The 72089-nt window shown below is 27.1% G+C and overlaps 4 protein-coding genes and 1 long non-coding RNA gene across 5 annotated transcripts in view; all 5 read right to left on the reverse strand.

Moving 5' to 3' along the window:
* Window positions 1-20069: 20069 nt before the first annotated feature.
* LOC135926109 (uncharacterized) lies at window positions 20070-26482 on the reverse strand. The gene is made up of 5 exons (XM_065461801.1): window positions 26423-26482; window positions 24300-24361; window positions 24049-24212; window positions 21943-22092; window positions 20070-20564 (listed from the first exon to the last, which is right to left on the reverse strand). Exons 1-5 carry the CDS (start codon window positions 26480-26482, stop codon window positions 20137-20139), a joined length of 864 nt encoding a protein of 287 aa, XP_065317873.1. The 3' UTR covers window positions 20070-20136.
* On the reverse strand, window positions 26482-29694 carry LOC135927458 (uncharacterized). The gene is made up of 5 exons (XR_010572095.1): window positions 29504-29694; window positions 29047-29181; window positions 28707-28823; window positions 28405-28539; window positions 26482-26538 (listed from the first exon to the last, which is right to left on the reverse strand). It is a non-coding gene; the product is annotated as an uncharacterized LOC135927458 (long non-coding RNA).
* Window positions 29695-33282: 3588 nt separating this feature from the next.
* Window positions 33283-39068, reverse strand: LOC135925721 (NADH dehydrogenase [ubiquinone] 1 beta subcomplex subunit 2, mitochondrial-like). The gene is made up of 3 exons (XM_065461181.1): window positions 38937-39068; window positions 35914-36034; window positions 33283-33509 (listed from the first exon to the last, which is right to left on the reverse strand). Exons 1-3 carry the CDS (start codon window positions 39005-39007, stop codon window positions 33378-33380), a joined length of 324 nt encoding a protein of 107 aa, XP_065317253.1. The 5' UTR covers window positions 39008-39068; the 3' UTR covers window positions 33283-33377.
* On the reverse strand, window positions 36309-38875 carry LOC135925806 (aspartate--tRNA ligase, mitochondrial-like; the record flags this gene model as incomplete). The annotated part of the gene is made up of 2 exons (XM_065461297.1): window positions 36309-37462; window positions 37598-38875. Coding segments are annotated over 2 exons (2253 nt in total), but the record flags the coding sequence as incomplete, so codon positions are not given.
* Window positions 39069-70772: 31704 nt separating the features above from the next.
* The window catches only part of LOC135926434 (probable cyclin-dependent serine/threonine-protein kinase DDB_G0292550), a 2162-nt gene continuing 845 nt past the window's right edge, over window positions 70773-72089 (reverse strand). The window contains exon 1 of the mRNA XM_065462321.1: window positions 70773-72089. This exon is cut by the window's right edge and continues 845 nt beyond it. Coding sequence (XP_065318393.1) covers window positions 70878-72089 — 1212 coding nt within the window. The 3' untranslated portion in view covers window positions 70773-70877.

Below are 72089 nucleotides of genomic sequence, written 5' to 3' on the forward strand. Positions count from 1 at the left end.
TTCTCACTAGGTCTATTTTCAGAATACAAAAAATATCCACCCACTAGCCATTTTAAAAACAGCATTCTTCAAAAGTTAATATACTTATTTACCAGAAAATACAAAGAATTTTCATAAAGCAAATTTTCTTTTGTAGTATCTAAAACTGCAAATCATTATTCAATTACTTAACTTATGTCCACTATTTTGTAGTGCGAAATAAATTGCACAGCTTATCATTAGCAAATATATTATCTTTAGTAAGGATTGACACTTATGTGTGGAAGAAATGAATATTTTTTACTAAGAATCTATAAAAATTTATTAAAATTAATAATTTTGTTCGGTGTTTTTTTATGTTCGATGGTTGTTTTGCCGGTTACTTTGGTTCCATATCATTTTGCCTCGATTTTTAGGCTGACAGATATAGTATTTTATCTATCCGATATTAAAATTTCCTAGTAATCATCCTTCCTGGGTTTTGGGCCAATGACATATATAATACCTAGAAAATGCATTTTTAAGCGTCGTTAAAAGCACATCAGCTGGACCCGCAATTTCGGTAATTCTTTAATAAAGTTTGCATCAGATAATTAGGCTCTCCTTTAATAAATTTTTAAGAATGATTAGTGTAACCATGGCATCTCCAGCTAATTTGCATTGATGCACACTTTTAATGATTGAATCGTCAGTCTAGGTAGTATATATGCCATTGGTTTGGGCATATTTCCTTCAATCCCTAAGAATTACAGTTTTGGGACTAAATTAATTTTATGAAAATTCATTTATAGGCAGATTTTTTTTTTATTGATTCCCCCAGTTTATATACCTTACTTAGTTAATTCAAGCCGCCAGATTTGAAAAATGACACTTAATAGCTTGTTCTAAATTAGTTAAACTTTATGGTACACATTTAAACATTTACTCAATTTATTAAATTTCCAGAAGTTATGTCGTCTCATTTATAATAAACGCGGTATGTTCAAGCTTTGTGTTATTTTACGCAAATAGAAATCACATCTGATTCTTAATAGCGATAATAATTGTGGTAATATTAGGTCGTCTATATATTTTTTTACAAATTTATTCGCAGCGTTAATCATCAATACGCCCAAATTTAAAAATTATACCTATTCATCGGCTCGAATTTTGTATATAACGTTACGTTAAATAACGTGTTGCTTGAATATAACGCGTTTATACTGCAAATGAGAATTTTAAAAAAAAATTCATTTCAAATTATAAAAATACATATTTTTAAATAATAAAACCCATAATTCTTTAATCATGAAATCTCGTTTAGCCATCATACATAGTACTTATTATAAACACCCCAGCTATATATATAAAATTTAAAAATAATTACGTGTAATTTGCGAATTTACATTAGCCATTTCGGAGTATCTACGAATGTTCAAATCAGAGTTAATTAAATTTGGGATACACATAAATGTTATTTGTATGACAAAACTACTGATCAACATAAAACCGATATACAATCATATTTTATTTTTTAAGCCTAAAAATAAAAAATATTTTTTTTTTAGATTATAATTTATATATTAAAGAATATAGTATTCTTCAATTTTCTTTAACTATAATTTAATATAAAATTTTTGACATAGCATAGCAACAATATAACATTCCCTTTTATAGTTTTAAAAAAAAATCAAATATTTTAAAATGTTTTAATAGAATTTCACCTAGGATATTTCACATATAGAAAAAGGTTTATCGTATACTCGTTTTGCCTAAAAAGTGGCAAACTATTATTCACTATTAAATTTTTTAAATTCACTATTACATTTGCTAATTTTTATCAATTTGGGCTTAAAAAATTTGGCCCTTTAGTACCTTTTTACGCTTTCAGCTGAAACAGCTTTTTAACTACTACGGCATTTTACTAATTTGCCACTACTTTTCCCCATTTACCATTAAATTTCCTGATTTACTATGTATGAAGCTTTTAGACAAAACTTCAATTTGAAAATTTATTTATTATTAAATCTACTCATTTCTTATTAAATTTAATTATTTACTGTTGCATTCAATCCTTTGGCGCTTTTCTCATTTTCTGGAGTTGGCAATGGTTGACTATATGCGAACAGCTGGTACACCATATGTCATGGGCAAAATAACCCGGACAAAAATACTCCTGATAAAAAAAAGACATAAAAATTTTATATTTGGATATTTTTATCCTGTATCTTTTTGTGCGAGTCTTAAAGTGTCCAGCATTTATGCCCGTGATTCGTTTTATGGTAGTATTTATATCGAGTGTAATCAAGATCTTAGTGCTTTAGTGAACTTATCCGACCATTATAATCATAAATTTATTTTTCCATTTTTTTGTTAGTCAAATAAAAATACCAAAATTTGCCATTTTAATATCTGAGAGACCCTGTATATAATATTTTTGGTGTAATCTTACTTAAATTCGAAATTTTTTTATTTCTTAATACCAAGGGCACTATTGCCTCCAGTTTCTTTTAAAGATTAAAATGGTTCCGAATTCTGGAACTTCCAAAATTTTTTTAAATCCCTATTAATTCATGATTATATGAAATCTAAAATCTTCCAGTTTCAAGAACATTCTAGATATATGATCCCAAAACTTGACACTGCTAAATGAATAAAATACACCATATGCGTGAATTTTAAATTTGCAAAACTTATTAGGATGTAATATATATTTCAATACTAATCAGAAATCCTTTCTTGGTAATTCGAAATCATTCAAACCATTTACAAAGGACAATCTTTAACTACTACACATCTGATTTTGTCGGAAAAAATAAAAATCTTGCTATAAAAAAATTTAAAAATACAGAAAATATATGATTGGGCCGCTATTTATTTCCGATAAAATATTTCTAAAAATATATAAGTATTTTTCAATTAAATGTTTTAAAAATTGAAAGATTTTGAATTATCAATCCTTAACTAAATTTTTTAAAATGGAAATATTTTGAATCACCAAGAGAGGATTATTCCTAATGAAAATCTCGTTTAATTCTCTATACAGCTGTTAATTTTATTGGTCAACTGGTTCATTTCGATTTACATTTGAAAAGTAGTGGTGTAAGGATTATCTTATGTTTTCATTTCTCATTAAGATCAAATGATATGTAGTAACAATATTTAGTTTCTTTGAAATGTATTGATATAAATAAAATATATATGAACGAAATTAGTGCTAAGAATGAATTTTTTAAAAAATACGATATGTCTGATCAAAAGTTCTAGAAAAAAGATATTAGCGGATAAGAAAACCCTAACAATTTCTAAACATTATAATCCTGCTTATAGTGCATATCCTTTTACCATATCCTAGACACATATATTGTATATTTTATAGAATAATATATAAAAATATTATGTCCAGTTATTTATTTGAATTTTTGAGACGTGTAAAAATAAATTTAAACAATAAAAGGAAAGATTTTATTCAATCTTTTTACATGTTCGAATGATTCTATAGCATTTTTTTTCTATTATTATTTGGTGTTGTTAAACGACTCGATTTGAGTCCATTTTTAAAAAACGGCTAACATATTATTTTAGCCAGAATAATATTGCGATAGCCTCAAAATTTCGCTAATAGATGTATAAACCTTTGTACTCATCTATGGGAAAAATCTTCATGTTTACGTAATAATTTTTTCGGGGTAAAATATTAAAGTTAACCTTTAAAAATCAGCTTAAAAGAGCCTTTAACAATTAGTCTTCCATATTTTTTTTGAGTGTCTTTTATTGTTCTTAAATTTTGTTTTTTTTAAATCTTTAAAACAGAAGGAAAATTAGTTAAATAAGTAGTATAAAGAATCAAAATGTTGTTTATAAATTTGAAATATATATAATTAATTTTCCATTTTTTTTTCCTATTCATAATAAGAAAAATGATGGCCCTAGACCAGATGGCTTAACTTCTGTGCCTTCATCTTTAGATAAATCCATGATTCGGGACTTCACATGCGTCCTTTTCATTTCCAAAAAAAATTAAAATTCTGATTCGGTTTATATCTGAGATAGAAAGAAGAAAAAAACAATAAAATATTCGAAATTAACAAATTTTAATTTTATTTTTTTAAACCTAATCTTTATCTATTCCCATTGGATAGATGTCACACGCAACTTAAAAATTTTTAAAAATAAAATATAGGCGGAAATTTTTGAAAACAAAATATACGAATTTACCATAATAAATATAATTATTAAATGTTTTTTTCTCCGTTTTTATAGAATGATTTATTTTATATTTTTTTTTAAAGAAGGAATTTAATAAGTATAAGTATAATTAGTAGTTAGAAACAAAATAAACATTCACAAATATGTTTTATTAATGTAAAAGTGCCTATAATTCATACACCCGAGGAAAACAGTGGCGTTGTTTCAATCTCGGAAGGGAGGGGGTGGCTTAAATATTTGGTTTGTTTTCTATTTACGATTTAAATAGAGTCCTGAGATGGCGTTCTTCAAGCATTTTTTAAAAAAAAATTAATTTGATAAAATTTTTATTTTTTTGGTTAGAAATAAAAAAAATAAAAATTTGCTGGTAACAATTACCCAGAAAATCTATTCGATTTTATCTGATTAACTTTAATATCATAGAAATTAATACCGCCCTATTTAAATAACCCATCTATCTCAGCTGTTCTTGATGTTAGACTAGCAAATTTATTATTCAAATTTTTGTTAAATTATATAACAGAAGCAGAGTTGTTAAAAGATACTTTTAAAATGGATCTAGATACAGATACATAGCCTCAAAAGTTATCTAGATACAGATACAGCGTCTAAAAAGTTATCAAGATACATTTTTAGCAACACTAAATAGTCTTTCCACAGGGGCGCTTGAAGGAATTGTAGTGTTATATTTAATAAATAACAATTTTATATCAGAGTTCTTTAAAAATGCTAAAATCTCTACATTTATTTTTGAAAAAATTATTTAAAATTTGTTGATTATCAAAATTTAAATCATTATTAGAAATTATATCTGCTGTAGGGTACTGAAAAAAAATCTGAAATCAAATTATTTTTTTTTTTGGCAGGTTATTTGCTTGCAGTCAGTTGTGACTTTGATAATTCACCAGTTAATATTTGTATCAATTGTTTTCTTTTATTAAGATTTTCTTCCATTTGCAACCATGTCCAATCAAGGGTGGAGCATGGTTGCTATAATATTATCATCTTCAAATAAGGTCACAATAAACTTAAAATTATTAAATATTTTTAATTCTCAATCCCTTTAAGTAAGGCATCTAAGAGTGGTAAACAGAATCTCAGGTTCATTTCTTTAAAATTCTTTAATTTGATAATAAGTTGTGAAATAGTTGCATATATAAATATTATTTATAACTTACTAAACAATATTCATGAATAAAATCACATTCATTAGGTAAAAACCTAGGTAGTTTTATTCCATCACTATCTTGTTCACTTTGTCAGATTTAGCTTTTATAAATTCTGACATTAATTGTAAGGCATTATAGGTGGAGTTCCATCTAGTTATATTAGGACATATATAATAACGACCAATATTCCTTAATAATCTCAGATTAAATAGGAGACTTATTTTACCTATTCCATATATTTTGGCATTTATGTAGTGTAGTGCTATATATCTAAAGAAGAAAATATAACTTATTTAATTAAAATTAGTTTTACCCTCTGATATTGTTTACACTGCATGGCTCTATTGGCATCCACAGTGGCTATAAGATTCAATGTGTGACTGGCACAACATCGGTGATGAAGTAAACTTAATGATTCTAATAATTCAGAATCCTGTGCAGTATTATAAAGATTTGATATAGAAATTGGCACAACTGCTTCATCTTCCAGATCATCAATTGATTCACTTGTATTATTTTCAATTGGCTTGAAAACTCTTTAATAAATTAAGTAATCAATCATAAAATAAACCTAAAACATTTTATAAAATTTTTGGCATTATCTGTAATGGTCTTTGAAATTTTATTTTGAATGCAATAATTCTTAGCTATATCTTGTAAATTTGAAATTTTATCATATGTATGACTACCAGTCATTCTTTTACAAGCCAACGCTATATTTTTTCTTTCCAAACTTATTGATTTATATAGTGAGCGGTTACTCCTATGTCTGAACTAAAAATTAAAATTTCTTAAAATTGCAGAAATAATTTATTCTTTAATTTATACAAATTTAAATGTTAGCTATACCGGTGATATGCACTCCAACAAACTGCTGTTGTGCATATTAATGATGGTTCTATAAGACTTTTAATTATTTCTCTCTTTTCATTTTCCCATCTTTGGGAAATTCTACCAACAAATGTCTGTCGGCAAATTTTATTTTTGTGTGTAGCCAAAGCGTTGTTCATTTTTTTAAAAGAAGGATTTTCAACAATTGAAAATGGCTGCATGCCATCTATAATAAAAGCAATTAAATCATCTAAAGTGCCTTGAGTTAAAGTCAAAGGTCTTTTAGCAAAAATATTTTTGGAGGATGAGCCTTGTCCAATATTATCTTTGGTAGTTTTATTTTCCTTCCCCTTTTTTATTTTTGTTAACAAGGTTGGATGTTTTCTCTTAAAATTTATATTAAAATTTTAAATATATAATATCTATACCCTTATGTCCTTCACGATATTGCACGTTGAAGTCATACTGACGGATAATTTTGTATTTTTATGTAGACACGGCAAACATTTTACCATCAGAAAATTGTTTTCTTTGTTTTGAGATATTATTTTAAAATATGCTCTATAAATTGGCCATGGTAAAGCAATAGAACTTGTTGTTGCTTTCTCTTCTTCATCGATATAGATCTAAATAAATATATAAACTTAAAAATTTAGTTATAAAATAAAATTTACCATTTCCATATTGTAATGTTAAAATTTGTATTTATTGATAAACTCGGACATAATATTTAAATTAATGAATATTTATGTATATTTTTTATACATAAGTTTTAATATTTTATGTGTATATAATTCTTTATTATAGTATTAATAAATATTAATATATAATATATATATATTTATTTATTTCATAAGCTCATATGAAATAAAATAAATTTTACAGTCAAATATTTTTATTTATAATAAAACAAGGGGTATATAAAATGTATCTTAAAAAGTATCTAAAAAGATACAGATATCTCTAAAAATATCTAGATACAGATACAGATACCTTTCTAAAAAATCTATCTAGAAACAGATACTACATTTTTATATCTAGATACACTTTAACAACTCTGAACAGAAGTGAGGGTATCTCACCAAATATTCACACAATTTATATAAAAAACTTATTTTAGTATTTGCCCATTTTTTTTAATTGCATGAGAAAAACAAAGGTTTATAGAGTATAACCAAAAGGCTTTACCATTGCCAGATTTGAATTTTTTTATCGTCTTGTAATTTCTAATATTCCCATATTTTAAAGTAATTGATAATTATTGTATTGTTTTTATTTTTTTTATTATTTTTTTTATTTATGACTACTTAAACTAACTCAATCTCTTAAACTTTGACTTCTTATTAATATGTATACAACCTTTATTTAAAAAATTAATTAAATGACATTCATAAAATCTAAATAGCCTCGTTCGTATTAGGGCTGTTTAAATGAAACTAAATAACCTGGAAAACAGACGGTTGAGTCTAACAGTTTATTACAAAAAAATATTTTATTTTTCTTATGAAAGAAAGAAAGAAAGAAAAAGATTCTTTCTTTTTGCCAATTTTGATTATAAAGTTTAGAACTCAAGCTTAAAATAAATAAAATAGAAATATATATTTGGATTTTATTGTATTAAAAAAATAAGCTGATACATTCCTAAATTATAATCCTATTGCAACAATGATTTTTTAGTCGAGATGTAAAATTTTATAAATTTATTATGTGATTTTATATCCAAACAAAAAATAAATAAAGGGATTTTACTATAAAAATATTAAAATTTTCTTTCTTCTTTCTATCATATTTGGGTTTAGAAAGATAAATACTTCCTTTGAGGTTAGATTTCGTAAGTATCGATCTCGTAATAATAGTCATTATTTTCACCGGAGATATGATCATGTCGATTCAATTTTCTCATGATCTCGCTCACATTTTCAAATTCCTGCTTGTAATGGACGTTTCGCCAATCGAATTTGTTCAAAACTTCAGCATCGTAGTCGTACTTTAAATCGTATTTTTTGTAATTGTAATCGAAATCGTAGTATTCCGAGTAAAAATAATTCAAGTATAGCTTGATTAATTCTACCCGTCTATCTTCGTCAGCATTTGGTCCCATATTGCGAAATTTTTGGGGTAATGCGTCGAATCGATATAAGGTGTTTACGATAATTCTCTCGTCGGTCGGAATGATGGGCGATATTTTTCGAAACTCCTTCTGCTTCCAGGGTACGTAGATTAGCGGATCAAAATCTTCGCGTTCAAAATAAATATGCAATATTCAAATAAAATTTTAAATCTTATAAAGTGAGCTGCGATGCTTATTTAAATAAAGTGCCTCAGGATGTGTTCCTAGATTAACTCATTTTTTAACACAGCTAAACAGCTTTTAAACTACAGCACCCTATTTTGGTTTTGTTCTCTTATATTTTAAGCTGTGTTGAAGTTACCCGGCTTTACAGCCGACTGTTTAATAATTTAAAACGAAAGAGGACATAGCCTAAATTTTTAGGCATGATGTCGATTATGACGAATAAATAATTTACCTTTTTTGCATTGCAAAATTTGATATACTATATACACGACTATTGGAATTAATACGACTGATCCTACGACAATGGCCGCAGTTTTTACGTCAAATTTAGTTATCATAGGCTTTTCGATTACACATGATTCACCTATAAATAAATCGAATAAAATAAAGGAAGAAAAAAAATCGCATCATTTAAAGATAAAATATTACTTGTTTTAAAAATAAATATAAAATTTTAATTTTTAAATTTGAAGTTAGGGGAGACTGGGGTTAGGTAAACCTCGGGGCTTGGCACAAACCACTTAATTTCATTTTAAAATTAAAATACACCAGAAGGTTAAAATTTTATCCTAATACAGTTTTCATTAGTATACATCTATGGAGAAAAAATATTTTGAAATTGTTAATAATTTTATTTAAGAAATAAAATTTTGTTGAAATTTTTAAAAGATTTTTACATGACGGAATTTTATTTTTTTTATATGTAAATTAAATTTTATTGCAAAGTTTAAAAAATCTTCTATAATTTGGTAAGTTTTATGAGTATTTATCAAATCTAGATACAATCATGATGTTTTGGAGATAGCGGGGTTTGCTAAACCATACACGTCAATTATGGTAGTTAATAATGAAAAAAAATTCAATCTTGAAAAGGCAACTTCATGGCTGTTTATGATTAGTATTTAGGATTTATGCTAAGAAATCTTAATCTCTCCTTAAAAATCTTATTTTTTATGTCCAAAATGTTTATAACCAAAATTAAGTTTCAATTTTTATATATAAGTAGCTTCAATTTATAAATATTACGATATTTTGAACAATAAAATTATTCTATACATATCATTATTAATAAATAAAAATATATTACGGCCTAAAAAAACCAATGGTTTAGGAAGCCCCTTGAAGTGGTTTGCCTTACCCCGCTATTGGGGCTTGTTGAACAAAATTTTCACTTCTACAAAAAATAAATTTAAAAAATGATTATTTTCTCAAGATTTTTTATTAGGCACCTTTAGAATATAGTTTTAGGTATCCAATCATAAATTATTTTTTATATTAGCTATAAAAAACAGGAGCTATAGCCAATTTTGTAAAAATTGGTTCGACTAACCCCAGTCTCCTCTATTCTCTAACCGACATTTACAAAGGTAAAAAAAATATTTACTTTACTTTTATTCTAAGGGTTCCAATACTCAGCAATACTCAAACAAATTATTTTTTATTTAATAAGTAAATGAATTCATATTATTTCTTATCTTTAGAGATAAAAGAAGAAAACAAACCTATTGGAGTTAATTCAATATTTGTGTGCTCGATTATTAATTTGCCTCCTAGCGCTATCGAAAACAATTTAAAATCTTGAACTATAAAATTAGAGAGTTGGTATGTAGCATTATAATTCGTGGTTCTAAGGAACAAAGTGAGTTTTATATCCATAGTATCTTCACTACCAATAATTTAATATTTTAAAAAAAATAATATTCAATTTTGGAAAATTATGAATAGATAATTTAATGTATATTTATTTACTTATAAGAAGTTATACTAGTCACATAATATTCTGGAATAAAATTCAGGAGGATATTGTGAATCTTTTATGTAGTAAAAATAAATAAAAAATTTGTTTATTTAAAATGCTTTTTATAATTACGGTTATATGTTGGTTTATTAAAAAATATATAACTTTAAAATATAAACTCATTACTGTGAAAATTTTCTTTTTACAAGTTTCATTTAATAAATATTACATCTTTCTTTCTTTAACATTTGAATCAATTGCCTGTCTCGAACAAGGGTTTTGCCACAAGGGGGCTTAGGCTTTTTAAGGGGGCTGATTGCCTTAAATTTTTTAGAAGTAGATAATAGAGGGAAACTCTAAAGGGACTAGTAGAAAAGGTTATTCTGTAAGCCTGGTCATGGTTATACCACTTTGAATGTAACAGTTAGAGTTAATCAAGAGTGAATTGGTACATCCCCCTTACCCTTTCTAAGAAAAAATATTATTTTTATCATCACTCTTACCCTATAAGAGTTAATTTTTGTAAATTAAACCCATATCTATTTTTTTAGTATAAATATAGTATATCCAAAAATTTCATTTGTGTTTGTTGTCAATTTTTTTTGTTTTTACTCTCAATTCGATTTCGCGAGAAATAGAGGCTTTACGTACATTATGCATTTTTTTGATCAGTTCTAATTCCTTTTTCCAAATTCTTCCTTCGTATATGCAATCGTATAATTTCTCTTCTATAAAAAAAAATAATAATATGTAGATTAGATATGATTCGCAAATTAAAAATTCAACAGTTTTATAAATGAGTTGCTCTAAAAAAAATAACTTACTCCATTTAGTTCAATTGGGTTATTAAGGCCGAGTCGGTTTTGCATTATTTTAAATTCTTATTAAAAAATAATTTTTGGAAACATACAGGGCTTATTAAATCAGGGCCACCTAGAGTTTACATTCAGATATGTAATAATTATATTTGCTAGATTAGATAGGGTTTAAATAGATCATTTTATTTATACTGGTATCATGAATGTTTTATTTTATTCTATATATGTATATATAATTAATAAAATTTTAACCCGGTATGCAGTAGGTTTTTGTTTCGGATGAAAAGTAGTCATCCTCGCATTTGCACCGCTTATCGTGGCAGATAGTGTGGTCTACCATGCTGGTGCATTCGGTGTTATTTTCACATTTCTCGCCTATTATTTTTCCTGAAAAAAAGGTAATTTATTAATTGATTAAAATCGTCATCTCCGGAAGTTGATGTAACGAGTTCTGAACCCCGGGTCTGAACGCCGGGTCTGAATCCCGGTATAATTTAAGATTGAATTTATAAAACCTTTAGGGCAATTTTGTCCATTTTCATAGTAATTAAAATTACAACGACAAACAGTTTCTGAGCATTTACCACTTAGGCATTCGTAATCGTCACGACATGAGGTTGTTAAAGGTTGTCCTAAATTTTTTTTATAGCAATTTAAAATGGAAAAAACTAAGTTAAGACAAATTTAACCTTATCACAAATAGGTATAAGGTATGTTTTAGGGATATTGTGTTTCATATAATTTAATCTTTTCAATTTTCTCATAATAATTTGTAGGGTGTTTTAGAGATCGAGTTAGACAAGAATTAAAGATTATTTATTTAAGTAATAAATATATAATTATGAAACTTTTGGTAATACTTAATGGGGGGCTTAGAATTTCATATAATGTCAAATTTCATTATTTTTAAACTTTTCATATTCGGTAAAAATATTTTTTAAAAATAAGTAGTTTTTGCTCTGGTTTGAGATAATCTAATTCTCAACTCACATTAATCGCTGTCTCCAAAACATTATGATATATAAAGGCTACCTTAGCAACCCTAGTTCTAACCGCTTGTTAATGCTACATTAGGGTAAGCACATTCAGGTATGTGTATTATTTTTTTAAATTAAATTAAATTGATAAGATTAAAATTAAAAAGGGAAATAATTGAAATAATCATTTTTTATTTTTATTTTAGGTGGTTTCTTTATTGTATTAAGTATATAAGTTATAATGATTAAAATATTCTTTTTCAAAAATAAAGGCATAAATATTAAATATAATGTATCTATAACTATTAACATTTAAATAACCAAATCTGATTTTGCCCGAAATGCTTTTCAATAGGTGTATAAACCCACCCTATAAATTTGATACCAATTTTAAAGGTTCCAATTGCGCTTGACAGGAAAACCTAATAAACTATCGTTTTACCGAATATTTTTATTACCTTGAATACATCTGTAAGTAGCTAACTGTACAAATTTAGGGTGGCATACGCATTGATTTTCGTTATTACAGATAGAATTTGCAAAATTTTTTAAGCATTCTTCGTCATTCATACATTTTTGCTGCAAAAGATGGGCTTTGATTTTGTATATTTGAAAGAAAGAAATAAATAATTAATTTAATTTAATTTAATGATAAAAATGTATGTTTAAACCTGGGGTACAGACGCCGTCAATTAATTTAAACCCCTTAGCACAATCGCAAAGAAGATTACTATCGCAGATACCAAACTCACAATCTGCATCTTTTTGACATTTTTCGCCAAAATATTTAACTTTTAAAAAAAAATGTAAAAATTATTAAGGTAAAATATTGGATATAGTGACAATTTAGCATTAAATAAAAAAAATATATATATTTATAATCGTATATATTTTTTAAAATTTGGTATTAATGTATTTGTATCCTTCCTCATGCATGTTTACTTAGGAAAAAAAATTTCAGAAAATTTTGTTCGCTTCAAAAATAGTAGCTCCTACTGTAAAGTTACTTTTTAGAGATAAAAAAATGATCGACAATGTAGCTTTCATTACTTTTAGGTTATTTTTATAAATCTGTATATATGTTGGAATTCAAATATTAAAAGAAATATAAGAATTTCTGGGCAATATAATTTTTTTTACATTTAATTCATTTAAAACCTTATGATTATAATAAAAAATATATAAAAACATAATGAAATAAAGCTGATACCTTGAAATGATTTGTTTTTATTAGCAAAAGTCTGACTTATTAACTTTTTCTTATCTTTTAAAATTAAATGTCATTTTAATAACCTATAATTTTCGAACAACGAAGGCATCAATGTTAAAGTTTAAAAAATAAGTAACTAGTAAAAAAAATAAAACAAAACGTCTTAATTTACCTGTTTTATTTAGTACTTAACTTACTCTTCCCATGTCAAAAAAAGAAATATACTCTTACTTACTTTAAAAAAAAAAAAAATAAAAAAAAAAAAAATATTATCAATTCACAATATTTTCTTCTTTTATCTAAATGTCGCTATACAGTGAAACGAGTGTTAAAAATCAACTAACAATAAAAGGGGATAAATATAATAAAGTTTTATTTTAATATAATACATATTTAAATTAAATATGGACAAGTAATTAATTAACAAGATTAATCGTTGTGTTGGAAATTTAATTAAAAATAAAAAAATGTGTTAGACTTTTATTAATTTTTTAAATTTTTCTTAAATAAGTAAATAAATATTTATTAATTTTTTAAATTTTTCTTAAATATTAAAAAAAAATGTTTAATATAGAATCTTTATTATCCAATAGTAATATTAATTTTTCCAATTTAAATGAAAACTCCCAATCTTCGTCGAGAATTCAAAGACCAAAAAGAATACACAAATATTGGAAAAAAGAAAAAATAGATATAGTAAAATGTTATCAGAAAGAGAACAGATGAAAATTAAAGACATTGCAAAATACGTCGAAATGTCTACAGCATCATTTCATAAATTTAGACGGGACACATTCCCAGATATAAATGCAAAACCTTTAAAAGAATATAATATTCAAAAAAGAGGAAGTAAAAAAAAGATACTTCCATAATTGAAAGATTCATCATAAATTTATTGATGAAAATAATACTCTTACTATTTAGCAGAAGAAAATTTACCTCCTGGTAGTCCAAGAACGAAAACAACAATTAGCAAATATTTAAAAAATATAGGTTGGTCGAAAAAAAGAGCTGGCAAGGAGCCTGATATAAGAAATACTCCTGGGGCAATCAATATTCGTCAAATCTATTGTGTAAAGATCTTAAATACCCCAAGAGAAAAATTATATTTCTTAGATGAAACTGGAATAAACTTGCACGTTGTACCAATCTACGCCTGGACACCATACAATGTCCGTCCAGTAATAAAAATTCCATCCTCTAAGGGTAAAAATGTAGGCATACTTTGTACAATTGGAATTGGAGGGGTAATCCATTTTAAAATAATCGAAGGAGCTTATAATGGGTTGTTATTCCGTGATTTTATGACAGAGCTTATAAGTATCTTACCACCAGATGCAATTATTGTAATGGATAATGCATCTATCCATAGAAGCCATCTTATCGATGCATATAAAGATAGGATTGAATATCTACCACCATATTAACCTCAGCTAAATCCCATCGAAAATTTTTTTGGAGTCTTCCCCGCCCTAATTCAAGAGATGAAATTATTGGGAATATTATTCAGCTCTTACACGGATTTATTCCTTATGATTTTACTAACTTTTACAATCACATGCAAAACTATTTGGAGTTGGGTTATCGCGGGCAACTGATTAGGTAATCCTTTTAATTGATTTGTATTAATAATATAATATTAACTCTTTTAATTTCTAAAAAGGTACCATCATCAAATTCGTGGAACAAAAGAATATTTTGATAAATTATAATTATATTTTTTATGTATATCGAAGTTATTATAAAAATTTATAGTATTATCATATTTTTATTGAAATAGATTGGTGCAAAATTTCAAAATAGATTACATTTAAGAAATTCTAAAATATTTTCAAATATCAAAAAGACTTTTTACAAAAAATGATTTAGAATTTTAGATAAAATTTAAACAAAAATCTTACTTGAACATTCTCAAAGATCAAAAAAAAATTTCCATTTTTTATTACAAATTTATATTTACAACATTTTGTCTATGTATAAGCCATATTTTTCAATTATATTTGAATCGGATGGCTTTCGATTTTTAATACAAAAAAATTAAAAATTTTACATTAATATTAAACTTTCCAAATTCAAATTCAAATATCAATATTATCTTAAAATTCAATTAAAAGTAATTATTTACAGTTATTAAAAAAAAGAAATCGAACACCATCTCTAAGGCTACAAAAAAGTCACGTGTAATGTGCGCTAGAGATCTGCTGATAACACACCGGACTCTTCTGGCCTGACCGAACCTTTTAAAACAAATAATTTTTGATCGGACCTGGGTTAGGTCTAACATCCGGGATGGGTTTAAAATTGTAGATATATCATTTCCACTTTGTCAATTAAATTGATATATTTTAAAATTCTTGCAAAAAACAGGGTGCAAATATTTTTTATAATTGTAAGAATATTTTATTTTTTTTACAATTAAAAAGAAATTCTTAAATAAATTCGAGCAGGGCAGGACAGACCAATATTTCATATTTTTATTTCCGGTCGGGCTTTTTCAGGAAAAATATAAAAAAAATTGTTCAGGTTCGGGCCGGGCCTCTTTATATTAGGCGATTACTAGAGTGCGCTACGTTAACAACAGCTGTTTAAGACCTGGCAACATCATTTGGAGAGGAGTTTATAAAAAATCAGGGTGGTAGCGAGAAATGAAATTAAAACTGAAGAAGATGTATTTTCATATTATAATATATATTTTTGAAAGAAGAGGGGAACAATTCGGTCAATTTAGCGGGCGTTGATTGAAGGGTGCGAAATTTAATTATCAGTTCAATCGGCAAGTCGTTGTTTTTTGCCTCTGGCTTTAATAATCATTTAGAAACTTCAGAAACTTTTGATAACCTTTTTTCTAAATGAAATACAGTGGAATGAATCTATATGCCCTTTTGCCTCAATTAAGCAGTTTTGACAGCTGGCTATGTTCTAGTGAACCCAAAAGTATTAATCATGGTAACTAAGTAGTAAGCGCATAAAAAAGGATACAATATGTAGTTAAACGGCCATGCGTTCATTTTATATAGTTTATAAAATTTTAGAAGATAATTGGCAAGCGTTACGTTATTTAAAGTTATCAACTCAGCTGATTTTTCATAGCGTAATAATTTTTGAAATATAAGTTGCAACATATGTTTTACAAATTTTATAATAGTGCTATCATCATAACGTTCCATATTTGTAAATTATACTAATTTAATAACTTAACCGCTTGAACATAACCTGTTTATAAATGAGGCCTTATTCATTGTTTAAATTTGTAAAGAATATTTTAGAAACATATTTATAAAATTACTTGTATTTTGTGAATTTATTCCCATTTCAGAATGTTTAAAAATGTTTAAATCAGCATTGGCTAAATTAATGATACATATAAATTTTATCTGGAGGACAAAACTACTGATTAACATAAAACCCAAACACCAATAATTTAATTTTAATCGTAAAAATATCCTTTTTTTTAGATTTCATATTATAAGAATACAATATTCTTCAAATTTGTTAATTACTATATATAATTAAAAAATTTTTTTAACAAGCCAACAGTATTAAAACATTTCCTCATAAGAAATCTAATATTTTATATAAATGTTTTATAATTAAAGCTTTTTACCTTTTTACGATGCAGAAAATGATTTAATATATTTCTAACAAATGTAGGAATGGTGGCAAAACTATATGCTACTTACGTGCAACTACTTGCTTAAGGTGTTTATTTATCTTTTATTTATAACCTTTACAGAGTTTTGACTAAAATTTTCAACATTGTGGAGTACAAGACATTCGAGCCAGGTTAGTAAGTTTGACATACGAAAGGTTGACAGGCTTCTTTGCGAAAGCGACTCATAAAATAGTTTCTGAGCAGGGTTAGAAATTAATTTTGTAATTAAAAGAGTTCTATGCCAATTGAGGGTATAGTATAGGGTGCTATCATATGAGTAGGTTAAAAGATAAATTTGTTATGAAAAATTCTTTCACAATATTTAAAACACGATAATATTAAAACATTATAAAATTAAAAATACAATTTTATAATTGTCTTCCCAAAAGGAAACCATGAATAAGATATTTTAAAAGCTTATAGGTTAATAGCGAAAAATGACCGTTTGTGGAAGTCACTACTGGACCAAATAGGAAGTTGTTAAAATTTTTGTATTTATTGATCCTTTTTGTTTCTGCTTGTGCTAATGTATTGATATTGATGCTAGAAGGGAATGAAGAGAAGCATGTGTAGTCCTATATTAGTGATTTTCCGAGTGTAATGTACAGAATTTTTATTTAGCTGATCAAATTTTAAAATAAACATGATATTAGATAGATGAGGATGATCTTGTTATGAATGCATTTAATATACAACATGAGGAAATGTAAATAAATAACTGAGATATGTTAGTTTAAAATCATAATAAACTTATTTTTTCAACACAAATAACCTAGAGTTTTAAAAAATTTATTAATTCAATAGGTAATAAGTTTTATATAAGCATATAAAATATGTTATTTCTAAATTTAAAAATTGCGTATAAGCAACTTGTCATGTATACCTTGGCTTGAAATAAGAGGAGAGAGTTAAATCCCCTTCCACCATGGAAATCATGATTATGTAGAATTCTGTGTATTTAAAATATTTTTAACTGTTATCAAAAAGAAAATTTGGTCACATTTCTTTTAAATTGATAAAACCCACTCTTTAATTATCTATTTCTTATGAATCATCTCAGAATTTCGACTTTTATTTAAAAAGTAAATGATTAAATTCTAAGAATCTACGAATAAACAATATTGTAAGGTACATTCATTTATATAATCAAATTTTCACGTAAAAAAAATTTGAAAACGAGATACTTTAAAGTACATGATTTCTTCTGGGAACAAATGTTTCTTCATTTTATATTTCCAAATGTAAAAGTGAGCATAGATGTTTAATATTACTTTATTAAATAATCCCTTAACTTAACAATTGGGAGTAAAAAAATTAACTATTTTCAATTGTTTTTTTAATTTCATCGTAACAAATCTACATAATTTTGGTATCCCAATTTCTATAGATGCCACAAGTCAAGGGTATCAAAGCTACAGTCGGGAGACATCAATTCTCGTATTTTAAAAATTATAAATAAAAAATTTTTTTTAATGATGACAATAATTTTTTTATAATATATTTATAGAATTTTCTTTATCATAAATGCTTAAAAATTCCTTCTCTTCTCTTCTCTTCTCTTCTCTTCTCTTCTCTTCTCTTCTCTTCTCTTCTCTTCTCTTCTCTTCTCTTCTCTCTCTTCTCTTCTCTTCTCTTCTCTCTCTTCTCTCTCTTCTCTTCTCTTCTCTTCTCTTCTCTTCTCTTCTCTTCTCTTCTCTTCTCTTCTCTTCTCTTCTCTTCTCTTCTCTTTTTGTTCCTTCTAGCTTAATATCAATTTAAGAAATTTTTTCATTTTGCCAATAACTACTAAGGGTTAAAATTTTTAAAAATAATTATAAATATTTTTTCAGGTTTCCATTACATTTAAACTTAAAATGTTTACGAGTTAAGTAAGCATTACATATTGGACTAAAGCTTTAGAAATTAATCCTTTTAAAAGTTTGCCAGCTTCTTGCTCAGGTCTGCGTTTTAATTTGAAATTCAGATTCATATCAAAATTTTTTTAAAATAAAACTAAACTCAAAAATATAATGAGATTTTCACTCTTTTACATTATATCTACTTAAACCGTAACAGGTAATATCTGCGAGGGTCTTGGAATTGTATGAAAAATATTTTGAATTGAGGAAAGAGAAATACTAACTATAAATTCACATGTTTAAACCGAGTCTTGAATATGGAATTTTAAATTGCGATGAATCATAAATTAAGATATTTTTCATTAATTTTTAATAACTTCCCAGCGAATTCGCTCTTGTAAATGCAGGGTTGGACAGGTTTCTTGACAAGAAAAACTGGTTGTTAGCAAGTACTAAGCAAGCATTACATAATGGTGCCTCCAGATATTCAATACTTAGATCATTCGTTCTGGAATAATGCCATTCTTGGCATTTACTATTAATTTTTATTTTAATGATGATTTAACAAGTTTTTAAACTCGGGGTTTCGAACCGAACCGCAAAACCGGAATGAACCGTTAGGGATTCGAATTGTTAAAAATATTTTAACCGGTTTATAACGGTTTTAAAAAAATAATTAATTTTCAATTATTAACCTAAATTTGAAAAAAAATTTTCCTTGGCGGCAACTTAAATCGTGAATTCCTTTCAAATTAAATTTTTTTTTTCATACAATTAAATCGCCTTTATCTACATATCAATAAATTCCGAGTTTATTGTTTTTACTTTATATACTCAATATAATGGAAATTAGGCAAATTACTTAGATATAAGATGCAATCTTAAAACTGTTATCATACAAAATATTTTTGGCTAAATTGATAAGTTTTTTCTTTATCACATTATTTATTAATTAAATTAGTTTTTATAATAATACTTGATTTTAAATTTAGAGAAAAATCGTATAATTAAAAAAAAAATTTTTATAAAAAAAAATCAAATTTACAAAAACCGGGACAAACCGTAAAGAACCGTTATTCGAACTAACCAAAAAGGAAACAAAACTTTCTAAAATTTCAAACTAATAATCGAACCGAACTGATATACCTAAAAGTTCGAAACCCCTGTATAAACCTTAAAAATATATTCATCTTATAATATAATAGGTATAGATGATATCAATTTTTCATATTGAACAAAAAATAATTAGTAGCATAATGCAATTTATGACTTTATTGTAAGATGTAAAGGGTATAAATTATTGTATGACTTTGATTTTATCTGTAAACCGTGAACCTCGCGATAAAAAATCTTCTATTCTTTCTGTCCTTTTTTTTCTACACACACACACATCGTAATTTCGTAAAATTTAAGAATCGGAAAATACTTTCTCTAACAGTTTTAGGATTGGTAATTCATATCGTAATAGTAATAATCGTGATCCGCCCCATCTCTATCCTTCTTAAGTATTCTCATAATCTCGTCGGCGTCTTCGAATTCGTACTTGTAATCCACGTGTCCCCAATTTGATTTCTTCAAAACTTCGGTATCGTAATCATACGCCAGATCGTATTTCACGTAATTGTAATCGAAATCGTAGTATTCCCTGTAATAGAAAATCAGATAGCATTTGGCTAATTCTATCCATAGACTCTTTTCGGTATATTTGGGTTCCGGCGCCGCCTCCGATTTTGAGTCCCTAGATTTAGTCGGTAAAACGTCTAATCGATCTAATATCAGTATGATATCTTTCCTATCAGTGGGAATTAAGGGCTTTATTTTTCGGAATTCATTCTGCTTCCAGGGAATATATATCAGCGGATCAAATTCTAATGCGTTATCCAACAAAATAAGTATACATTATTATTATGTTCGATATTACAAGACTTTTCCAATTCAAAAAAAAAAGGGAAAACCTCCTATCGAAAAGGTAAAAGGTTCTCAAAAAATAAGATGTACCAAGTAGTGATCTGCATCGGGCCTAATTTTTCAAGCCCGGCCCGAAACTTTTTTCAAGAAAATTTACCGGCCGGGCTCGTAATTATTTAAATATAGAAATTAATTTTTATAATTACTTAAAATAAAAAACTTATGTTATATGGCGTCCAGTTTTGTAAATAAATTCAAATATTTTTATTTTACATAAAAAAAATTCAATATAAAAGATAAATTTTATATTTAAAAAAAAATTTCCAAGGCCCGACCCGGCCGGAATTTTATTTAATTTAAAAAAAAAAAATAAAAGGTCGGTGCAGATCTCAAATACCAAGGACTTAAGAAAAGATTCTGCGGAAAAGGATCAATCAAATAAGTCAATGATTCGATTAAGTAAAAGCCAAACGTCTTCTTTTTCGGACCTACGATTTTTTAAACATATTCTTTTGACATTGCTGTATTTAATTTAATTTTAAATGATTAATATATTTCCCACAATTGTAATAAGATAAAGTTTTTTTGAAAAAATGGAAAAAAAAATTGGTTTAATAGAATCGAAGAAAAATTATAAATAAATTAATTTTTTACAAAAACAAAAAAAAAATTAAAGATTATAAAGGGTAAAAGATAAAAAAAAAATTAAATTAAGAAAATTGATAAAAAGTTCAAAAATGAAAATATATATAAAGAGAAATCAATAAAAAAAAAATTTATAAAAGAAAGAAATAAAAGAAAGAAATAAAAGAAATAAAAGAAAGAAAGAAAGAAAGAAAGAAAGAAAGGAAAGAAAGAAAGAAAGAAAGAAAGAAAGAAAGAAAGAAAGAAAGAAAGAAAGAAAGAAAGAAAGAAAGAAAGAAAGTAAAGTAAATATATGTCTATATTAAAATAAGTATATTGAATGGGCCTTTCGTCCCTAGACTTTTCATTTCTGATCTGACCGTTTCCCTTTTCCGATCTGGCCTTTTAACATATTTGATTGACCATTTATGTGATCCTACTTTTTCCTTTTTTGATTGACATTCATTTTTTTTGTTTGACAGTTTTCCTCTTTTGATGGGACCGTTTTCTTTATTTGATTGACCCCTTTTCTTTTTTTCGACAAGATAGTATCTTACTCCTTAACGTTTCCTTCGAAAATTTTCACTTTGAATGGAAAACCAACCCTGGAGGTTCATTTCTATTAAAATAAAGCTTCTCGAGTATTAATATAATTGACATCCAAATTGGCATGATGTCAATTTGGAATGGTTTTTTTATTTTTAAAATTTATACTTTCTTCTTTGAAGTAGATGTAACTTCGATACCCCATGTACGCGATTATAGCGAATAGCGCGATTAATCCTATGACCAACATGGCGGCAGTTTTTGCGTCAAATTTAGCTTCTTTTTTCGTGACCTCTTTTACCACTACACATAATTCACCTAAACAAATTTTTATTATTACAAAATAAATATCAATTTTATTTAGTCATCATTCCCTAATAATCTAATACGAAATATTTTGTCTCTTTAAAGCATTTGAAGTACACTTTATTTGACACTTTTAGAAAAAATAATCATTCTTTCAAATTATATCTAATATTACTTTTCTTTAGAGGAGGTCAACCCCTTTTAAATTTGTTATACTGATATACACAACCGACAATTTTTTTTTATTTAACCCATTGCTTGCTTTTAGATGTAAAAGCAAAATGTTAAGAAAAATTCAATTTTTTAATTTATTTTATATTTTGTCATAAAAACTTGATATTTTTTTTAAAAAAATCCGCTGAAGTTTTCTAATTTATTATTGTGAGGTTGAGGATCAGGGACAATAAAAGTAAAAGCAGCGGCGTTCTTGCTACTCTAACCGATATTATTTCCAAACCTAGATTTTATTTCGCATATCTCTTAAAAATAGGTTTCATAGAAAAGTTTAGTTCACAATGGATTATAAATTATTTATTTATTTATTTCAACTAAATTATCGTATTCATTTCAATGTGATATTTAACGGCATGTTACCCAATAGCGACAAAATTTTAATATATAAAGTTACCAAGAAAAGTAAACTTATATATCAACGCTGCAGAGACCCGACCCTAAGCCCATCCTCGCCCTATTTGTTTAAATATACCCAGGCCGGATCGAATATTTTAAATCGCCATTTTCCCCATTCATTAACTTATCACATTTCCGATTTTTTTTTCTCGACCCTTAGAAAATATTTTCTAGTAATATATCATTCAAATTAATGATTCAACTTACATTCACAATCAAAATTAAAAAGTAACAAAGATGCAATCAATATTTTAAGATGAGGGACTTTCTTTTCTCTGTTCCCAAATAGTGTTGTAAAACGGCTCGATTTGAGCCGATCTTTAAATACGGCTAACCGAATATTTTTTTAGCCCTTGAGATTTTGCTAATAGATGTCCAAACCTTTGTACCCTCTATAAACCAAAATCTTCAGGCTTCGCGTAATATTTTTCTGGAACAAATATTGAGTCAGTTGAGCCATTTAACAACACTAGTCCTAAATTCAGGCAATTACGTATGTTGTCAGTGAAGAGAGCGCAAAATGACAAATTATTTATATAAAAAGACTGAATATTATTACGAGAGGAACCGGAAATAAAGGAATCACCATCGATCACTCTAATTGATAGTGCTCCTTCCTACCCCAGGGGAGAGGGGGGGGTGTAGGGGGAAGGGGAATTTTTTATACGCTTAAAATGATATTTACGAGAACAGGCCAATTTGCTATGGAGGGATCCGCCCCCCCCCTTCTCATTGGTCTATATCAGAAAGAAAAATTAGAAAAATTTAGTAGAATCGTTTGAAAAGATGACTATATTTCAAAATTCTTACAAAAAAAAATCATTTTATATTTTTTAAAAAAAGAGTAAAAATCTAAAATTATTTTTATTTAAAAGATAAGATAATTTTAAAAGTTGTTATATATATATATATTATATTCGCTGAAAAAAAGATCATCCGTAAAATGCCGAATAGGTATATTTTAATTTTTTTTTTAAATCTAGGTCGTGGTAAGAATTTACTCACGCTAACCTAATTTTTTTTTAAAAACCGTGCGGACGGTTAAAAAACCCGGACCAGGCCGGATAAAATTTAAAAAAAACCGTGCGGGCAGTTAAAAAACTTGGATCGGACCAGGCCGAATAAAATTTAAAAAAAATCCGGACTGCCTGGCCGAAATATTTTTTTAAAATCCGGGAAGGGTCTGGCAAATAGCATCTCTGCATGTCTTTAATATATATATCGACTTTATAATTATTATAATATAAATAAAATTTTAATGAGGCTAAATTAAAATAATTAAAGGTTTTAAAAAAGGCCCAAAAGTGTTTATCATTTATTATTAACAAAAAAAAAAACCTTTTGAAACTAAATTAATATTTTCATCTTCTAAAACTATTGTTCCTCCTATGGCATTAGATCGAAAGATAAAATCTTGGACTATAAAATTGGATATATCATAAGTAGCATTGTATTCCATGGATTTAAAATATAACGTGAGTTGTATATCAAGCGTAGTTTCCCTATCAAAGATTAAAAAAGAAATTATATATATATATATTTTATACAATTTAGCAAATTTTGAAAAAATAAAATAAAATTTTATTAACTTGTAAAAGGTTGTACTAGTCACGTAATAATCCGGAATAACGTTGACAAATATATTGTGAATCTTGAATTTAGTATTAGGTTTTTTTTTTCAAAATTTTAGTTTCACCATTTAAAATATCAAAAGAGGGTGGTAAAGCCATTATTTATCACCTCGCATGAAACTCCCCCTATCTCATTCACACCAATTATCCCAGTTATTTGTATAAGATGCTCACCTCAATTAAAATTTGAAATAATTAGCCTGAATTTCTGAAATTTAAACGCGGGTTCTTCATAAATATATGCATTGTGAGCGCAATTTAAAGTAATCGTGTATTAAGTAATAAATAAGAAGGTTGAACACTTAACCTATAACCATTTTATTTTGCCTGATATACTGATATTTCTTAATTAACCATTGAAGATACTATCCTCTACCCCGGCCTATATTTCAATCACCCTTCGATGCCATCTCTTACCTTTTTTTCTAACATCTACAACCCTACTACTTCCTACCTAAATAAAAATGAAAAAAATCCAAAACATAATTAGCAAAAAAAAAATGAATGAAATCTAAACCCAAATTAGAAGGAAAATCTCATTTAGCAAAAAAATAAAAAAAATTATTAAATGTTGAAACGGTTTTATTGTGCATGAAAAGTGAATGAATAAGTTTAAAAAAAAAATACATAAATTATTAAACTAAAATTTAGGAAATAACAAATTAAAGAAAAATTTCTAAATCGTCTCTCATCAAATTGAAATCACTTCCCATTAAAAAAAATAAAATAAGGGCAGGTTAGGGTTCATATCTTACATCAAAATATAGGCAGATCTCTGATTATTCAGCCCATTTAGTGTTGTTAAACTACCTATCTTTAGTCAACTATAAAACAGCGTAGCCATATCTTTATCCAGAAATACTCTAATCAATCTTCAAGTTGAGACTCAACTTAGAAGCTAAATTCAATTTTTTAGTCTAAAAGCTTTACTAAGGCACAATAGAGATGGTCTAGGTAATTTAATAACACTAAACCAATTATCAGATGATTTTTTAAATCGACATCCCATCATTCTTTGATGGGGGTCTATTTGCTAATCGTAAATAATAGGGCTTTGTTAAATGTACAAAGTAACATCCTTACTAATGTTTGTCATTTATTTTTCCAAATAATTAATAAGGTAATAAAGATTTAAAATAACTCGTCTTACTTTCATTCGTTATTTTTTAAATTTTATTAAAATATTCTTAATCATTTTTATTTTATTGTTGTTTTTTAAAGGTTTAGGTTTCATATTTATATTAGTAATTTGCAAGACCTGCCCCCACCCGGGGTCCTAATTTACTCTTGTCTTAGGTGAACCAAATTTTTGAAAATAATTTTTGTTTCGGGCTATTGACAAAAATTTTTTTTTTATAATTTCAGGGCAGGTTATTTTGATCCGGGTTTAATGAAATTTACTCAATGCAGATCTCTATTTTATATAAAGAGCCGGGAACAAATATAAAACCCTTATTTCAAAAAAAAATAATTATGTTAGAAAGTAAGAAAGAAGAGAAGAGAAGAGAAGAGAAGAGAAGAGAAGAGAAGAGAAGAGAGAGAGAAGAGAGAGAAGAGAGAGAAGAGAAGAGAAGAGAAGAGAAGAGAAGAGAAGAGAAGAGAAGAGAAGAGAAGAGAAGAGAAGAGAAGAGAAGAGAAGGGCCTTCCTTCCTCCTTCCTTTTTCATTCGCCTATTTTGACTAGACCATTAAAATGCCAATGATTAAATAAGTGTTTAATATATTTTTTTTATTAAGTCGACGTTTAGGATATTTAGATGTTTAATTGGGTACATTATATTATATAATATTAATTAATTAATTATAAAGTAAATTCAACACACTCAAGCTCAAAAAAAAATAATTTACTATCTAAATCCATTATTAAAATGTCAGCTTATTTCCTAGGAAAGAATAAAAATGTGACATAAACATTTTTAAATTATTTTTATAAAAGTATAATAAGTGCGAAAGTCTCAAAATGCGTGCATGGGGGGGAGGCTCCCTCTGATATTAGGAGAATATTTAGATCCAAAAATTGTATCGATATCAAAAAAATATATATTAAAGCAGTATACAACTATTTATTTTATTTTATTTTACTCTCAATTCGATTTCACGGGTAATAGCGGATTTTTGAATAATATTCAAATCTTTGATCATTTCTATTTCCCTTCTCCAAATTCTTCCTTCGTATACGCAATCGTACATGTTCTTTTCTTATAAAAAATAAATAAATAATTATAATTATATTAAAGTTTAGAAAATAAAATATCACATTCTTTTTAGCAAAGGCCAATTCATAATCGGGTAAAAATAACTTCTATTTCTTATCCATACACCTTTTATAATACATAAAGTGATGCTGAATAACATGCTTATTGTAAATGGAATAACCAGGGGGGTAAATTTATCTAAAAATAAGTATCATGTAACTAAAAATAATTACCGACACTTCTTATTACTAACAATTTACGTGAGCAAACTATGATGGCTTCTAATTGGTCGAAACAAATTTTTCTAAGCCTATGCAAATCCCGCTAAAGTGAAGCTACCGAAGTCAAAACTTGGGGTTACTGTTAAAACTATTTAGATTTTGATTTTAGGATTTTTAAAATTTTGAATCTCTTAGGGCATGCGCATGGATGGGCAATTTTTTTTTAAACAAAAAATATAATTATTTAATACTTTTATTATAGACCTATTTATAAATAATAAGATGATAATGATGTTGCAAAACATCGATCAGATTTATATGTTGCATAATACAACCAGAATATCATTATTTTTCAGAAAAAATTAATAAAACTTATTTCTGGGTTAATTTTCTACTTTCTTTTTTTTTAAAATTTTATTTAAAAGGGTTAGACATTCTATCAGAAAACTCATATTCATGCCAAACAATGTATTATAAGTGAGTGCGCATTGCATTCAATGTAAATGATGGGGGAATTTTTAATCATTCATGTTCTAAATAATAATACTCTTACACTCACTTTTTTTTTATAGTTGATAATTACAGAGTATCGATAATTTAAATATTAGGGAACAACATTATAATTAAAAACGTATATTTCATAATGCGAAAATATCGCCTCCGAAGGCGATAAATTTTTTTAAGGAGGGGTAGGTATAGGTTTGTTTGGGGGGGGGGGATGTTTCCAGTGGACATCATGCCCTGTAGGCCCTGGGAAGATATGGGAAAACATTTTAGTAACCATAACATGATAGGCGAATATATATATATGAATGAGGTGACATTTTTTTAAATCATCTTTATTTACCTTTAAAATTCGTAAAATTTTAAATTCCAATATGATAATAATGCAATAATATAATTTAATTTTAAGATTTCAATTTTTTTACGAGATTGTTATTAATTATTTTTGATTATGAACATTATATTAATTCATATTATAATTTTAACGAGATGTTATTGGTATATGAATTTTCATCTAATTCTAATTAATTTATAAAATTTAATTACTCGTTTATATTTAAATAAACGTTGGCCCGGCGGTCGAACGGCTCGTTTTGAGCCGATTTTTAAAACCGGCTAACTCAGTATTTCATCCAGAAAAATATTACGCAAGCCTGAAGATTTTGCTCATAGAAGGAAACAAAGGTCTAGACATAAATTATCGAAACCTCGAGGCTTAGGCAATATTTTTGAAAAAAAGAAAGAAAGAAAGAAAGAAAGAAAGAAAGAAAGAAAGAAAGAAAGAAAGAAAGAAAGAAAGAAAGAAAGAAAGAAAGAAAGAAAAGAAAGAACTAAAATATTGAGTTAGCCATTTTAAAAAAATTTTTGCTTATAACGAGCAGTTTAACAACACTACTGGCAGGATAATTTACATGTTCGAGATTGGTAGGGCAAATAACCCATTCTTTCGCAAATAAATGTAGGGCTAGACCGATGACGTGAAATCAAGTTAGATGCAAATCTCTAGTATATTTGGACATGTATACTATATTTGTTAAATTGGATGGGTTAAGAAGAAGAAAAAAAGGTATATAGTGCCTAATAGCTCCTTTTATTGACGGGAAGTTAGAAGAATATGTTTGTAAATATATATTTAAAATTTAACCTGGAACGCAGTGGGTTTTTGATTCGGATGAAGAAAAATTATCATCACATCTGCACACCCTTTCATGGCAGACGGCATGGTCTAACATGGTGGTACATTCGAGGGTACTTTCGCATTTCTCTCCTATTATTTTTCCTGAATTTACCATTATTTATAAAATTAAATATTACAGATGTAGTGTTAGGGGCAGGAGGGGACAGTCTTGTTAACTGAACCCAAATCCAAACCCGGAGAAACGAACACGGTTCGGATTTGTTTTTCGAATTTAGTCCAACCGGGTTCGGCGCATATATATATTTTACCTTTATAACAGAAATCTCCATTTTTAAAATAATTGAAATTGCAACGACATTCTCCGGTCACACATTTGTCACTTAGGCATTCGTAATCTTCCAAACATGTGCCAGACAAATTTTTCTCTGAATTTTTATTTTACGGCAAATTTTAATTTGTAAAGAAAAAATAATAGAAGAAGAAATAAGTATGTTAAGTCTAACTAACTAACCCTATTAATTGCCTCTATTAATTTTAAAAAAAAACTTTTTCACACAATTCTTCTATATATATTATAATTTGAATTATATAATGTTCCATAAAATTTATAATGAATGAGAAATATGTGGGGGGTTTTATTTTTGATACTTGGCTCACACTTGGCGATTTTAACGTTCTGATAAAATTTAGGCAAACATACGCATTCCCCCCTAGTGCACTCAGAATTAGGAAATGCTTCTTGACATTGATAGTCGCGCGTACATATTGGACCCAAATATCGAGCTTGATTTTAACAAATTTCATAAAAAATTTTTATATGTTTATAATAACCAAAAAGTTGGATGATCCGCATCGAGTCTAATTTTTCAAACCCGGCCCGGCTCGATTTTAAAATAAAATTTATTTTCCCTAACCCTAACTCTAGACTTAAACGTAATCGAGTTTTTGATCATTCTACTAACCCATAATTATGACGCCTTGTTTATATGGAAATATTTTAAGGTATACTTTGATTTTATTTTTTTTCAAATTTAGGGACCGATCTAGAGTTGAACGAATTTTTTTTTCTTCCAAACCTTTAGTTTTAAAATATATATATCGTTACCGTTAATGCATTCTCCTTCAAACCATTTAAAACCCTTAGAACAATCGCAAAGTTTATAAACACAGTTTTCATTTAGACATTCGGCATCGGTTTTGCATTTCTCCCGGATCGATTTTTCTTAAAAGGTAATAAATACTTTATAGTAATATAGGAGGGGGGTGGGGGGAGTCATAATATATTAGATTACAAACTTTGGGCCAAGTATCCACCGGCCATGTGTTTCGACATATATTTTGAGAGTCGTTTTTTTTTTAAATTTAGAAATCCGATCTTAACGGAAATGCATAGCATGTTTAGGAATACCTATCTCATAAATTGTAGACAAATTTTGCCATTAACCCTTTAATCATTTATAATTTATATATAAAAAATTATGGGAAAACTTATATAAATTATATTAATTTCAAAAGCTCCTAGCAAATACGTACGAACGAAGATTAATAGAGTCGGTATTCCAAGCATGATTCTAGTAAAGTCGGATTCTGAAATTTAATAAGTTCGTAACACATTACCGGAAATACCTATTGACCTTTAACAATGATTTTCGCATTTTTTTTCGATAAATCTATTCTTCATCGCTATATTATATCTTCCATTATCAACAATTAAATTATTTTTAAATATTGTGTTAACATAATGTAGTAATCTCCTATTTAAAATTGAAATAAATTATTTGTTTTTTTTTATAAAAAAAAAATTTTATAAAAGAAAATGGATATAGAACGACGCTATCTATGTATATTCAGCCGAAAAGAAAAATAAAAATTTTTTATATTTCCCAGTAATGTTGTTAAACGGCTCATTTTGAGCTGATTTTTCCGGCTAACTCAATATTTTGGCCAGAAAAATATTGTCTAAGCCTCGAGATTTCGATATTATAGGTATAGACCTTCGTTCCTTCTATGAGCAAAATCTTAAGGCTTGCGAAATATTGTTCTGAATGAAGTAGTTAGCCGTTAATAAAAATGGGCTCAAAACGAGCCGTTTAACAACACTATCTCCCAGTATTAATAGTCGACATCAGATTTAATAGCAATGATTGATTCTTATATTTCCTAATTTTTAAATGTATATATAATTTATTTTAATTATATAAAAAAAAAATATGAGCATAAAAAATAAAAACGGATAGTACACTAAAGAAAAAATAAATATATATGTATATATTAATTCTTTTGCATCCATGTGACTTGTTTTTTGTTCTCTAATATCCCCGTTATAAAATACGGGCGCTACCTTATACATTGGAAATTTTCCAAGGAAGCTCAGAGAACACATAATTGTAAGCAACATAATCGCAAAACAATATTTATCGAGGCTTAAATTTATGTAGCGGGGATCAGGGGCTAGTCGATACAATTTTTGTAAAATTATTATAGGTCCAGGATTACTATCATATCTAAATTAATCGAAAAACAATGGCCAATAACATTATTTATAAACTGACAAATTTCTTTAATATTTTTTTTATCTAGTAGAAGATTTTTGCCTGATAACTCCCAAACCAGGGACCACTAGAATCATATGGTTCAGTAAGTTAGTGAACCTCGTGTAAGATAATTAATATTCTCATATCCTTATTTTGATGCCGCAATGTTTAATTTAAATTTAAAATATTTTATGTTTAAAATTATAAATTTTATATTTTTTTATCCCATTTTATAGGAAAATCCAAATAAAATTTAGCAAAAAAAAAATTTCAAAATCAAGAAAAAAATAGATATCCAAATTGAAATAAGGAAATCCAAGCTAAAAAGAAATAAGAAAGTTCATGCTAAAAAAGTAAATTTAAAGATATAAGAAATCCAAAAGTAAAATTAGCAAATAGGATACCTCCTTCACCCCTTATCCCACATGTCAATTTATTCGTATGACGATACTGTTTTTATAACTAAAATATATTCCCCCTCTCTGCACATGCTCATTAACCCGACCAAGACTATAGCCGATGCCAACACCCCCTACCACCAACCAATAGCTTCCAAATCCGATCCTCTCAAGAGTTTCAATCCTTTTCATTCCTCCTCCCGACCAAATTTAAGCGATTCAAACTCGCTTATGAAAGTTTCTCAAATATCAAAAATAGAAGGCTTTTTGCTAACTTTCATATATTATATAATTTCTAAATCACATTTTAATCCAACCTTAAATCGTGATGCAAAAAAAAATACCTTAATCTTGACTTCAAAAGCATATGAATGTGATGAATTATTAAACATTATTGAGTCAAATCTTATATAAATTGATCAGACGGAGATTTTTAATATAGTAACTTATATTTTATAAATATTATGTTCGAGAACTTTCCAAAATATATTCTTCCTTTTCCTAGGATCTACTCAAATTTTGGTTCCGGACTTTAAAAATTACTTTAAAAGAAAATCGTTTTATAAATATAAATTTTTCTTAAAGTCCACTTATTTTCCCCGATAAAAAATTAGTCAGGTTTGAAATATCACATATTGAATAAATCGTTCGTCTAAAATTGGAGCGCTCCACTTGCGTAAATGTTTAAAATGAGAAAATCAACATTTAAAGTTTAAAATAAAACATAGGAAAAAGTTATCGATCAATTTTGACTATAGTGTTGTTAAACGGCTCGTTTTGAGCAGATTTTTAAAAACGGCTAACTCAATATTTCAGCCAGAAAAATATTACGCAAGTCTGAAGATTTTGCTCATAGAAGGAACAAAGGTTTAGGCATATATCATCGATATCTCGATGCTTAGACAATATTTTATGGCTAAAATATTGAGATAGCCGCGTTTAAAAATCGGCTCAAAACGAGCCGTTTAACGGAATAAATAAGTTATTATCCACTTCTAACTCAAAGCTTTTGAATGTTTAAAAGGAGTAAATCAACATTAAAATTTAAAATAAAATATAGGAAAAAGTTATTGATCAATTTTTGACAATAACTTTGGCAAAAATTAATATTTTTTTTTAAATCTAGTTTTTATTTTCATATATATTGGTAATAAATAAGTTATTTATCCACTTCTAACTCAAAAATTTTTAAAATGTCGAGTGGGAGCACTCCAATTTTAGATCGACGATACTATTCGATACATATATTTATTATTTACCAATTTAATATACCCAATCAATAAAGAAATTATCACTAATTTTAAATATATTTTGGTTATTTACCAGTTTTATTTCTCTTATAAAAAATTTTTATTTTACTTGCTTTAGTCACATTCGAAGAATCCATCTGAGGGTATCGAAAAAAATCGTAATCACCATTGACGAAATTAAGGATAGATACAAATGTTATTTGTATGACAAAACTACTGATAAACATAAAACCTATGTACCATAATTTGATTTCGAGCGTGAAAAAAATATCTTATTTTATATATAAAATTTCATGTTATTAATTATAAATTAAGAATACAATATTCTTCACTATTTGTTTAATATAACTATACAAATATTATTTTATAATTTCACATTATTATCCAATCCTTTATGAGTAAAAATAATTTTGAAATTTGCAACTTTTAAGACCCCATGAGACTTTATTATCTTCAATTTTAGCATTTGTATTTAGTAAAAAAAATTTAAAACTAATTATAATAAGGAAAGGTACTCTTAACATAGTTTTTCCTCCGCCTTTGGAATCTCCTAAGCATTTTTTTTAAATTTACGTCACGATTCTATAAAAAAAAAACTGGAACTTACATGTTCCAGAAGATTCTGGAAATAGTTCAGAACTTTACATTTGCTAATGTATAAAATAATACATCAGAATACTAAAAAAAAGCGCATGCCCAATATTCTTTATTTTTTTTTAAAAAAATGCAAGTATATCGTACAATATGAAACTCCGGTCAATATAATAATATAATAATTATATATTTTTTTTTGATTATCAATTTTCTTTGTATAAAACAAAGGGAGGATCCCCTTTGTTTCTGATTCTTCCTGTTCCTGGATAATCGTCGGGTGGGATGCCCAATTCTTCATCAGTCCACTTAGCAGGATCGGGATAATAATAATGACCCTAAAAAAATAAATTTTAAAAAATATTAATTAATTTTATTCGGCACTTAAAAAAATGTAAAAAATAAGACATTTCCTTGTGTGCTCTAAGCGAGAGACTAGCCGAAAATTATTTCGAACCAACTTTGCAGATTTAGGTTTTAAGCTAGATGCTTGCTATTGTCAAGAGTCGCGTATATGTTGAAATGTTATGTTTTTTATTTAAACATTATGTTTTTTTAAACGGTTTATGTTTTTTTAAAATATTTTTCTATGTTTTATTAATCTTTTGTTATATTGTAAATATTTAAAATTGCTATATTAATTAATATTTGGTAAGTCTCATTTATTCGACACTTTTAAATGAAAATATCAATAAGGCTTCAAAATTGTCTAATTCGAAGGCAGCTAGAATTAAATTAATGGTTTATACCTATGAACAGTAAATAGTATGAGACGTATAGGCATCGTAACCCAATATAAGATTGGCTAATAAAAATCAATTTATAATATTTTTTTATAAGATTTCATTTACTAAATTTCAGACTTGTTATAAAAGATACTACAGATACACCCGTCTATATATAGATATATTTTTACAAATCTAGATACAGATACAATTTGTATTATACTTATGTAAAATGTACATAATGCTTAATTTCGGATTCTATTGCTAAAATTAAAAATTTCGAAGTGAGTTTTAAAAAAATTTATTTAGCCTATATCTAGTCCATATACAAATATATATATATATAATTAAAATAATGATGGTTAGATTTTAATAATAAAAATATTATCAAAATTTTCATCATTAATGTACTCTTTATGTGTAAACACATTTTTTAGCCACACTAAACTCTTTCTACCGGAGTACTTGACGGCAGAGTGGTTGTTATATTTAATGAATAACAATTTTATATTGGTATAATCTCAATAATATATTGAAATATCGACACTCATTTTTTTTTTTTTAAAAATCATTCAAAATTTGACGAGTGCCAAAACTTATATCAAATCATCTAAGAGGGCGCCCAAAAAAATATTATATAAAATTATTTAATTTCTTTTCAGATTGTCTTTAGAAATATTGATTTAAAAATTATGATATATATATTTTTTTTTTTCTAAATTAATATATAATATAATATTAAATTAACCATGTGTCGTCATCATCAATTGGGTAAAATAAAATTTTACCGGTTTGTTTTTTAAATGAAATAAACTCGGACATAACAACTCTACTTAATTTGATCTTAACAAATTAATATAATGAAAGAAAAAGATTTATATTAATTCTTATCCCAATGTAGTGAAAAATATTCATTAAAATTTTGAATCTGGTATACTTTAATTTTAACTTAATCTTGTATTTCCAATTTTTAATGATTTTCTATATTAAACTCATTTTTTTCTCTTTCTTTTATTACTATATTTTTATAGCTCCCACAAATTTATTCGATTTTTAATTTTAAATTATATTTTTCTATATATTATATTGATAATTTAAAAAATTCTATTTGGGAATAGAAAAATATTCAAAATTTTATATAAGTTATTACCTTGGCATTAAGTATAATTTTAAATATAAAACCAAAACTAAACATTTTTTGTTTTAATTTTTTTTTGGTATTTTGTTAACCCAAATGAAAATTAACATTTCAATAATAATAGTATTACAAGACATTGGAATTTGAATTTAATTGTTTATTAGAAAACTGATTTTCCTAAATAATTCTTAAAGCTATTTGGAATGCATTCACAAATTATATTTAAAAAAATAATTTTATATTGAAGTTGAAGTGAAGTAAATAATTGTTTAATATATTCCCTTTCTGTTAATCTTAATTCAATTATTTACTGTAATTTTTATTTCACCTGAATACACAATTTTATTAAATGTGTCATTCCTATCTAGTTTGATTTTTTAGCATGATAGATAAGAGCGTTTAAGTTATAAAATTAACCACGTTTTAATGTTATTAAGGTCTCACTGGTTATTAAATTTGCGATATATTACGTGTTTAGACGATAGGATAAGCGCAGGAGAAAGTATCGTTTAATGTTTATTTTATTTGTGTACAATATTTTTGTTATAAACAATTAACCATCAGGAAAATTTTTTTCCTCGTTTTAATCGGTTTAAAGCCATATTATAATTATTTTTAAAATTATCCTTAATAGAAAAGGTTAAAAGTTTGTAAAATTTCCTGGTTTTGGGGATTACACCAAACAATTATCAGAACTCATAAAACGAGATAAAATTAAAAATATAAATTGGACAAAATTTAAAATTATTAAATGTTTTATATTAATGGGTCATCTCGTTTGTTTTTGTTAATGTCAGGGTTTGACTTAATTCACAGATTCTAGAATATTCGGGATCATTTTATATGAATATACGTGATATATTGCATAAAAGTGCTTACTATAGTATCCTCCGGGTAATACCAGAGATTGTATAATATGTACCACCAGAAGAAGCCGTTCAAGGCTTTGGCTGAGTAGTGATCAAGAGGATGTGGCACTGGTGGTCTCCTATAATACCATCTGATAAAAAAAATGACAGTGGATATTAATTTTTAACATAAATGTAATTAGGGCACTACTAATTTAGCGAAAATTGTAAAACTTAATGCTACCTAATATTATCATAAATATCTTAATATTATCACAAATATCTTAATATTTAATAAATTTGCTTGTAGATGATATGGATTTTAAAAAAATTTTTAGTAAATATTTGAAAATGAAAATTCTAACTAACAGCATTATATTATATTTCAATTCATCTCTTATCAAATAAAAATTCAAAATAAATTAATTCTTTTTTTTATTAATAAATTATTCATATAAAAATGACAAGCTTCGCAAATGGGTGATTAAAAAAAATATATACATTTTCAACTTGTAAAAATATAATTATTAATATAATCATAGGAAATTTTTTTTTCAAAGTTTATTCCTTTTCCCCCAGTCCTAGTGGTAATCATTGACTGGAATTTATAAAAACTGATCAAAACTACAAGGGCATTCGGACAAGACGTCCTTTCCACTGGATGATTTGGGAAATGCCATAACGTCTTGTATACTGGAACAATTCCTGGCTATGGCAACAATCCTGTCCAAACCTAAGGCTATTCCAGCATGAGGAGGGCATCCACTGGCTAGGGCCTCCAAGAAATACTCCAATTCACCGCTACCATATTTGTCGTCGGGATTAGTTTTAATTATTTTTTTTGTCCTGGAGTTTCCAGTATTTGGCATAACTTCTAAGATACTTTCCAAAACGTGACGCTGCTCGTTGGAGTCATGAATTCGAACAGAGCCCCCTCCTATTTCAACCCCATTGACGACTATATCATAATGTTGGGCTTTTATGCTAAGAATATTTTTGGTCAATAAGGGTGTTTGATACAAAAGGCTTCTGTGCTCTGGAATGGGAGCCGTGAAAGGATGGTGGACTGATTCTAAATTCAAGGAACCAGGATGTTTAATTTTCTTAACTTTGAAGAGAGGAAAATCGATTACCCACAAAAATTTAAAAGAATCATCCATAGGTTTTTTTATTGTATTCGATAACTTTGATAGGTTTGATATCAAAATGTTTCTTATTTTACCGCAGGTCAGTTGGGAAAATGTTTCTTCCTCAGAGATGTAGCATAGGACAACATCATTTGGCACCTCACAGGTTGTAGTCAATGGAGATGCATTCAAATTTTGGCATATTTCCAATTTTGAATAATTTAAATCACCTAGTAATCTATGACTTGAGGATGTATTATTTGGGTCAAAACTATAAATTTGAGACATCATCCATTTTGATGAACTATTATTGGAGGATTTGGTATAGAGGTACAACGAGGAGGGAAATTTATGCTGATCGGAACTATATGTGGAAAACAACTTATCAATTTCTGACCTGAATTGTGACCCCTCATCATTGAAAAGTGTGAGCAACTTTTGACACTCGTCATGCTTTATTTTAATACCATGGGCATATAAATGTTGAGGTGACAACTTGAATTCCTCTGAAGAGATAGAAAAAAATTGTGATATTTCGGATCTTAGGTCTTTTTGATTATTTTTATATGAATTTAAACAATGAGTAACTTCATTGGTGAGCAGAAACGTGTCTTCAAAACGCATGTCAGGTTTATCGGTGCCATAATTTGTCATGGCATGCTCAAAGGTCATTACAGGAAATGGGGTAGAAACTTTTGAAGAGGTGCCATAGATAGAACTATCAAATAATGAGGGCCAAGCTTTTTCTAAAAAATTTTCGACAATAAGCATAACGTTTTTACTATTGGAAAAAGACATTTCAAGATCAATCTGAGTAAATTCTGGTTGACGTTCATGGTGAATACGTTTTTCGTTTCTGAAACATTTAGCTATTTGGTAATATCTATCCATTCCCCCTATCATTAACAATTGCTTCAATAACTGTGGGCTCTGGCACAAGGCATAAAATGATAGTTCACTTATTGTAGGATTGAATGGATTTCCAATCCCTTTTGTATGATCAAGCCCAGAAATAGATAAGTTTGATAAAATTTGGATGAGATCATTTTTTGGCACTAAAAATTCAGAAGCACCCATATCATTTAGTGTTGGTTTAAATAAAGAGGGTGTTTCAACTTCAATAAAATTATGTTCATTTAAAAAATTACGTACTTTGGATAAAAACTCTGCGCGTTTTCTTAGATTATTTTGCATATAAGAAGTACGCAGATATGCATATCGATAACGTAATTTTTCATATTCTGTCATACCTTTTAAGTTATTAATAGGTAAATCTACTAAATGTTCATCTGTATTATTTGCAGATTTTGTATCATAGTGATAATTATGGCAATATTTGATAGAATTTGGATTTGTATTTAAATTCAATATGTTCAATTTGTCAGCTATAATTTCAATTTTTCCAGTAGAAATAAGATTGTTGATTTGGGATGGTGGACGTTTCGTAACAAAGCCTTCAACACTAATAATACTTTCCAATGGTATTATTAAATTTTTAATATCTTTTTTAATGCTATTAAATTTTTGATAATCTTGTAAGTCTGTAAAATTTGTAGAGGAATTTATAACTAATGTATTATCATTTAATAAGACTTGAGTTACTCCATATGTATCTTTAATGATAATAAATTTATTAAAACGTGAGTGTAGAAGCCAACCACAAAGTTTAACTTTTTCTCCAACATTGATTAAATCTAACTCACCACATGTATGAGTTCGCCAATTCAAAAATTTTGTAGTATGTAGGTCTACATTTTCCTTGATAATATTCTTAGTATTGGTTTTGATTGATAAACTTAAAATGTTGAATAGATTTGATGCTGTATTTTTTAAATATCTTTTTCTTTCATAAAAATTACAATATATTTTATAATATATTTATAAGTATAAAAACCGTATATTTTAATAAATAAATATATATAATTACTTATGAACTGCAGAATAATTTCTTATAATATGCTTGTTTGATGCAAATAATGTCTTGTATTTTGTAAACATTTTGAAAATCAGGTGCTGCCAAAAATATAGTGGATCTACTATTTAGCTAAACAGATGTTATCGTCTCATATTTGACATGACGCGTATTATTCTTAAACGGCTCGATTTATAAAGTCTAACCTAATATTTTAGCCAGGAATATTAGGGGAGCCTAAATATTTTGCTCATACAAATTAGAACTGCTTGGATATAACGAAATCTCGAGGCTTGTGCCTTATTTTTTGGCTAAATAGTTTAGCCGTTTTCTAAAATCGAGACTTTTAACAACACTAATCAATCAAAATTTTAGGTTTTTCTTTGATAACATCCCAAATTGAAACCAAAAATAGCTCAACATAAAACTTAGGTCAATATCTTCTACCCTTACTCATAAATTGCGCCATAGGAGTAGCCATGAGGTGGGGGAAAGGGGAAATTACCCCCCCCCCCTTCTGAAATATATCACTTTTCGTAAATATCATTTTAAACTAATAAAAAATACGTTCCTTAGTCTCCTTCCCACTCCATGTCTCTCAAAAATGTATGCATATATCTTTTTAAACAATAATGAAAGAAATAATGAGAGTTAATAATTTTTTAAACTTAAACTATTGACTATAATTTATATTTTTTAAAAAGATTTATATATAAATATATATAAAAAAATTGATACCAAAAATGTATTAAAAAATGAAATATAAGCCACATATAAGTCATAAGACAAAAGTCAATTTTATATAATTACTATTAATATATCTATAAAAATACTAAGTAAAATAATATATAAATATGATTTTTTATAATTTTATATAGTAAATTATTATAATTTATTTTTCTTAGTAAAATTAAAATTTAATCACAAAATTATTTAATTTATAAATTTAATAAGAAATTAACATAACCATATTCCCATTTTTTTTAAATTTCCTTCCAATTTATTTTTAAAATATAATTTGCAATTTTTTGACCTAGCAACAAGCATTATATTTGTTTTAAGATTGATATGGACATCAGAAAATATTTTTAAAGAATGTAAATGAAAAAGGTAATTCTATATTTATTATAATAAAATTTCCTACGAAGATCATCATCGCAAGAAAATTGATTCAATTTTAAGTGAAAATAGGGTATCAGAAATATTATGTAACAATCATGAAAATATATCAAGAAAAAAGGAAATTAGAATAAATTTAACAAGGATTGATGATCGTATATTTTATATTTATAATGAATTTATATATCTTTTTTTAGTGATGTTGCTGGGAGATAATAATTCTCTAAATATAAGAGACCTTGATTCAAGTAAGAACTATTTGAATTATAACATAATTATTATTTAGTTATTATTGATTCTCAAAAAGATGATCAAATATTAGAGATTGTGCTAGAGAATGAGAAAAGTAATCCTATCATCCAGGTAGTCCCAATAGGTATTTTATTTTAATATCATTAAGTAATTTGCATTTTTTTTAAGTTAATGTTGTTGATGAAAGATCTGCAGTAAATCTTATACAGTCAAGAGTTCAAAATATGGATAGTAAAATTTCTATTTTAAAAATATATAAATAGTTTATTTAGGTACTTTACCATTTGACATAAGCAATTATGTTCAATTGGATGTAGCCCCCAAAGACTTTAATATACTAGAGAGTATATATAGGCCACCCAATAATTATAAATTTCCAAGAGATTTTTCTAGAAGGAAATTAAAATTTCAATTTAATTAGCTTACCCCTTGGCCTTGGTTGCCTTACTCACCTTCACAAAATTGGGCTTATTGTAAATATTGTGTTCTATTTGGACCAAAATATGCTGGTAAAGGTGAACAAAAATTAAAGCGACTTGTGAATTGCCCATATAGACGTTGGAAAGATGCAGGAGAGAATTTTGAAAATCATCAAAACAATTTATACCATAAAAATACACAAAATATTATATCATCTCTTGAGAAATTAATGCTAATGATAGAGATTCTATCATTCATATAATAGGTAAACCATTAAAAATTATTATAAGAGACCCATAAAGGTACCAGTTTAATTGGTCAACCTTTTGGGTTTCATATTTTATGGCCATATAATTATTTATTTTTTATAAAGATCAAGGTAAAAAGAAAATAGCAAATGATAATGAAAACAGACGAAAATTATCTCCTATAATAGATTCAATAATTACATGTGGGAATCAATGTATGGCATTAAGAGGTCATCGAGATTCAGGTTGTATATTTAAGGATGATACAAATGAAAATGATGGAAGTTTATTCTTAGAAACCGAGCAATTGGAGATGATGAGTTCAGGATTAACTTGTTAAATGCACCGAAAAATGCTACGTATTTAAGCCCCACCATTCAAAACGAAATCATTGATGTGTGTAATGATTTAATATTAAGAAAGGTAGTTGCTAACATTAACAAGTCTCCATTCTTTTCAGTCTTGGCAGATGAATCAACTGATATATCTGGCATAGAGCAAATGTCCTTGTGTGCTCGATATTTATATTCTGAAAATGGTAAAATTTATATTTATTTTATATAAATTATTATCATTTATATAGATGAAGTTCAAATAACAGAAGACTTTTTGCAATTTATTCCGATTCAAAATATGAGAGGTGAATGTCTTGCTAACACAATTGATGTTCATATTAAAAAATTAAAAATTAATGTTAATTTTATGAGGGGACAAGGATATGATGGTACCCCTGCTATGAGTGGACATTTAAATGGTGTTCAATCACATTTAATAAAAAAATATCCTACCAATTTATGTACATTGTGCATCGCATTCCCTAAATCTAGCCATTTCTGATTGTTGCAAAATTCCCGTTATTCGTAGTACCATGGGTTTATTAACTTTTATTTTAATTATAATCAAATATTTAAAAGGGCAAAATAGGCAAGGTATATGATATGTTCAAGTATCCAAAAAGATCTAATGTCCTTAAAAATATTCTGGCAAAGGTAGAATTTGGCAATAATCATCTAAACTTATTAAAATGTGCCCTACAAGATGGATCCTACGACATGAATCGGTTGCAGTTTTTCTTGAATTAGTTGACCCGATAATTGTTGCATTGGAGGAAATATCTGGATGGACAGATACATCAGTGGTGGCAGAAGCCAATGGAATCTTGAAAGCGATTCAAGATCCTGAGTTTTTATTGGCCATTAATTGCATTAACACTCTCTTCTGCCACACAATATTATTATGCAGAGCCTTGAAAAGAGTGAACCAAGATATGGTTCAGGCATAGATCTTAGCTGAAGATGCATATAATTCTATTTTACAGATAAGAAAAAATGATTGTGAATTTAGAATGATTTTAACAAAGTTCAAAAAAAAATGCAATCTTATAACATGATAGCATTCCAGGAATAGTATTAAGACAAGTACATAGGAATAATATTTCCTTACAATCAGTTGAGGAGTATTACAAAATTATTATTTTTATACCACTTATGGACACTTTTTTAATTCAGATTATAGAACGTTTATTAAACCATAAACTTTTGCTAAGCAACTTTCAAATTTTGTTATCCTCTAATCCATCTGTGAATATTTCGGATGACATTAGAAATAAAATTCAGTATTTATATAATTTTTATTTGCAAGATATGGGAAAGAAGTAATAAGTGAATTTAAATATTAATTTGCCAATTTAAAAACAATGGATATAAAGCCTGATAATGCATTAAATGCACTGAATATTTGTAAACACACACTAATTGAATTTCCGAACATAACAAAATTATTTCAAATTTTAGCATGCCTCCCAATTACGACTTATACAAATGAAAGAACTTTTTCTAATTTAAGAAGACTAAAAACATACTTACGAAATACTACCTCGCAAAATAGATTAAATGGTTTAGCGCTATTAAATATTCATCGGGAATTAACACCAGATAATACTGAAATAATTAATGAATTATCAAATTCTAAAAGAAAGTTAGATATAACATTATAAATTATTACCACGTTTTTGTAGGATCTATCTTATATTACACAAAACATAAATTATTACCACGTTTTTGTATGATCTATCTTATGACATAACATAAATTAATACCACATTTTAGTGTGATCTATCTATATTAACAATAAACTAATAAAAATATATTTCATATTTCTTCCGGGCTTATTATTTGTTATAAAATTTTTTAAATGTATATAAGATTAATAACCCGGCCGAAGGCCCGTCAAAAAGGGGTCTGGGGACGAAGCCCCCACAAATTTTGTAATCCCCCCCCCTTAGGAAATCCTGGCTACGCCTATGAATTGCTCTGTTTTTTATTACGGCTCAAAGATTGGATTGTTTTAATGATTAAAAATAATAACGACATCATTAATTGATGATAATTATGATAAGAAAAATAAATAATAATTAATAAATTTATTAATAATTAGTAAAAATATAAATATAAATAATAGCAAAGAAAATATTTTATATATATCGAAAACTTAATTTATCTTCATTTATATATTTTTTGACTAAAATTTTATATATTATATTAATATATTTTAATGCTTTGTTAATCCTATTGAGTAATTGCTTGACATTGGCATGAGTTATATCCTAATTATATCGTTATAATTTCTAAGGAAAATATGATATAGAAAAATTTAACAGTACAATACTTTATGTTTGAAAAAATAGGTGCAGGATTATAAACCAATAAATTGCCTATATCAAATATACAATTTTCTATTTACATATTCCAGATTTTTTTTACAGGTTCGGTTTTCCCGAATAAAAATGAACTAGAAAAATAGAAAACATGAAATATTTTAAAGGGGGATTCGGAGTATGCATTTGTAGGGGGGGGGGGGTATAATTATTTAGAGTGTTATCTATTACATTTATGTTAAAATTTCAAAATAAACGGTATTTTGGGTTAGAAAACTAAAATATTTTGAGTTTTCTGCGGAAAGGTAGAAGCAATTATATTTATAGGAACACTAAAAATTATATAAAATTTATTATAAATGAATTATACAAATATTTTTGATTATAAGAATATTTCTTAGAACATTCTAAAAAAAATTAATAAATTATGGGATTAAACATTTTTCGTATTTTAATATTCTGGTTAGGCCGAGTCGGGAATATGGAATTAATTTTATGTTGGGGGTGGGGTGCCATATGATGGAAAAAAATCAGCCATCTTTGAAGAAAATTTTATAAAGATATTACATATTTTAAAAATGAAAAATAAAGGTAGTGGCGGAAAAATAAAAGATACTTTATTAAAATATATGGGGCTCAGCAGAAGGATGACATAAGGTGAGGCGTGTTTAGGGCGAAACCCCCAACAATTTTCATACCCCCCTCCCCACCTCCAACTAAATAAATGTTAACTAAACAATTGTGTAAAATGAATGTATATTTTTAAGGCTGTTTTATCACACCGAATCTGATCTTGGTATTTATAGTAAAATAGAGTTATCAAATAATATTATGGACCAATTCTAACCAATATCAAGCCTTAGCATTACGAAAAATATAGAAGCTACAGAAATGATTGACTTACTTTGCTATTGAGGTAGACAAATATATGATTCACACTGGTTTTAACTCATAATGTCAGTTAAATGAAATTTATCATCTACATGTGCCTTAATTTCTTTAAGTTTCAATTTAATGCTCACAATTCTCATACTTCCAATCAAATCAATATGAGATATAAAATATTTTTACTTTAATTATGTAATTAAAAGATTTCAAATATTTAGTAAAAAAATTTAAAAGGGCAGTTAAATATAACACTTATAAAAATTCGAATTCTATATTAATTCATAGAATAAATTAGTAGCGTATTTATTTCTTCTGTGAATAATGATGAATAAATGTAAATTTAATTATATATGTGATATGAAACAGGAATCAGTAATATTTTTGAAGAATATTTTAGTCGGGATCTGTATATTTTTAGTATCTGGGAACGCTAGTGAGTTGGGTATTGAAAGGAGGCGATTTAATTTTAGTAACAAATAAAAAATAAACTACGTGAGCAATGTTACAAAGGTGGGTGGTAAAAATATGCTAATTATTTTTCAAAAAAGTGTCTGATTTTTTTTTAAACTATATTTATATATAATTTATGGGAGACTCGCTCATATATTCTACATTGGCGCGATGTACACACGTTCTTGCCCAGTTTATGATTGAGTTTATTTAACATAGATTTATATATTTACTATAATTATTTATATTATACAGTCAAATCTGTAACATAGCACCATCGGGATCAAAAGTTTTGCTCAGCTTAGAAAGTTGCCTAATTTATGAATACATTTTGTATTTTAAAAAATCATTTCACTATTTCTTATATTTTTAGTTTTTCAAAAAGTGAGATTTCAACCATTTTCAAATTAATTTTTATTATATCAAAATCATGAGTAACATTATTAATGTATACATAAGTTTCGCAAAATAAGAATAAAAATTAATTTATGAAATGAAAAAGGATGCTATATTTGTTTATTTGGTGCAATATGTCCTTAACTTTAAAAAGTTAGGATTCAGCAAAAACATGAGGGTTCAGAAGGATCCCTGAAATATGCACAAATTTTTGTATTCTTAAAATTAAATGTATAATAATTTTAAACAACCTTAAAAAGTATTCTATTAGAGAAATAATTATATTATAAATTTTTTTTATCATTTCTCATTAGTTACATTATGTCAATAAAAGTAATAAAAGTAAGAGTATTTTTTTAGTCATTTTTCTTAAGTTAGGACTTTGTTTTGCTTACTTAAAATATTATTCATTTTAATCTGAACCCTTAAAGTAGAAATATAATATAGAGTAATTTTTTAGAAAAAATATCAATATTTGTCACTCCAAGCACAATCTGAGCATCCCAAGCACCAATACAAACATAAAAAAACTGAACTGCCACAACGACAACTCAGCAAACTTTATCATAAAAAACAGCCAGAGCTCTGACCCGAACCCCAGTACCAATTCAAGTACTGTTCCGAGAACCAACCTAAGCACTGACCCCAGCGCCAACTTAATATTTTTTACCCCTTAATCAATTTTCACCCCCCCCCCCCCCCGCCCCCTCCCTCACATTTTTTCTTTCCTCATAATAAAACATGTTTTATAAATATATTAAAAGTAGAGTAATAAATAAAATAATATTTTATTTTTCAAATTTTGGCTGTAAAATTAATTGTCAACGATTTATTTTTAACAGCATAAAAATTGAGAAAGCATGAAGCGATATACTATATAGAATCCAAATTGCCAACCCCTTTACGATTATTTTTTAAAATAGATATCATTCTCAATATTCAACTTCTAAACTGACAATTTTTTTGCTGATCTTGAGTTATTTAACTATACATATACATTTCGAGTATTTCAGCTCGTTGTATTAGCTTAAAATAGAAGAATCAAATTGATACTAAATCCATATGATAATCTTTATATAACTCAGGAATTTAATCAATTTTAACAATCAGTTAATGATATAACATTAAAAAATTTTATTTTATGGTTTAGTTAATGATACTCTATCTAATTAATTATGTTTTATTTGCTCTTATACATACTCAAGATGATATAAAATCGTGCACAACAATTAACAGTAAGCTTTATAATAATATATTAATTTAAAAATATTAAATCAATGCCTATATTTAGGTTCGCATTGCATTTACTACCAGGATAAGTGCAACTTAACTCGTAACTTCGTAAATAATGTAAGTTGGATAATTTGTAAAAATGTGAGTAATAATGAAATTAACAAATTGAGCGACTTCGTTGAGAATGATAGAGTCGCCTTAACTATTACTTATTCGCCTTCCATATTTGATAAGAATTGCATAATGCCTTACTTTCAATTCACACCCAGTGTTACCGAATTGTACATCAGATTCAGTAATATTCAAATGTTATGCGACACTACTTTTGATGATTATCCCAAATTAGAGATGTTATCATTGAAAGATAATCCGATAAAATTTATCCCTCTTTTAGTTTTTAAAAAATTAAAATTAAAGTCCTTATCCATATATAACACATCAATAACATCCCTAGATCTGAATCTTATAAATGGTTTACCGTTAAATTCTTTTTACATATCCGACAATAAACTCGGAAGGAATGTATACCTGAATTCTACAAATTCTCGACAAATCTTTTATCTGACAAACTTTTATGCTCGGAACACGGGTATTGATTATGACACGTTGATGCGTTTTAGGATAGTATTCCTCCCAAATGCGACGATTTATATCAATAATAATAATTTAGCATTCATACCAGATTTTGTTGTTTCAGCCATGTCTTCAAATGTAACAATTGATTTCACTAAAAATCCAATAAGCTGTTCTTGTGGAAACAAAGAATTCTTCAATTCATTGAATAAATATATCAAACGTCAACCCCTAAAAAAAGGGTTTGGTTATATATTCTATAAAACAAATTGTGACATGCCTTTAAATATGAGATCTACGTCCGTTATGGCCATCAACGAAAGTTATTTCAATGGTTGTAAAAGCAAATGTTTTGTAAATCCTCCATGTGATTGTATGGGTTATACACCAAGAATAAATATTTATTGCGCATACACAAATATCGAAGGATTAAATTCATCGGGACTGTTACAAAAAAAGGATCTCACGCTCGATTTGCACTTAAAATATATAGATTTTTTACACTTCTCGATGTATAATATATTTGATTCTATTAGCATTATAACCCTTATAGTGGAGTCAAGTCAGATGAATACTATATATTCTTCCTATTTTAAAGGGCTCTCTAAAAATGCGAAAATTATCCATTTCGTTAAAGATGACATATCTACGGTTCCAAACAATTCCTTTGAAGGATATGAAGTATTAAATATTTTAAACCTGAGTCAAAACTGTATAACCATAATTTACGAAGATACATTTTCGCAAAAAAATACGCCAAATTTGGTTACGCTAGATCTTTCAAATAATAAACTTAGGATATTCATTGATATTGAACTTACACCCAGTTTATTAAGTATTAATCTTTCGAGCAATCTTATACTTAGTATTTCAGATAAACCATTTTTAAATTTAAGACAGCTGTTTATACTAAGATTAGAGAATAATCCCATAACATGCGATTGCAATTTCAGTTGTTTTGGGAATTGGATGAAAAATTATTTTTGCTCCCCTAAACCAATGAATATTTACTACGAGCTAGCAATAAAGAGCACATATAGTTGTCATATCCCAGCTGGGGGGAACGTATTTATGCAGGAATGTCAAGGTGAAATTTACAACAATACATGTCTAATTACAACCACGCCAAGTTTTTCGGTGCTCGACATCAATATGAAAATATGGATACTTATAGGAATCATTTTCTTTCTTATTGGAGTAGCCATAGTTTTCATCTGTAGCGTGATCTTTTGCTGGCAAAGTGAGACAGTAAAAAAAGGTTTAACTCTATAAATTATGTCTTAAATTAAAGCCCCTACACTGTATGTCCAGCATATTTTAAATTTTACTTTTTTGATATTCGATTTATATTAAGAGAATTATAAGAGTTAAGGCATATTAACTAGGGGTTTTTTTTTATTACTCTCCACAAAATTTAATGTTAAACTTTATACATAATTTTTTCTATTTTCTACGTTTAATTTCACCAAAAAAAAACTAAATGAATTATTAGAGCTTTTATTATATTTTTTAAAAAAATGATGAGCTTATAAAAATAGTATGACCCTAACAAATAAATTACCTGGTTTCAAGTATGAAAATATATATTTTTTTTGTGTTTTACTTATGCAAATACATAATATACTACATATGAAATCTAGTTATTAAATCTATCCCGAGTGTTCAAAGGAATTATAAAAAAAACGTTAATATTTGTAATAAATACCTAACTTTCTACTTTTTTTTTAAACATTATATTAGAATAGACTATGTCCCCAAGATAAGTATTTTTTTAAAAAGTAATATATAACAGTTTTCAAAAATTTTAATAATAAAAATATGTTTTTATTAAGATTGGTTTAATATATTTTGAGATCATTAATCAACCCGATGGTACCTCAAAAGGTCCCTGAAAAATATTATTTACCAAATTTATGATATCTCACTTTACTAAAATTGTTTTAAATTAAAAGAAGAAAAGTTATGTATTCCTAATATTATTAGTATACATGCATCATTTATAATAAAATATTACCTAAAAAAATATGAAAGTATAAAATTTAAATTTTATTTAGAAAAATACGAGAGTACAGAATTCAGGTCCTAATTCTCATTCATGATTAAAGTTATTATTTATCCATGGTTAAAGTTATGTATATTTTTTTTAATATTACATTGTATAATCAAGTTGTCAAGTTTTGAAAAATTAAATTAACCCCTTTTTAAAAATCCGGTTGAGGCAAAATATTCATGTAATTATAACGTAATCTTAACAAGTAATTAAAGCGCAATTATAGAGAGAAGAAAAAAATATATGCAAAGTAATAGTAAGTGGTAAAGCAAAATAATTGCACAATTTTAACTGCTTGAATATCGTAAAATATATATTTTAAAAAAAAATCAACATTAATATTATAGAACAATCCATAATTTAAAAAAATTCTCGAAGGAATTTATTAAGTTTAAAATACTAAACGAGATAAGGCTAAATTAATCTGTAATGGTTGTAAAGTATTTCATTGACTATATCTTAATATTCCCCATTCATTTAAAAAATTAAAACTTTGGCTTAATTTTTTTTTTATAACATGGCAGATCCATTATGTTTTATCCTATAAATGAACTAGAAAATTATCTTATTAAAAAGTTTTAAAAAAAAAACAAAAAAAAAGTATGTTGTATAATTGACTTTAATAGGGATGAAGTTATATTAAGAAGATATATTATATATATTAATGTTAATTTTATTAATTTATAGATATCACGATCAATCTAGAGACAGACACAAAGTAATGATTAATTATTCATTCATTCATTCTTTCTTTCTTTCCTTTCCTTTCCTTTCTTTCTTTCTTTCTTTCTTTCTTTCTTTCTTTCTTTCTTTCTTTCTTTCTTTCTTTCTTTCTTTCTTTCTTTCTTTCTTTCTTTCTTTCTTTCTTTCTTTCTTTCTTTCTTTCTTTCTTTCTTTCTTTCTTTCTTTCTTTTTCTCTCATTTTATAACTGACTTAATGTGAGAATCGATTAATTCTTTCGAATAAAACGAATACGTATTCCAACAATTTATTTTTTATAAATATAAATAATAAAAAAAAATAAAGTCATTCTTGAATATTAAAAATTATCATGCATTTTACAATTAAGTGATAACCACCGGCTTCTACAGCGAGGGTGTGAGAGGGTTGGGAGGTAGGAGTCATTTTTAGGGGGAATAGTGGTGAAAGAAGTAAATTTTTTAAAGATTATATATCGAATCACATTTATATTTAGGAGGGTATGTTAAAATTTACATAATTTCTAAAGATATTTTGACTTTTTTGAGCATTTTCTATATCTAATGGTTTATGGTCCTACATTTTTTTTTTATACCCACGAAATGTAATCATTTTTAGGGTGTGAAATAATCAATATAATTTTTTGCTTTACTCATTTTCACAATACAACTATATACTTAATTTTAAAATTGTTAAGTCAAAAAATTTCATATTATTAGTATGTATCTTCTTATATCGGTAATTTTTGGCGCTAAAACTTTCGGATTCTGTTTTTCAGTTAGGAATAAATATTTTAAGGAAATTGTCAGTAATTAAGTGGGATGGGGGGGGGTCTTAGAAGCCGAAGCTCACAACACCTGTTTTCTATAACAAATTACAATAAATATTAATATATTTAAGAGCTAAATTAAAAATTTTAAATACACATATACCATATATATTAATTCCAGAAATATTAAAGGTTCGGCGATTTTGGTTGCTAACATAATTCCAATTATTGGCCAATCAAAAGAGCATTCTAAAGTACCGAAGATTCGACCACTCAAAGACTAAAAATTTAAACGAAGTAAAGGAATATTTTGATTACGCCACATATACTAGTGGTCAAAAATCTTATTATGACGTAATAATTGATAAAGAATGAAATTATTTTTATGATCTCAAATAATCAAATTTTATTATCATTGATCATTTTTCCATCAATATGCATTTTATGTATTATTTTTTTAAACTAATGTTTTATTGTATATTCTTATAATGATATAATAAATATGTTTTACAGGTCTTTAATCATTTGAGCATTATATAGTGTTGTGATGATTTAATGAAATATACTGACGATTTAATTAAAACACATGCATATATAATTATAATCTTTACAACAAAAGAAATAATAAAAGAAGTTTCAATAATGAATGCTTTGTCTATATTTCAATTATTTTTGCAAATATTATCATTTTATATGAATTTGAATTTATTCGTCAATATGTTTCATTAATTCATCACAACACTGTATATAGTCATTTATTTACTTATAGTAGATAAAAAAAAATAATGTATAAAAAAAGCATGAAAAATAATGATCAAAAAAAGAAAATCAAATAATAAAATAGGCAAATAGGGAGGAGTAATTTTTTAAATTTTTTTTTATAATGTATTAGGGTTTTAAACATATTAACTATGTATATAAGATAAAATATTTAAAAATAAAATTTTTAATTTCAAATATTTTTTATAATTTTTAAAAAAGTAAACATATTATAGTTAGTGAATGCCATAAATTTTAATATAATTTAAAATTGTAACATAAAATTTCTAAGCTGATTATTTGTTTGATCAAAAGGGCCCTTAAGTTATTGTTCTAGTTGGTTAATTGATTAGGGATTTAGCCTCTTTCCTAAATGTGCAGTTTGTTTGTGCCTGAATTGTCGGCTGGGTGTGAGTTTTTTTGGGATTTTTTTAAATTTTCCAAATAAAATAACCTTCCGATGGGATGGTAAATACTTGGGAATATATAACTTTTGAATAAAAATTAATCAGATTGTGTTGTAAAATTATTTGGATGCCTGTAGATCCTCCTATTGGTGACCTGAAACCGAAAATTTATCCTTAATTTACACCAGTAAAAATGATAATATTTGGGTAAGAATAATCTGTAATTGAGTATTTCACATTTTTTTATAACATAAGGATATATTTAGTTGTTGAAAATTTAAAATGATAATATCTACAGCTTTAATTATTTCACTGATAGGACTCGATAATGTGGCATCATCTGAATAGCCCAGTGGATCCCCTTGTTGTATTCCTTGTGCTGAAATGGTAGTTTGTTAGCCATATCGTAATATGGTAGGAATGTAAAATAGTTTAATATAGTTGTATCTGAATAAACTTTAAAAAAATAGATTCAAAAATTATGATTTAACCCTTTAAGTTTTCTCATAAGATTAATATGATGCCGTATTTATTTAATAAATGCTTAAAATTTTTTTAAAAAAAAAATACAACCTCCACACACCTAGAAAAAGTATCTTACATATATATTCGTGTTGGTTTCATTTTATATGATCAATTCCTTTAGAAGATATAATGGTTGAAAGGTGGTTTAATATTTGCTATGCCGCGACTTTAAACTGTCGATTATACATTAAATATTGACAATTTTTAATATACACAAATGTTTTGCTATTAAAATAATTGAATGTTGACGGCAGCTATAGGTTTACCGGAATTTACTAGGTAAATAAGGTAATATATTCCAGTAAATATATCTTATAAGGTTTTTCATTTATAATAAAGGATCAATACATAATTTTTAAAAAAAATTTAAACCCAATTCAGTTCTATCTTTTCTTTAAAAGAAAATCATACAAAAGTACTGACCATAGTTGACCCTAGAGATCAACTTAAACTCTAATATTCTAACTGCAAACAGATTCTCTCTCTGTGAATGAATCAATCACATCTCTAAAGAAAAAATTGAAAACTTCATATCCCTTATTATATACAATCTATTTCCATATTTCATTTTTTGGCGTCCAATAAAATTTCCTGCAATTTAAAGTATTGAGGCTAATCCTCAATGGTAAACATACATCGCCCGCCTTAGTAAAAGATCTTATGAGAAATATACCCTACCTCGTAACTTACTACAACCTTAAAAAAATTGCAAGTGATTCCAACTCCCTATCTCATTTGGACGATGGATAGGAGGGAGGATGTTGTTAGAATTGACGTCTACTTTCTATTTATTTTTTTGTAGGTCTAAAAATGAGATAACCCATAAAAATAAAACTAACATAAAGCATTAAAAAAGATATTACACTTATAACATTAGTTCTTCTTTCCCAAATGCTGAAAGATTATTAAAAAAAACTTAAAAGTAGAATCTATCGCGATTAAAGAAATAAAAGTTAAATGTTCTAGATTCTCTAACCAAAATCTTGTAAAAAAATAAGAAAATAATATAGATCTTCTTCTTCATTAGAAATATTCAGGATTTAAGTTGTGGCATGTCGCGCTAGAAAAATTTTAAAATCAAAATGAAAGAATACATTTTTATTTATAACGATATATATTTTTTTGATTTTTTTTTAACAATCAATTATTGAAATTAGATATTATTATGTATGTTTTAGTAAATGATAATTTATGTAATTAATTGGGTCCTATTCGCTTTTATAGGTAGCCAAGATTCCAAGCCATTTTGCAAACCACTCAACAGTAAGATTTATATAATATATTAAATTTTTTAAAATTAAACCATTATACCTATATTTAGCTACTTTTTGCATTATCTACCAGGGTAGATGCAACATAACACGTGATTCTGCTACAAATGTGAGTTGGATAATATGTGACAATGTGGAAAATCTTGAAGTCAACCAATTGAGCGACTTGGTGAAGATGGGTAGGATCTCTCTAACTATCCTTTTTTCACCTAAGATATTTGGGAGTTGCATAATGCCTTACTTTGAATTTTCATCTAGGGTAATGGAATTGTACATTAGGAATGATGATATCCAAAAATTGTGCGACAACTCCTTTGACGATTATACCCAATTAGATTTCTTGTCATTGAGAAACAATCCAATAAAATCTATGCCTCTTTTAGTTTTTAAAAAATTGAAATTAAAAATCTTATCCATAACAAATACCTGTATAACATCCCTAGATATGAACCTCATAAGTAATTTACCACTGGAGGCGTTTTACATGTCCTTAAATAATATAGGGAAGAACGTATACGTGAATTCTACAATTTCTCGACGTACCTATAATTTGATTTATTTCTACGCCGCCAACACGAATATCGATTTTGACACGTTAACCCTTTTTAAGATAAATTTCCTCGCAGATGCAACGATTAATCTTGATAATAATAAATTGGCATTCATACCCAATTTTGTTGTGTCTGCCATATCTATAAATGGGGTCATCAATTTTACAAACAATCCTATAAGTTGTTCTTGTGGAAACAAACACCTCTTCGTTTCATTGAACAAATATATCCGACCGTTTCGTCAAAATTCAACGTCCCCTTATTCGACTTTAAATGTGACGAATTGTGACATGCCTTTACACATGAGATCTAAGTCGATTATGGCCATCGATGGAAACTCTTTCAAAGAAGATTGTAAAAGCAAATGCTTTGTAACGCCCCCATGTGATTGTTTAAGTTTTACCCCTAGAACAAGAATTTATTGTGGATACACAAATATTCAAGGATTATCTTCGTCAGGGCTCTTAAAAAAAAATGGGTTAACCGTTGATTTGCATTTAAAATACATCGATTTTTCGTACTCTTTTTCGAAGTACAATATATTTTACACAGTTACCATTATAACTCTCATAGTAGAGTTGTGTCAGTTGGATGCAATATATTCTTCATATTTTAAAGGGCTCTCCAAAAATGTGAAAATTATCCATTTAATTAACGATAACATATCATTGGTTTCAAACAATTCATTTGAAGGGTTCGAAGTATTAAATACTTTAAATTTGAGTCAAAATTCTATACCCATAATTTACGAAGACACTTTTTCAGAACAAAATACACCGAATTTGGTTACGCTGGACCTTTCATATAATAGACTTAGAACTTTTATAGATATACGGCTTCCACCGAGTTTAACAAGTATCAATCTTTCGAGCAATTATTTGCTTAGCATTTCGAATAAACCATTTACAAATTTGAAACAGCTGTTGGTGCTAGGATTGGAGAATAATCCCATAATATGCGATTGTAATTTCAGTAATTTCGGAAATTGGATGAAAAATAATTTTTGCCTCGTCAAACCAACGATTACTTATGGTTGCCATGTCTCACCCGGAGGTAACGCATATATCCAGGAATGTAATAATAACATATACAATAAATCGTGTCCAATTACAAATACTTCAAGTTCCCCGGTAGTGAATATCAGTTTAAAAATATGGATACTTTCAGGGATAATTTTATGTCTATTTGGTGCAGCCATCATTTTCACGATTGTCATATTTTATTGGAAAAAAGGGAAAAGAGTTCAAAAAGGTTTTTAAATATTCCTGTACATTATATTTGGTATATCACTTATTTCTAATTTGAAGTTCTTCCATGAACCCGGTGCTGTGCTTGGAAATTTTTTAAAATTATATTTTTGTTAAATTACTTTTACAAGAAACCGACTAATTTCTTATTATTATTATGGTATTCCCTCTACCGCCTATTTATAATTTTCCCGTTCTCTTTGAAAAATCGTAATTTTTTTCTTCAATCTAATATTTTTTCTATTGGGCAAATTTTTTACAATGCTTTTTTTTTAAGTCGGACAAAATTTCTACATAGCATCTCGTTTTTCAAATCAAATTTTAAAGTTTGAAAATAAAATTTCTTAGAAAAAAATGCTATTTTTTCTAAATAAAAATTTGGCATACTTGTTTCTTTGAATTTGAATAAACAATATATTCCCTACAGTCTTCTGAATTCATTTTTACATGAATAAAATTATGTAAAATGAATAATCAGCTACAAATGGTTTCTCGAATATTTCATTATGAGGATTAGTATTCCGAGTTTATGCTGCAAAAACCATATAACAATATCTAAAAACTTAGAAAATGTTAAAAGTCTTATAAAGATAAATATCAAAAATTTATTACAAAAGTTTATGTTTAAAATTATTAAGAATGTTTTTTAATTTATATGTCAGGCAGATTCAAAATTAGTCAAGTTGGATCAGAAATGGGGGAAAAAAAAAAGAATTTTAATGAATTTTTATAAAAGCATGAAATTTTTATCTTATGAGTGAGATTGTTATTAAGTTTAATTAAAAGTTCAAGATTTAGTTGCAATTAATATTGGTAACACTATTAAGAAAATGATGTTTTAGACATTAGGAGGATAAGGAAATTATATATTTTATATAAAAAATATAGTATGCTGCCGTGAATTACTCTTTATATATATATATGTGTATAAGGCAATGACATATATAATACCTAGACTGAAGATTCATTCATTAAAATGCATTTTTAAGCGTGGTTAAAATCAGCTGGACCCGCCATTGTGTTAACACATATAGTAATTGATGATCCGGTAATTCTTTAATAAAGTTTGCATCAGATATAGGAAAATTAGGCTCTCGTTTAAAATTTTAATAATGATTAGTGTAACCAAGATGGCGTCTCCAGCTGATTTGCATTGATGTACACTTTTAATGAATGAATCGTCAGTCTAGGTTTTATATATGTCATTGGTATAAGGTTACGAACAATGGTAAATGCATAATCTGAAATGGGATTGTTTTTATTTAAAATAGGTAGATCTTAACATTTCTAGCTCTATAAAGAAGATTTAAATCAGGAATGCGAACTCTTCTACAAAAAAATGGGTTCCATTTCCGGAATATATTAATAAAGAGTTCAGCCTGGGTTCGGGTTTTGAAGAATAATTAAGAAATTTCGACTCATATTAAACACAATTTATTTTTTCTTTTACATAGTTTACAAACTAAATAATTTTAAAATAAATACTGGACAATTCTACATTAATTTAAACCCCCATTTTGATTAATTTACTGCCCATAAATAAAATTATTTATTAATATCATTTATAATAAAAATATTATTACATTACATACAAGCTACAAAATTCGAAATATTTCACTGTCTAAAATTGTTATGAAACAAGATAGGCAACGTGTTCATATCCTTTTAAAAAGTGAAAACTGTGATCATTTTTAGGCAGAACCACCCTTTTTATACTAAATAAGCTAAAAATTATGCTAATAAAATAAAAAGGTACAAAGTAAAAATTTTGACTTTTTAAGCGATAAGTACTAGACAATATATTATTATTATATATTTATATTTAATTTTTCTTAATTTATAGATACCTCGGTCAAGCTAAAGGCAGGCAAAAGGTAATGATCATTTATTTTCTTTATAACTGATTTAGATATAGTGTGGTAAAATCATTGGGTATAATCATTGGGTATAATCGATTAGTGATAATCAATTAAATGATCAATTATTTTTGGAAATATCAAAACAAAACATAAAAAATTAATTATTTTTTAAAACTTTTATTATTTAAATTAACAATTAAAAGAATTTTTTAAAAAAAATATATATTTTATATCTTATTTAAATCAAAAAATTCAAGATTATCCTATTCTATTTTTTTTTCAATCAATCAATTGGATTTAGGATTAGTTTTATTGATTAATTCAATTTTGATCCTACAAAACAAAATAATTTTTCATACTATTTGAGAAAAGAAGAGAAGAGAAGAGAAGAGAAGAAGATAGAGAAGAGAAGAGTAGCAAGAGAAGATAGAAGACAGAGAAGAAGAAGAGAAGAGAAGAAGAGATAGACTAGAAGATTAGAGAAGAGACCAGAAGCGCACAGAAGAGAAGAGATTAGATAGAAGAGAAGAGATAGAAGAACGAGCAGAGACCAGAAGACAGATCAGAGAAGATAGAGAAGACGAACGAGAAGTGACCAGACTTGAAGAGAAGCTAAGAGATAGAAGAATGACCCGAGACAGAGACTAGATGAGAAGAGAGAGAAGAGAAGAGAAGATAAGATATACTATAACAGAGCAACAGCTTAGTTCTTTCACGAAAATCCTAGCTGAATGGGATAAAAGATCGTAATAATTAAATAATTAAGAGACGTTTTTTTGGACAGGTAGAGTTGTTAAATACATTAAAATCTACATTTATATCAATATCGAATAAACGAAATTTATTATACTATAATGATTATCTGGAATTCTAATAAAAATTATTGCACATTATAAATGAATCTATTCAGGCGCGTAAGCAGCGGGCTAGCCTAGGGGAATCCAGGCTAAAATATTTTTCCAAAAAACATTACTGATTCCTACTTACAATATTTACATTTATTTATCATTAGCAGCAGCAGAAATAAATACGCTACTAATCTATTCTATATTAATTAATATCGATTTCAAATTTTCGTTGGCATTTAATCATTTTGAAACTTTTCAATGCAAAAAGTAAAATGTATTTTATAAAAATGACATCGATTTGATCGACTATGATAAGAATATCCGATAGCATTATATTGGAACTTAAGAAAATTAAGGCAAATGTAGATTAACGAATTTCATAAATTGCATATCGTTGTTGAATCAAAATAGAAGCTCTGAATTTAAATATTTGTCTTCCTCGACTCGTAGGCAGGGTTGCCAGGTCAAAATTTTCAAATTGCGGGAAAAATTTGGTATTAGGCGGGAAAAATATGAAAATTGCGGTAGAAATTTAAAAATTGCTAAAAAAAATATTTTGCGGGCTGGCTGGGATTTTGAATTGACTGAATTATCCGCCTATTTTTTTTAATAATTAATTTATATAAATACAAAGTCGGTAACTATTTTTCAAAATAAAATAACTGATTTATTAAAATATAATAATCAATAAAAAAAAAACCAACCATCTTTTTATATAAAAGAATGTAAATAAGATAAAATTTTATTTAAAAAAACGATTTTAATTTTACAATTAAAAATATATTTTATGCGAATGTCCCGCAAAACGATCGCAATTTGAAATCTACCTTGTGTGTGTAACATTATAGGGATAGGCGCTTAATTATCACTTATCACGTTTAAATACATAATAAGGTACTTCAAAAATAAGAAATACAGATGCAACTACAGATGCAACTACAGTTACGGCAATTGTAATCACTTATCTTGTAATACAACATTCACAGAGATACTTATCATCACAATGTTGGTAGAATCTTTCCCCATAATATTTAACGACTCTAATATAAATGAAAAATATACTTGTAGAACAAAAATGAGCAAGGCTATCATCAATGTTTTAGGACCTAAATCCAGGAGGTCAATTCTTGACGATTTGAAAGATGGGCATACATATGCAATTCTAGCAGATGCATCTAATAAGGAAAATATTAAAATATTTCCCTTGATCCTCCGCTATTTCAACAAAATTAAGGTCATTTCAATAAAACTATTAAAATTTTCCCCTCAGATAGTGAAAAATTCAAAGACATAGCTAACCATAAGGGTAAATATAGCAGATTCGAGATTATCAATAAATTGCATGTCAGCTTTTTGATCTGTTAATGCCTCAGTGAATTTAGTAAAAACATAATGTATTTACAGAATTGAGTCCACAATTTTGGTTGCGATGGAGATTTATCGTTATTACAAAAAAATTCTACCCATTTCTCCTCTGCTTTTACACCATAAAACTTAAGTATTTTGGCGAATCATAAAAAATTGAGAGAATTACAATCTCCTCAAACAAAACATCAATGTCTTTCGGTATTTTTATAATATTTATTAAATTATAAAAACCATCAATTGATGGTATCTGTTCCAAGGTCATAATATTTATACATTTGTAAATAGAGTTATTAAAATCAAATTTTGATTGTAAATATTCTAAAATTGTCTTAACAAAAATATCTGCTTCATTTAAAAATGTATTAATTAGAATATTATTTGACCATTTTAGTATAATATTTTTAGCAATAGCGCCGTAAAATTTATTATCAATTTTTAAATGTAGAGATGAACAGAGCTGTAGCATGATTTTGTGAATCATTTTTAATAAAGAATATTCTGATTGCAACTGAATATTAACTGCATGAAGTAGATTTCCTACATGTGAAATGAATCCCAAATATGCTTTTGCTATTTAATACTCGAAATTTTTTTTTAAAATTTTAGGACAGCTTTTAAAATCTTTATTTAAGAAAAGTATTTTTTTAAGGGTTTGTAAAATTTTAAAATTCTATCGATGGCAGGTATTAATGACAACCAGCTGATAGATATAGCAACAACTCACACCATTCCAAGTCAGACCACTTCACCAACTCTTTTAATTCATTAACTCTTTTAATTGATGAACTAAATTTGTTAAAACATTTCATCACAATTATTTAGACATCCACAGATAGTACATTCATTGCCTTCTTGCAAGATTTATGTAGTATATGGCATATACAGCTAATTGGTATTAATTCATTATTGTGCTGCCTCAATTCGGTGACTCAGGTTTTGGCCAAAATTTACAGAGGCATTATCATCGCAGAAACTGACATGTAAATCATTGATACCCCTGAATCATATTTACAATTATGTGGCTAGCTACATCGTTGGATTTTCACTATCCGGGGAAAAAATTTTAACAGTTTTATTGAAATGTTCTTATTCTTGTTGAAATAGCGAAGGATTGAGGGTAATGTTTTAATATTTCCCTTAATGCATCTCATAGAATTGCATATGGATGCCCATCTTTCAAATCGTCTAGAATTGACCTCTAGGATTCAGGTACTAAAACACTTGTGCTCATTTTTGTTCTGCCACAAGTTTGCACTTATATTGGAGTCGTTAAATATCATGAGAAAGAGATTCGACGCATATTGTGATGATATAGCTCTGTGAATGTTGAACTACATGATAGGTGTATACGATTTCCGCATATGTAGTAGCATCTGTATTATTTATTATTTTTGAGAATATTATTGTATTGCAATCGATGTTTATATACTCCCCTGTATTGACTTGTATGAATGAAATGATGTTAATTTATTATTGGATAAAAATAGAAAGAAATTTATAAACTAGACATGTTTTTCGAATAAATATTTAAAATTTATTTAAAAAAAATATAAATAATCAATTAATGACTTTAAAAATTATTATTTATATATTAAAAACGTTAAAATACTTTTAAAAATTGCGGGAGAAATTAAAAAATTGCGGTAGATTTTTGTAGGAGATTTCTAGGGTAGTTGTGCGAGAAAGAGATATCTGCGTGTAAACTAAAAAATTACGGGAGTCTCCCACTGATGAGGGGAGACATGGCAACCCTGCTCGTAGGAAGGCAAGCCCATCGTATCAATATCAATATATCGAACAATAAAATGAATATCTTTATCTCCCGATACTTTCATAACTCAGATTAAAAGGTTGTTGATTAATCAGGAAAGTTCTTACATATTTGCAAATATTTAAAACCGCAGTTGATTATTGTCAGGGTGTTAAAGTATCCCATAATGGTGCATTATTAACCGAATGTAAACTATGATGTAAAAGGTTTCCAAAAAATGAAATAGATGCTTAGCATAATTTAGTATACAAATTTTTGTATATTTTTCTACTAATGAAATAATGTTTCTTCTTTAACATGAATAAAAACTTACCTGAGGAATAGTGTTGCTTAATGGCTCGATTTGAACTTTAAAACTGGCTAACTTAATATTTTGTCAGAAAAATATTGCCTAAGCCTCGAGATTTCCCTTCTAATAGATGTCCAAAATCCTTGGTGCCATCTAGGAGCAAAATCTTCAGGCCTGCGTAATATTTTTCTGGATATAATTTTGTTAAAAATCGTCTCAACTGGAACCATTTAGCAGAATTACTGAGAAGTACAACCTGTGATAATATATTAAATGGGTATTTCTTCTACATAGAATGCTGACACAAATACTGATGAAGTCCATTAAAAAATTATCTCAATAATTTACATTATATATTTATTATATGTTTTTAATTATGATGTATCTCATTATTCAATCCTCCAGATTTTTTAAACAAATATTTAAAAAATTTACAATACATCCAAATGTAATGTTTCTTTTAGAATATTTTATGCATTAATTTATATTTTCGACATTTTTAAAAAAAAATATAATTTAAATTATTATATCAACTTTTTGGCATAAATAATTACAATTTACGAGACATTTGTTTTATAATGATTCATACTTCAATTATATACATTTAATATAATTTATTTATATTTAAATTTGTTAACTATAAATTGTCAATATTTAATAATCATTAAATCTTAATGAATTTATGAAACTTAAGATATTCTTAAATAACTCCTAGAATAATTTTTAAAAATATATTTAATAACTCACCCCCCCCCCCCACCCAGCGAGTTCCTGGGTACGCGCCTCAATCTATTGTCCCATTGAATTAAACGAATACGCGTTCCAACAGTTTATTTTTTATATAAATATATATATTATAAAAAAATCATACATTCTCTAATACTAACATATTTTCATGTATGATTGATTACGTATATAAATATAAATATCGACTTTTACATAGTAGGGGGGGGGGTTAACACTCATACAGTGGTTACATTTTTAAGGGGGTGAGGGGTGGTAAGAGGCAATTTTTTTAAAGATTGTATATATATATATATTGAATCCTATTTTATCTTTTAGAGAATATGACAAAAATTTATTTAATTTCTTATTTACTTGTTTGAGTATTTTCTAAATCAAATGGTTTATGGTCCGACATTATTCTTCTACGTACTCGATTTCGAAATTTGTAGGGTGCAATCATTAATGTGTTTTTTTTTGTTTTTGACCATTTTCCTAAAACTATACATATATATTAGCTTAAAGTATTATATTCATTGTTATGTCAAAAAATTTGATATTATCATATTATATATATAAATTGAAGAAATAAAGGTTTGGGAAAATTGGATCCTAACATAATTAAACAACCGAACGTACCAATTAGCCAATCAAAAGCGGATTCAAAAATACCAATTATCGGCCAATCAAAAGAGGATTCCAAAATACCAATCATCGACCATTCAAAAGATGATTCGAATACAATTAACCAAAATTTAAAAGAAGAAAAGGAATATTTTGATTACGCCACGTATACTACTGGTCATAAACCTTATTATAACGAAAAAATTGATACAGAATGAAATAATTGTATGATCCAATATATTCAAATTTTATTATCATTGAGCATTTTTCCATTATTTTCAATTTGTATTATATATGTAATTTTTTTTTTTACAGTTAATGTTTTTTTAGTATATTCTTATAATGATGTAATAAATATGTTTTATGGGTTTATTATATAGTTATTTGTTCACTTATATTAGAATGAAAAAAGAAAAAATATGCATAGAAAACTTGAAAAATAATAATAAGAAAAAAAGGAAATAGAGATGGAATAATTTATAAATGATTTTTTATAAAAATGAAATGATTATAATGACAATAAATAATATATATTTTTTAAACTCTCTAATTAGTTCATTGTTGGTCGATTTTTAAAAACGGACCGATTAATATTTTAGCCAAAATAATAATAATAAGACTCCGAGATTTAGCAAATAGAGATCTCCAAACCTCTCTGCCACCTATGAGAAAAATCTACAGGTTTAATTAATATTCTTTCGGCTAAAATCTTAATTAGGCCATTTTTTAGCAACACTACCTCTATTGCATACTAAAAATACACGTTCTAAAAAAAAGGAAATATTTTAACATTGTATTAGTATCAGAAGTACTCAATGAAATACATACAATGCTATATGAATTCGATTTTCTAGGATTAAATTATTTTTACGTATGAACCGTTTACAAATATATTTTTGGAAAAATTGCTATGAATTGAGTTAGTTTGATTGTATTTTGATTAAATAATGATAAAAAAAATTTATAACTTTTGCAATTCAGATTATCTTCCATTCTTATTCTTATCTCTCCCATCCTTTTCTTCTTTTATATATAATTGAATTGTATTTTTTATATTTTTTTTTCATTACAAATTTTACACTATTTAATTTATTTAATTATTCTAGAATTTAGACCTTTCAACATTATTATATCTTTATAAATTTATTTAAAATTTTTTTTTTTAGCCTAGTTCTTCCTTGCTTTCGTTTTTCACGGATCGAAAAATCTAACTATGGTGTTGTTTTATTTTTAAATGAAAATAATCAAATATGAATATATAGATAAAGAGCTCATTATCAAATTTGAGAATGCATCACTTTCTAAGAATCGTTTTCAGCTAACAAAATACCTGAACCGAGGAGGGAAACCTTCAATTTATGTAAATAACTTTATAACACCTTTGACTAAATCAATCCTTATTTACATTAGATTCTTGAATTTAACATTGTGGTGCTGATAATAATTGGAATATTCTCGATTATAATTATGATATTAATCGTATTATTGAGTATCGACAAAATAAAGCCACTTTCCCCTATAGTTGAATATGAAATGGATATAAAATCGATGGGAAGCAATGACAAGAAATCCAATTCGAAAAAGAAATATTTAAAGAAAAAATCGTCTCAAGAATTAAGAACAGTTAAGATTATCAATGTCATTTTATCTTTTTTTAAAATCTTTTTCTCATTTATTATTTTTTTTTATCCCCAAACTTATATTGTTAGAATTTCTAAAATAAAGATAAAAATAATTTTTCTAAGGATGAATTTCCAAGTAAATGTTTGAGCGTTGAATTATTTAAAGCTATAGAAATCACAGCAGAATCTACATGGCCACAATTTAATAGATAATGTTAAAAATAATAAGATAAACTATTTATTACAATATTTAAAGGAACATCATATTCCTCTTTAATGGAATTCTCTATTATTTTTATAATTCTTATATCACGCCTTTTTGTTTTTCAAGTTCTATCTTAGCATTATCATCAGAACGCTCCATGTTTATAAGTTATACATTTTTAATTGGCTTGATTTTTTTGTAAATAACATATCGCATTAACATAACGCGTTTACTTGAATTCTTTTAAAATCTCGGATTTAGCCAGTTTTTAAAAATCTAATCAAGATTTAACCAAAAAGATATTACCTAAGCCTCAAGATATAAGAATATAGATAGAATAATTTGTCCCTGTTTAGACTGTAATAAATCTGAAATTTGTTGATTACGCCGTCATTAAGAATCTGTGGAACAGGGGTTTTTCGTAACTAGAGCATAAAGAACTGAAAGAAAAAAAGAAAGAAAGAAAGAAAGAAAGAGCATTATTAAATATATTTTTTTTAAAAAGAATCCTTTGAACTACAAATTTATTATTAGATACCTGAAATACCAAACACGAGACATTATAATTCAGAGGAAAATATTAAAGAGATCTCAGGCGCTTCCGAAAATGATTTAAATCTGACTAATCAATATGACATATCTGGCGAACATGACAGTATGTGCAAATCGCCTAATCCAAGCAGTTATACTTCATTCAAAACGAAAACCATCGAGGGTTCGAATTCGTTTATTTCCAATGATAGCTCCTTCGTACAAGATACGCTTCCAAACACTTCGAATGTTTTTCACGTCACAAAGAACATTGGCCCGATAGGAACTAACGAGAGGATATCAACGAATAAGGGTTTTAAATTTGGCCTCAACCGTAAGGAGAAGAGAAAAAAAATTAAAAACCCATTAACTTACAAAGGAAAATCTGCGAAAGTCGAGCAAGCGCTTACTACAGAGGATAATATCGATAACATAAACTTAGATTTCTTGAAAGCGAAAGGTCAAAACGATAATTATCGCCCCGCGCCTTTGCCACAACAAAGGGATCCTTTCGACTATAATCCTTGCACCATCTTAAAAAATTTCTTGCGCGATAAATCCCGGCCGAAGGATGAAGACGAAGAGCCGAATCCACATTTTCTAAAGGATTATTTGACGAAATCTCCTAAATGGTATCATACGTTCGTCAGGGAAAGGGCTCGAACATTCGCCAAAGGGACTAAGGGGGAGCCGCCATTATGGTTAAATTGGAAAAAGGTTCCATCCTGGTATAAAACCAAAATAATGGCTGATATGGAATAGTTCTTATATATATAAAATATTTTTAAAAAAAATCTATTAAAATTTAAAAAAAAATTTAAAAAATCGTATTGTACATGTGTGTGTAAAACATTTAAATTACACGAATCTGTGTGAAGGAAAAATGCATTTTCGCAAACGATACATTAAATTTTGATAATTTTATCCTAAACGATTAGCCCAATTTTAATGCTCCGACGACTTAGCGTATGGTGGAGATCGGGGTATACGGCAGGTGGGGTTAAAAGGCAAACGTCATTAACTTATTTTATTTTATCTTTCGGGCTAATTGTTTTAAATTTAACCTAAAGTTGTATTTTTATACATACACTCTACCATATGTTCATTAAGTAGTGAGAGCAGCCTCATATAAAAGATACGGATCAAAAACAATTTTTTATCCCCTTTTCGCCATTATTTTTTCCTTAATTTCTAGGGTATCAAATAAACTTAATCATGGAGTTTATCTAGAGTAATTACATATGTCATTTCGGGCTAACTTACTACCCCTGGGGCTATAAGACAAGTGCTAAAATGGCAAATAGACTGCTAAATATTTTAAGTAGGATTTCTACCTGTTAAGGATATCCAATCCAAATATTTTTACCGATAATATTTGTAATAATCGTCATAGAGATGAAACCATTTTGGATGACCTTATTCCTAGTTACTTAAAACGCAGAGGAATAGCTTATAAGTCAAAACCCATTATGTAATGATAGGCACTTCTACTGGGGGTGGGGAGAGAAAGATCTTCGTTGGAATATAAAATAAGTGAGGAGGAAATATTGGAAGGAGGTTAAGTGATATGGTTTTCTTAAGTTAATTTTGATGGTTACTATTTCATATTTTTGTTAAAAGTATTTAGGAGTAGGAAAAGACCATTTTTTTGGAGAGGGAGACGATAAAATTTTAGGGACATATTATTGTCATTCAGTAAAAAGTGCGAATATCTGGTATAATGAACTAATTGTTTTGGATAGGCATATTCTATTTGTGCAAAGAATATCTATTTTATCTGTATCTATAGTGAAGAATAATCTTTACATTTTAATGTATTAATTAGTGCTGTAAACGTTACTACAAAAAAACGCGTTACCGTTACTCGTTACCATTTTACAAAAGAAAAGCGCGTTACCTACTTTTCAAAAAAGTAACGGGCTACTCGTTACTTAAAAAAATTAAATGTTATATATAGAGCACCGACAATATATAATAAAATAAAACTATACAAAAAGAACATATAAGATAAGATCTTTTTATAATAAAATTTTCATATATAATTATAATATGAATAAAATTATACAAAAATATTATATTATAAGATAACATCTTTATGTAACAATTTTTTATTTATTTTTAACAACAATTGATTTTCAAAATTTTGATCAGATAAATGTGAGCGCTTAGTACTCAACACAGCTTTCGCCGTGCTAAACACACGTTCAATTGGTGCAGAGGATGGAAAAGTGGTGTTATATTTAATAAAAAAAAATTTCAATTCGGGGAATTTATAAAAAATATTTAAGGAAATATCTTAATTTTGAAAAAAGCTTGAAAGATCATCTATACAGAGACCTTCATTCATTTCCTCATCAATAAGTTCCAGCATTCTTCTTTTATTGACCTCTAATTTTATCCAGGGCCAATCCAATTTAAATAGTGGGTGAATTATTGCCGATAGTATATATTCATCATCATAAATGTGTTTGAATCTATTGAAAATATGATAGTCAAAATATAAATTATAAACAATATTTGAACTGTATACCTTTTATCTACGGATTCCAGGATTGAATCAATTAGCGGCTTACAAAACTAAAAATTATTCAAAGCCAATTTTTTAAGTTTTGATATTATAATGGTTATAGTGGGAGTGAGTTATCCCAAATGCATATTTTCTTCGCTCTCTAAAATTATAAAGAGCCGTAGCTATCGAATACATGGTTAAATAATAAGATGCTATATATATATAGTATTTTATTGATAAGATCTACAATGAAATTTAAATAAATTTTTTTTAAATCATTTCATGATTAAGTTTTTATATGTTTAAAATAATTATATATTAATTCTTTCTTTACCTTCAAATGTTTTTTTTAAGTTTGAGCTACTTGACATTGACGTTGAAATATTTGCGTTGGGACATAATTTACATTTACAAAGTGTAGACTTGGTACCATTAATTTTCTTAATTGGTTTAAAATATAATTCAAATTGGGGCCAGGGAAGGGTTAAATCTTCTTCATCTGAAGAAGTAAGTATAATATGGACATAATATTCTTTTAAAATAAATTATAAATTAAATAATAATATTATAATTACTTTGAATTTTGATTGAATATTAATTTCAACTGATAATTTAACAACTAGAATTTAAAAAAAAATGTTTAATATGGTTAATATTAATTAAAACTCGGCTTAAATTATTAATATTAAGAATTAAAAAATAAATAAAAGTAATTTATAAAACAATAAAATACGTTTTTCTTTTTATTGATATTTTTTAAGAAAAAATATAAAGTAACGAGTAAAGTAACGTTTTGCGTTACCGTTACCTAAAAAAAAAAACGCGTTACCGTTACTCGTTACCTTTAGATGAGGGTAACGAAAGGTGTTTCTTTTCTTCAAAAAAAGTAACGACGTTACTTTTTTGTCGTTACTTCACAGCAATAGTATTAATTTTTTTTCTTCTCGTTTTATAGGTTAAATTTAAAATTTGGCATTGCCCACAGAGTCGTTGGTAAATAGCAAAAAGCACGACATTACCTTAATATTAAATAGCGTACACGCTATAATAGGTTATCCCGAAAAAGAATATTAAAGTTTCGTATGATAATATGATCACAGGCAATATAAGATGCAATGTAATTTATTTTTTTTTTCAAACTACTAGTAATGTTTCCAAAACGTAAAAGTTGTGCGAAATTATGATCGACATTGTATTGCAGTAAATAAGAAAGAAGATTGCTTATCCGACCCTGCACATGGAAACAGTATGAGCCAGATCGGGAATATCGGAGGTCACGTGCGTTCCCATAGGCGCAAACCCCAGGAGTTATAAACCTTAATACTCTCCATAAATGAGTATGATGAGGAATCTTTACTTTATCCTTATTTTATGGACACAGATTTTAAATTTACATCTAATATGAAAAAAAAATGCATTTATATTAAAGATATGCCCGTGCGAATGGGAGAGAGGGAGGGGCAGTCAAATACACGAATTCGCGGCGAAATATAAGAAAACACAAAATGCTAATTCGCATCTGTGAACGCAGGGTAAGAGACGCTAAATTTCCTTTCTTATGCATTTAAATGTGAATTTTAAATGTATTAGATATTTTGCTCAGTCATATATTACAAAATATAAATCGCCTTCAAATTAAACAGGTATGGCAAGCGATCCTTTTATCATAGACACGTTGTTCTGGTTATTTACGGCTGTCTGATGTAAAAAAAAAATAATAGATATATGTTTCCTTTAAATAAATTGTAAAATATATGAAAAACATATAAAATGCATTAGTAAAGAAACCTTAGAGAAATAATGTAAAGTTACGAGCATTATATAATATAGATATTTAAAAAAACGATTGATGATTTTAAATAAATTATGGTTAAGTAATTATCCATTTTGAGTAATTTTCTTATGTTATAGCTTTTTAGCCATATAATAACATATTTAAAAAATCAGTGATTTTTATTCAAAAACATATTACCCATCTAATCTTAATAAGCAGGATAAAAGATACTAGGTTTTTAAAAAAAAATGTTATCTGACGTGACGTTAGTCGACTTGCTAAAATTTATTAAAATGCATTTCATATTAACGGAATCACACGGTAGTCCGATCTACTGTGTATCATCCCTCTCCTTCATCAAATGGTTTAGGAAACAGGCTGACTTGAGTTGATTCTTAAGATTGTCCCGATTAATTCTAGCCAAAATAATATTACGTTAGATTAGGGATTTGGCAAATAAGGGTTCAAAAGATTCGGCTTTCTGTCATCTATGTGCAAAATATCCAGCCTTACATAATATAATTTTGGCTTAATTCTTAATTGGGCCATGTTTAAAAATCGACCTAAATCAAGCCTTTTAACAATACTACCCCAAAGGACGGAACCAGGCTTTAGAAAAAAAATATGCCCACAGAAATATAGAATCGTGATACTTGAACCGACTAGGCCACAGGCATTTATCTAAGTATCTGAATATAGAGATAAAATTATAACGCTACTTAATAGTTTGATAAAACACATAAAAAAATCAATAACATTCACAAGGTACCCAAAAATATCGGTGCCAGGTAGTATCCATCTGTCAGATACCCGGCTGTATTGGTATAGACAAAAAAAAGTTATATCGCTGCATCTGTATTATATTTTTGATCTAAAGAAAATTTTTATTGAACATTGCAATAAAGACTAAATTATTTTAAAAAATTTCCGGGTGTAGTTATACCATTCAAGATATTTTGCAAACCTCCAGTTCAATAATTAATTGTGCTATGTCCAAAACTTGAAGAAAAAAATTTAAACAATGTTCGATACATTTTAATGAATATAAATGTTTCTTTTTTTATCTTTCAAAATAAAAACCTATCTAAAATAATTTTCCGAAAATTTTTCGTAAGTTTTAAAATATTTAACATAATGAATTCGTTAAAGTTTTGAAGTTTCAACGATAAATAACAAATTTCCAAGTACATGCGTATATAATAAATAATTTATTCTATATCTATCATCGTGATTATAATTACAAACAATACAATTTAAACAACTTCTTTTAAAATAAAATAACCTTTACAAATTTTAATTTTATATAGGTTTAAAATCTTTTAGCCCCAAAAATTTTCCCCTAATACCAATCCTTCATCTTTGGGGTTCCGTAAAGATTGCCCACTTATTTTCGAATCCAACATGGCCGCATAATTGACGGCTGACATATCAAAGTTGTAGGTTTGATTGTGGGTAGTCTCGGTGTCAGCAAAAGGTTTCAAACGATGAGCAAGATTTAATAATTTATTGTATTGCCTTTTATATGCTGTAAGTAAGACCGACCCACAAATAGTGATGCAATCTAATATTATAAGCCTTGAACGAATATGAAGAGTTAGAGAATTTTGTGAGTTAACATCGGTTTGACAAGTATTGTAATCACTATTAAGGGATTTGGCTATAAGATACCATAATCTTCCTATATTATAAAAGCATTGAATATTATGAGAATCTTTATCCTTAAAGCTTCTGGAACTGGATAATGGAGTTGGTATAGGTGTGATACATAAAGCTAGGTAGAGTTGAAAAGTTCCTCTCAAATGCCTCATTTTTTCTTCGTTAAAATGGAGGGCTATATCATAATTGACTGGATTGGTATTTTTAATTAATATTCCTGAGATAAGTGGCATGAGTGAAAGATAAAAATTGGCAGAGAGGGATAAGTGAAAATGAGGAAAGTAAGTGCACAAAGCATTTGCCAAAGGAGAAATTATGAATGCCGATTTTAGATTGGATTCCACTTGTTTTATACCTTGATTTATGATAGCCGTGGATACACAGTCTTCTAAATAACGCAGGATTTTTTCTTTGGCTTCTGCATGCTTATCATTTGGTTTGGAAGAGTTTTTTATATTAAATTTTTGCCCAGAATTTTCAAGGCTGTCAATATACAAAGTCAATGCTAAAGGTTTATATTTTTTGTTTAAAAATTCTAATTCATTCCCCGTCAAAATGGTTTTTAGTTTGTGATACTTGTCTATCAGGTGATGAGCACTATGAGCAGACAGGGTATTTATGATCATATTGATTATTCTCTTCATATCCACTCTATATTTTTTGACCGCTTCAATTTGACTATCATTGATAGGCTTGACTATAGTTTCTGTTATATAATTATATCTATTCATACTAATTTTGTAATCATATTCAATATCATATGAATCAAGTCTATATTTTGATTCATCTATTGAATCTAAATTAATAGAAGGTTTAGACTTAAATGAAAAGTTTTTGAAAGCATCACTTTGTTTGGATGAATCTAAATTAATAGA

This window comes from Gordionus sp. m RMFG-2023, chromosome 3 (genome assembly GCF_954871325.1).
Source record: "Gordionus sp. m RMFG-2023 chromosome 3, tfGorSpeb1-WG-v2, whole genome shotgun sequence".
Classification (NCBI taxonomy): Eukaryota; Metazoa; Nematomorpha; class Gordioida; order Chordodea; family Parachordodidae; genus Gordionus; species Gordionus sp. m RMFG-2023.

What these genes read in the sequence shown, in the direction of transcription:
- LOC135925721 (XM_065461181.1), bottom strand. Translation starts at nt 39,007, where the DNA reads ATGTTTACAAAATACAAGACATTATTTGCATCAAACAAGCATATTATA. An exon ending in AATTATTCTGCAGTTCATAA is followed by an intron (nt 36,035 to 38,936) that starts GTAATTATATAT and finishes TTTTTTTATCAG; the next exon opens with ATGGTATTATAGGAGACCAC. An exon ending in ATTACCCGGAGGATACTATA is followed by an intron (nt 33,510 to 35,913) that starts GTAAGCACTTTT and finishes TTATTTTTTTAG; the next exon opens with GGTCATTATTATTATCCCGA.
- LOC135926109 (XM_065461801.1), bottom strand. Translation starts at nt 26,482, where the DNA reads ATGATCAAAGATTTGAATATTATTCAAAAATCCGCTATTACCCGTGAA. An exon ending in TATTAATTTAGTTTCAAAAG is followed by an intron (nt 22,093 to 24,048) that starts GTTTTTTTTTTT and finishes AAATTTGTTTAG; the next exon opens with GTGAATTATGTGTAGTGGTA. An exon ending in CATCTACTTCAAAGAAGAAA is followed by an intron (nt 20,565 to 21,942) that starts GTATAAATTTTA and finishes ATAACGCATTAG; the next exon opens with AATTTGATCCGCTGATATAT.